The sequence below is a fragment of the Chiloscyllium punctatum genome, chromosome 44 (genome assembly GCF_047496795.1).
Source record: "Chiloscyllium punctatum isolate Juve2018m chromosome 44, sChiPun1.3, whole genome shotgun sequence".
NCBI lineage: Eukaryota > Metazoa > Chordata > Chondrichthyes > Orectolobiformes > Hemiscylliidae > Chiloscyllium > Chiloscyllium punctatum.
In genome coordinates, this window is record NC_092782.1 from 7,870,307 (window position 1) to 7,942,395 (window position 72,089).

At 41.3% G+C, this 72,089-nt stretch overlaps 1 protein-coding gene and 1 long non-coding RNA gene across 6 annotated transcripts; both read left to right on the forward strand.

The window, feature by feature from the left end:
- Window positions 1-3,260: 3,260 nt before the first annotated feature.
- Window positions 3,261-8,940, forward strand: LOC140466627 (uncharacterized). The gene is made up of 3 exons (XR_011955236.1): window positions 3,261-3,401; window positions 8,761-8,816; window positions 8,915-8,940. It is a non-coding gene; the product is annotated as an uncharacterized lncRNA (long non-coding RNA).
- A 92-nt stretch (window positions 8,941-9,032) lies between these two features.
- LOC140466697 (troponin T, cardiac muscle isoforms-like) lies at window positions 9,033-54,390 on the forward strand. Of its 5 annotated transcripts, none has more exons than XM_072562169.1 (13): window positions 9,033-9,049; window positions 19,852-19,890; window positions 21,196-21,240; window positions 22,383-22,400; window positions 23,870-23,891; window positions 32,658-32,715; window positions 34,752-34,868; window positions 36,789-36,866; window positions 42,022-42,135; window positions 42,860-42,972; window positions 43,407-43,497; window positions 50,460-50,503; window positions 53,986-54,390. In XM_072562169.1, exons 6-13 carry the CDS (start codon window positions 32,686-32,688, stop codon window positions 54,035-54,037), a joined length of 639 nt encoding a protein of 212 aa, XP_072418270.1. In that variant the 5' UTR covers window positions 9,033-9,049; window positions 19,852-19,890; window positions 21,196-21,240; window positions 22,383-22,400; window positions 23,870-23,891; window positions 32,658-32,685; the 3' UTR covers window positions 54,038-54,390. The 5 variants fall into 5 exon arrangements, with proteins under 5 accessions (XP_072418270.1, XP_072418272.1, XP_072418271.1 ...); XM_072562171.1 differs by having other exon boundaries at window positions 22,386-22,400; XM_072562170.1 differs by having other exon boundaries at window positions 19,855-19,890.
- Window positions 54,391-72,089: the final 17,699 nt, after the last annotated feature.

Consider the following 72,089-nt stretch of genomic DNA (forward strand, 5'->3'; position numbering starts at 1 on the left):
GTATATGTAATGACCAGCAGCTCATTTGCTAAGACGTTGGTCCGGTTGAATGAGCAGGACTGGTTCTAATATCTGATGTCACAATCAAAGCGGTACTGTGAACATTCCGCTTAGCCTCATCGCTAACCAGCTTCCATCAGTGACGCAGAAAAACCTCATCCCAAAGTATATTGTTAGCTCAAGGTTATAATTAATGGTTAAAATATAGAAGCACTGAAAAATTAAAGTGTAAGTGCATCAAATCTGAATTCCAACTGGGGATCTATGTTCCCAGGTTGAGAAATGTAGCATTTCCAGTCTAGCTTCCCAAAGGATTGGTGAATTTAGCCTGGAACCTTTACAGAATTGTTAACAATTTTCTGCTTCTTGGGCCTCATGATTCTTATTGCCAAAATTGGTTGCCACTATACACTGATTATCGTAGAGCACTCCAACATTAAAAATCAAACTTGTGCATTCCAATACAATGCTAAGAAAATAATTAATCAATTGGATTGGTTGATCTTACGGCCCTTCCTAAGATTTGATGTTTATGTAACCAAAATTAGGTTTGGTGTCTGCAGGAAAATGTAAATGTTACATAGAATCTGAGATTTGAGGAAATGCAGTGTAAAGGATTAATGTCAAATATTTAAATGTACAATGGGCATTTAAGATCACTCGACAACAGCATCTACCGAAAGATGGTTCTATGTGGAGCTTTGTGATAAGCCTTGTCCATTATATATTTATAAAACAATGGAATAAATAATAAAATAATATTTGACAACTAATGGGACTAAATGTAGGTAGGTCTCCCTACACTGATGGCTTCCATCTGAAAAGAGATAGCTACAGAAGAAGTGGATGCAGTGGTTGTAATTTTACAAAATCCTTGGATTCTTGAGAAGTCAGAAGTCACACGACACCAGGTTATAGTCCAACAAGATTATTTGAAATCACAAGCATTCGGAGTGCTGCTTCTTCACCAGGCATAGTGAGAAGTGCCAGTGTTTTGGAAAACTGTCATTGTGATACTTCTATTCAAAAAGGCAGGGAGGCAAAATGCAAGTAATTGCAGGCTGATTAGACTAACAACTATTGTTGGAAAGGTATTGAAATAAATTAATAAGGAAGTAATATCAGAACATTTGGAAATTCATAATCTCATCAATCTAAGTCAGCATGGCTTCATGAAAGGGAAGTCATGTTTGGCTAATTTATTAGAGTTTTTCGAGGACGTCTCAACCAGAGTGGATAGAGAGGAACAAGTAGATGTGTTGCATTTGGACTTCCAGAAGGTGGTTGACAAGGTGCCTCACAAAAAGTTGCCATAAGGATAGCAGCCCATAGTGTTGTGGGTAGTAAACTGGCATGAGCGGAGAATTGGTTAATGGGCGGGAAACAGTGAGTGGGGATAAGGGGTTCTTTTTCAGGTTGGTGACCTGTGACCAGTGGGGTTACACAGGGATCAGTGCTGGCACCGCAACTGTTTATGATATATATTCATGACTTGGTGGAAGGAAGCCAGTACTGTATACTGCAGACAAACTTGCAGAAGACACAAAAATAGGTGGAAAGGCAGGTTGTAGGAGGGATACAAACAACTTACAAGGAGATATTGATAGGTTAAGTAAGTGCACAAAAGTTGGCACAAGAAGTATAATGCGGGAAAATGTGAACTTGTTCATTTAGAAGGGAGGACAAAATAACGGTATTATTTAAATGAGAAAAACTGCAGAAAGCTGCAACACATAGGGACTTGGGTGCACTTGTGCATGAAATAAAGGTGTAGCAGGTCATAAGGAAGGCTAATGGAATATTAGTCCTGATTTTGAGAGGGTTGGAGTATAAGAGTAGGGAAGTCTTGCTGCAAATATACAAGGTGCTGGTGAAACCACATCTGGAGTACTGTGAGTAGTTTTGGTCCTGTAGGAAATACATTATTTTATTGGAGACAGTTCAGAGAAGGTTCACTAGGGATGATGCCAGGCATGGAGGGATTGTCTTATAAACAAAGGTTAAATATGTGAGGACATTCCTCACTGGAGTTTAGAAGAATGAGAGGTGATCGCATTGAAACACACAGGATCCCTAAGAAACTTGACAGAGTAAACACTGAGAGGATGTTTCCCCTCATGGGAGAATCTAAGACCAGAGGGCATAGTCTCAGAATAAAGTGACTGAGATGAGCATGAATTTCTTCTCTCCGAAGATTGCAAACTCCTTACCATAGAGAGCTGCAGAGGCAGAGTCCTTGTGTACATTCAAGGCTGAGATAGATACATTCTTGATTAGTCTGGGAAATAAAGGATTAAGTGGAAAACGCAGGGAAGTGGATATCAGAAATGTCTGATCAACCATGATCCTATTGAATGGTGGTGCAGGCTCAAAAGACCAAACAGGCCACTCCTGTTCCTGTTTCTTAACAGATAAAGTTTTCTAACAGTCTAACCTCCAACAGTTCTGAACAATCTTAACCAATGGCACAACCTAAACTAAGATCCACAACAATAAAGACTAATTGGTAAACCAATTTCCAGGCTACATTTTTTTTTAGTGTTGTTTGGGTAGATATAAAGGCATTAAAAATAGCTTGCATGGTATAAATGGGATCTTACAGTGCAGCTTATTACAATTATGTCAGGTACCGAAGAAATAATGTTATGAGGGCAGACTGGCACAATTTTCACTGGACAGAAAAACGGGAGCGGAGCGTCAACTGAATGTTCCACAATGAATGAGGAAAGACTTTTGGTTGTGCAGGGTAGATGGTAAGGGATCATCAATTCAAATCAAATATGGAAGGCTAATGAAGAATCCACTGAGGAGTGATTGAGCCAGGAATCAATACATTTTTTAAAAAATGAATGTAGAGCTATTGAGAGTGCAAGACACTAGAATTAGTTTTGATTCTTCTAACTAAGACAAATGTAATGAATGCTGTAAACTTGTATGATTCGATATATACATATGCTTCAGAGCAGCTGGTGCTAACAGCCGGAGGAATTTCAGTCGTATCTGGAATGTAACACTGAAAATGAGATTTGCATCGCAGCAGCTAACTTTACCAACTCGATGACTCCCTGCAGATCCCTCCCACTTCATAAAACTAACAGCTGCTCAGCCTGGTCCCGACCCAATGTATTCAGACCGAAAATGACTTGATACAAATACATTTCCAAAACCTTCCAGCTTCTCCTCTCTCCCCCCATAAATCAACAAATGCGAAACAAAATCGGCCTCACGCACATTTGCTCCAAATAAAATATCGTCCCTCAGCCAATGGGATATCAAGGCGCGGTCACGGGTCGCACGGGTGCGCGCTAAATGTGGCCGCGCACAAGGGTGCGCGCAAATTTGCAGGTTAAGGTGAGGTTGGTGGAGTGAGGTATTGGAGTAGTGCTACTCCTCAAACCTAGGTAAGACAGATATTCTGCATTGCACTTTTTTTCAGGTTGGTTGCTTTTTGTAATTATTGATATTGTAAAAATAAAACAAAGTCGTTTAGAAAACCCTTTCCTATATCTTTAGGATTTAGCGCATCATTACGTCTTCAGTTTTATTAGATATCGTTGTGCAATTAATCATTGGGGTCCTGTTAAAACTCTAGTCTCAATCGTACAGATTCATATTTAAGTTATGGTTAAGATATGTAGGTGCTATGTGAGGAATGCATTTAATTATTTGTGGGGAGTGCTTTGAAATTGGATAACTCAATTGTTTTCTTTGAAAAGTAATTGGGATTGAATAATGCAACCTATGATCGCAATGTTTTTTTTGCATATTGTTTATTGACAGAACTCAGCATGAAATGGTGCAGAAAGTGCACCTGATATGATTAATGATTTGGGATGGCAGTTTGTAAGTGGCTTAAAGGGCTCAAAGCTAATAATCTCCCAGGCATAGATGGTATTTGTCAACAGAGAGAGCGAGATTGTGAAAAGATTTGTGAGGTGCTAAAATAATTGGTAGGGATGAACGAATCACAAGGTCTATGATGTTGGGGTGGGGGTGAGCTGAAGTGTTGGGATGCTGGGTATAATGTGCCACTGGGTTGTAAGCAGATTATTATGTCCAAATTCAAATGAGGGATAGCAAATGTTTTTTAGGGGAAGAAAGATCCATTAGTCTCACACTAATTGTGTGTAGACTAAAAAAATCAAGTATGGACTGTGAATGTCAGGGATATTTACATCAAAAATTAATAATGACCTTGCAAGAGTCTTATCAGAAGGGGGAAGATTCCAACTATCAAACCTCTTAGTCCATGACATGGTGGTTCAATAGTTAGCACTGTTACCTCACAGCACCAAGGATCCAAGTTCAATCCCAGCCTTGGGTGACTGTGCAAACTCCACACAGACATTCTCCCTGTGTCAGTGTGGGTTTCCTCTGGTACTCTGATTTCCTCCCACAGTCCAAACCTGTGCAGGTTAGGTGGATTGGCCATGCTAAATTGCCCATATAGTTCAGGGATGTGCAGACTGGGTGGATTAGTGATGAGAAATGCACTGTGACAGGGATGGAGTGAAATGTAGTTAAGAGGGCCAGTGCGTACTTCATAGCCTGAAAGGCTTGCATCCGCACTGTAGGGATTCTGTGATTCACTGTCTGGGAAGGGGCAGCCAAACTGGGCTAATGTGGTTTACCTAGATTTGCAAAAAAGCACCAATAAAAGATGTTCAGTTTTTGACTTTAAAAATGCTGGTGGTGTAAGTTTCCCAAAAGTCTCTTCAGATTTTCAGATGAGTGGCTGTGGGGATGAGACTGCAGCAGAAGCATCCAACTGAGGCAATGACCAAGGGAGACTTGTGTCATGGGACTCGAGTAGTCCAGAGCTCATAGGTAGAGCATATGGTGCCCACTGTTGGGTGGGTTCAGGGAGTCAGAAGCAGAGGAGCTGATGTGAGGGAGATGGAGTTGCAATGAGGGTTACAACTAGAATACGGTGAGGTTCTCCAAGTTATTACAGATCCAAGCTGACATGTCAAATTGTTAATCTCTCAAGAGAGGAGGGATGAATTGGCTGTCCCTAATCACCTGTCCCCTTGATTGGTCCCAACAAGATTAGTTGAGACAAGATCCCTCCCTTGTGTATGTCCTTCTCTCAGACCAAATGTAAACAAAGCCTATTTAACGAAGCTTTCTTGAGTTCAATTTTTTTAAAAAGTGAGTTATAGTTACCGACCATGAGAAGAATTAATAACTCATACACGCACATCATTAAAAGAGTAAGTCCAAAAATAAATGTTTAAAAACATCTCTCTAGGTGATTCATGAAGAATTGAACAGTGAATACTTGGCTTTGCAGTTTGTCGAAATCCTTTTGTTCTCTTTCCCTTTAACAGTGGTTACCTGGGAGCACTCAGAGTGAGAGAATCCTTCTGTCGACCTGTTTCCGTTTTGAATGCCATGTTAGCAAGCTGGTTTCGAGCATTCATTTGATTAAATGAATTTTACCTGCAAATGCTGGGGTGACTAATGGCTGGTTCTTTGACTATGATCTTCATAACACAATAGTACTCACCCGCAGGCTCTTATTGCATAAAATTCAGTTCGTTAGCATGTCCATTGGTGCAGTCATTTCTTTTTTGAATTTTTAAAAATATTCCTGGAAAGGCAAAATACAAGAAACAAATCAATGAGACATGGCTTTTTGCTGAGAGCGGAAAGATAGTCAGTCTCCTCATTATCATGTTCTGTTAAGATTCTCTCTGTTGTTACCCGAACTCTGCAGATATGACAATCCCTAGTTCTCCCACAGGAATTTGCCAGACGGTACAGTCTGAACAGTCACTTTTTTATTTCAAAGATAAAAACACATTTTGGATTTGAAAGGTAAGAATAGTGCTTCAGGATTTGGGGACATTGACTGGTCTCCCTCATATTTATGACAATGAGGACAGGAGGGATGACTTCATTGTGCGTAAGTCGGATCATTGGAAGGTGAGGTGGTTACAGGTAGATGTGTGGTCCTGGAGGAAGCATTCTTATCCTTTTTGAGTCACAAACATTGCTGTAAAAGTAACCACTTAGTCAGCCCTTACCTTTATTTATTTGCTGCATGCTCCTATAGGGATGGCACGGTGTCTCAGTGCTCAGCACTACAGCCTCACAGAGCCAGGGACCTGGGTTCAGTTCCACCCTTGGCTGGCTGTCTGTTTGAGGTTTGCATATTCTCCCTACATCTGTGTGGGTTTTATCTGGGTGTCCAACATCAAAAAGATATGCAGTTTGGGTAGCTTGGCCATGGGAAATGCAGGTTTATGGGGGTGGTTCTGGGTGGAATGCTCTTTGGAGGGTCAGAGTGGACTCAATGGGCTGAATGACCTGCTTCCACAATGTCAGGTTTCTATTCTATTCAAATTCCCCCTTGCACTGAGTAGATCCCCATTTAAAAGGAAGCACTGTTGTCCCCTTTGGAAACTGGGGGCAAAAAGGTTTACAATGGCTCAAACCTGGATATCTATGTAGCCAACTTTCACAACTTGTTTATTATTGGGTATACACTTAAGGGGATCTGTGTGGTTTGTATCTTGGAATTCCAGGGACTTTGCTTACGGGCAGCTGAGGTAATCAGCAGTGCATCAGGAAACCCCCCAGTAGCCTCCTCATCTTTTCAGAAATAAGAGTACACTTTGCACACAGTGCTGCTCATTTGTCTGGGTGGGAAACACACGCAGAAATCAGCAGTTTGAGGACCCTGCATTCTAAGGATGCCTCGGTTTGTCTGAGCCTCAAACATTGCCCGTCTTAATGAGGGATCTAATGCTTGATTTAGGTTCGCTTGTGGAAATCCGACTTTCTTGAATGGAACCAATGTGAGGTTTTTCATGCAACAGTTTCTGAGTCCATAAGCAGGAGCAGAATTGTTTTCAATAATAATTTGTAACCTCTTGGACAAATATGGGACATGCATGGCTATTATCAAACCAAAGAGTTATCCTTGTCTCAGTGAAAAGTGCAGAATGGCATGCAAGGGGCAGCACCAGGCCCACCTAAAAATTAGTTGTTAACCTGATGAAGCCTCAACACGACTCCTTGTGTGCCAAACAGTAGAAGCCATATACAATGGCCAGAGGTAAGCAATCCCACAACTAACAGATTAGATCTAAACTCTGCAATTGTGCCATATCCATAGTGAATAATGGTGGACAAGTAAACAGCCAACAAGGGGAGGCAGATCCATCAATATCCCCATCCTCTCCATTGAGGGGAATCTAGTGCATTGGTATAAAATATAAGGCTGAAGTATTTCTAACCATCTAAAAACATTAAGTAGATGTTCCATCGGTTTCCAGTGTCATAGATACTGTCTTCAGCCTATTTGATTCACTCAACATGATATCAAGAAATGGCTGAAGAGATTGGATGCTGCGGAGTCTATAGCCCTGACAGCATTCTGGCAATGGTATGGAAATCTTGTGTTTCCTGGAGTATCTACATCCTAGCCAAGCTGTTCTAGTAGAGACTTGACAATGAGGAAGATTTGCTTGGGTCTGTTATTTCCACAAACAACATAGCAACTCCAATTCGGACAATTAGCAGCCTGTCATTAGGGGAGAAAGTTCTCAAATGAGTACAGTCATACTTGGCTGACAGGACGATGTTTGAGATTGTGCAAGTCAGTCATCTCAGTCCAGGATATTGTTACAGATGTTCCTCAGGGCACTGTAATCCATGACCTCCTCTCTATGATAATATTAGAAATCAGAATGTTCACTGATAACAGCAGCATTTAGTACCATTGAAGTCTTCAGATAGTGAAAATGTCCATATCCACTTGCAACAGATTGGGACACCATTCAGGCTTGGCTTGATAAGTGTCAAGTAACATATCTGCTATGCCAGTGCCATTCTCATGACCTAGCCAACAAGGGAGAATCAAACCATTTCTCCTTGACATTCGATGGCAATACCATCACTGAATCCCAACATTGACATCCTAGGGATAATGCAATTCACCAAATACTGAACTGGACCAGCCATATAAATACTGTGACAACAGGTATGTGTCAAACACTGGAAGCTATGAAGTGGTTAACTTGCTTCCTCCCTCTACAAAATCTATCCATCATTTACAGACACAAATCAGGAATGTGATAGAATACTGTCACTTGGCTGGATTGGTGCAGCTCCAACAACACTCAACCACTTCCAGGAAGTGGCAACCCACTCTGTTGGCACCCCATGCACCAACCTAAACATTCACTCCCTCTGCCACTGATGCATGATAGTAACAATGTATGCAAACTACAAGATGCACTGCAACAACTAATCAAGGTTACTTTTGATAGCTCCTTCCAAAATCAGAACCCTTGCCATCTAGAAGGACAAGGGCAGCAGACATTTGGAAACAGCGCCACTTGCAAGTTCCCCTGATGGCACCATATTGATGTTCATTTACTACTGGGTTAAACAGCTGGAGTTCCCTTCCTAACAGCACTTTGGGGGTGTACTTGTAGCAGATAGACTGCAGTGGTTCAAGAAAGTGGCTCATCACCACCTTCTCGAGGGTGATTAGGAAAGGGCAATAGATACTGACCCAGCTCGCAATGCCCACATCCCATGATCCACTTTATACAATAAATCGTCTTCAGCATTCATTCATATTGCTATGAAATGAAGTGCTTCTACTGGGCTTACAACACTCCTGTTAGCTCGGTAGTAAAACACTGAGCTTCTGCAGCAGTGGATTTATTTTTAAATAGGGTTTAGTGATTGTCTGTAAAAAAAAACATAATATTTAAACTTGACACATTTATATTCTTTTTCCAGGTACATTACAATTGTGCAGAGATGGCAGACACTGAAGCTATCTTGGAAGAGCTGCAGTAAGTATATATAATTATGTCTATTATATAACTGTTGAATATAAATGGTTTATTTTGTTGGGATAATATATCCTATGTGCCTTTTCTTTTGCCAACAGGGAGGAGGTGGAAGGTAAGACACTACTGATATTGTTAAATGTTATTTTTTAAAGAAAACAGAATTGGCTTGACATTTACAAAATTGTCAATTTCTTTCTTTTTATCTTCCACAGAGCAAACACCAGTCATAGAAGGTAGAAGATGTCTATTTTCTAGCACACATTGTTATATCGTCTTCCACTTCTTTTATTGTTTTTTTTGGAACGCGAGAGAATTGCTCATTGAAGTGGAGCAGAAATGATACAACATTTTGTATGCATGGGAAAGAATCTAAACCTATTAAGCTGTCAGTCACTGGAAGGAAGTTTTTGAGAATGTGAATGATTTGTGCTATCTATCCTCTGGAGTTTAGAAGAACCAGGTTGACTTAATTGAAGCACATAAGACCCTGGGAGGCCTGAGGTGGATGTGGGAAGATGTTTCCTCTTGTGGAAATATCAAATACTAGGGGTCATGTTTTAATAATAAGGGGTCATCCATTTAAAATCAGGTTGAGGAAAGAAAATATTTCATGTTACACTTGTATAGGACTTTGGATTGGCCACATTTGGAATACTTCATATAGTTCTGGTTGCCACATTACCAGAAGGCTGTAGATGCTTTGGAGAGCAAGCAGAGGAGATTCACCAGGATATTGCTTGGTATGGTGGGCGCTAGCTATAAAGAGGTTGAGTAGATTAGGATTATTTTCAGTAAAAAGACAGAGGTTGAGAGGGCACCTGATTGAGGTCTACAAAATCATGGGAGATGTAGACCGGGATAGCTAGAAGCTTTTTCCTGGAGTGGGGGACTCTGGTACGAGGGAGCCATGATTTCAAGGTGAGAGGGGAACAGTTTTAAGGGAGATATGCGTGTAAAGTCCTTTATGCAGAGGGTGATTGGTGCCTAGAACATGCTAGCGGAGGTAGCAGAGGCCAGCTTGATAGTATCATTTAAAATATATCTAGACAGGTACATGTATGGGCAGGGAGCAGAGGGATACAGTTCCTTGGAAAATAGGTGACAGGCGCAGGCTTGGATGGCTGAAGGGCCTGTTCGTGTGCTGTAATTTTCTTTTGTTCTTTGTTATGTAGGGAGTTTGTAAGCCATTGGAATTCCCTTCCTGAAAAGTAGTGGATGCAGATTTTAAGTATTTTTAAGGCAGAGGCAGATTCTTGACTACCAAGAGGATGAAAAATTATTCTGGGATGCAAAGGAATGTAGAATTGAGATTAAAATCAGATCAACCATAATCCTGTTGAATGATAGAGCCGGCTTGAAGGGTCAATTGGTCTACTCTTGTTCCTTATTCATATACACTAAAATAAAAGAATGGAAAAATGAGTTGTTAATACTGTAACATGTGTCCCCAGGGAGACCAGCACTTAGAGTAAAATACAAGTATAACTCCATGTGTCTGCCTTCAGAAAATTAGGGATAGTGTCTCCAACCTGAGATTCCTGGTTGACAGAGCCAGTCATTCACCTTCCTCTTGTGTGTCGCTTTCTAAAGTGCGGTAACTAATCTTAAGCACAGTGGAGCATATTTTCCAGTTGGCAACATTGATCTTGTTGGCACCAAATGTATGCGAATGTTTCGAATTCCGGTGGACCTTTCCCTTTACTTGATGTCCATTTCACTTAATAAATTACATGATTTATCGGGTATCATTTTATTCCAAGCCAGTCTCAATGTCTAAAGTATTTCACAGAAGTCTTAACCTAATCTAAGTGGTACAGGATGTTTTGAAACGCATAAAAGTGGATAAATCCCTAGGACATGATCAGATGTACCCTAGAACTCTGTGGGAAGCTAGGGAAGTGATTTCTGGACTTCTTACTGAGATATTTGTATCATCAATAGTCACAGGTGAGGTGCTGGAAGACTGGAGGTTGGCTAACGCGGTGCCATTGTTTAAGAAAGATGGTAAGGACAAGCCAGGGAACTATAGACCAGTGAGACGAAAGTAAGGACTGCAGATGCTGGAGATTGGAATCAAGATTAGAGTGGTGCTGGAAAAGCACAGCAGGTCAGACAGCTTCCGAGGAGCAGGAAACTCAATGTTTCGGACAAAAGTCCTTCATCAGGAATCAGCCCTCCTGACCTGCTGTGCTTTTCTAGTATCACACTAATCTTGACTATAGACCAGTGAGCCTGATGTTGGTGGTGGGCAAGTTGTTGGAGGGAATCCTGAGGGACAGGATGTACATGTATTTGAAAAGGCAAGGACTGATTAGGGATGGTCAACATGGCTTTATGCATAGGAAATCATGTCTCACAAACTTGACTGAGTTTTTTGAAGAAGTAACAAAAGGATTGATGAGGGCAGAACAGTAGAATTGATCTATATGGACTTCAGTAAGGCATTCGACAAGGTTCCCCATGGGGGAATGGTGAGCAAGGTTAGATCTCACGGAATACAGGGAAAACTCACCATTTGGATACAGAACTGGCTCAAAGGTAGAAGGCAGAGGGTGGTGGTGGAGGGTTGTTTTTCAGACTGGAGGCCTGTGACTAGTGGAGTGCCACAAGGATCGGTGATGGGTACACTTCATTTATATAAATGATTTTGATGTGAGCGTAAGAGGTGTAGTTAGTAAGTTTGATATGACACCAAAATTGGAGGTGTAGCAGACAGCAAAGAAGTTTACCTCCGATTACAACAGGATCTTGATCAGATGGGCCAATGCGCTGAGAAGTGACAGATGGAGTTTAATTTAGATAAATGTGAGGTACTGCATTTTTGGAAAGCAAATCTTTGCAGGACTTATACACTTAACAGTAAGGTTCTAGGGAGTGTTGCTTAACAAAGAGACTTTGGAATAGCTTGAAAGTGGAGTCACAGGTAGATAGGATAGTGAAGAAGGCATTTGGTATGCTTTTCTTTATTGGTCAGAGTATTGAGTACAGGAGTTGGGAGGTCACTGTTGTGGCTGTACAGGAGATTGGTTAGGCCATTGTTGGAATATTGCATGCAATTCTGGTCTCCTTCCTATCGGAAAGATGTTGTGAAACTTGAAAGGGTTCCAAAAGGATTTACAAGGATGTTTCCAGGGTTGGAGGATTTGAGCTACAAGGAGAGGCTGAACAGGCTGGGGCTGTTTTCCCTGGAGCGTCGGAGGCTGAGAGGTGACCTTATAGAGGTTTATAAAATCATGAGGGGCATGGATAGGATAAATAGGCAAAGTCTTTTCCCTGGGGTCGGGGAGTCCAGGACTAGAGGGCATAGGTTAGGGTGAGAAGAGAAAGATATAAAAGAGACCTAAGGGGCAACTTTTTCACGCAGAGGGTGGTACATGTGTGGAATGAGCTGCCAGAGGAAGTGGTGGAGGCTGGTACAACTCCAACATTTGAAAGGCATCTGGATGGGTATATGAATAGGAAGGGTTTGAAGGGATATAGGCTGGGTGCTGGCAAGTGGGGCTAGATTGGGTTGGGATATCTGGTTGGACCGAAGGGTCTGTTTCTGTGCTGTACATCTGACTCTGCCAACCTTGCTACAGTTAGTCTCTATTGCCAATCAAAAGCAACCTTGATATCCACATCTGATCTTGTAGACAACTTGGTCATAATTAATTAGACTGAGAAAAGCTCTTTACTTCATAGATACATTTTCCTTTCGTATTTGGTCCCGTCATTCAAGTTAAGCAATTTGTATGTATCTAAAGAGAAATTGAATTTTTGTTTTGCGAGGTGATTTGTACAACCCCATATTACAAAGGAAGTGTGTTTCTTGCCAATTTGAAAAAGATTTCAATCATCTACGAAGCTACCAGAAAGAAGCATTGAAATTGGCAAGCTTCATTGTTTCGGGTTACTTTTGTTATATTGCTGTGTGTCTGTGTCTGATTTCAACAAGCAAATCATGCTGAGGAACAGCCTGCAGAGATGGTATTTAAAGGGATTCTTCCCTCTGTTTTGGTTGAATATCTGGTTAGTCATTGTAATGACTTATGGAGTTTTTTGTTTGGATGAATGTTGGCTAGAAGTCAAGTATCGAGTTTTTTAAAAAAAATAATATGAGTCATCACCTTTTGAGAAAGTTTTCTCTACTTTTACTTTCAACATAGTTAATTTTATGATAGATCTTCTGTTGGAGCTGGAGGCTGAAGAGGGATCAATAAGGATAATTTCATAAACTGGTGGTTTTACATGAAGAGGGATAAAGAGCAGGTAGGTGCAGAAGGCCATACACCATATGGATTTTCAAGCATGTGTTGTCGACCTGGACCTGTCATGAGGTAGACATAACTAGCTTCAATCTCACTGTGGTTGGTGTCATTGGTTATTGAGGGTCCACACAGGACCTGAAGAGCACTTGTGAAGGCTGTAAATGCTGATAGTGCTGATATTCTGCTCCACATTTCTGCTCTGCTGAAACAAGTGGCATTAGCAGCATTGCTGCATCCAACGTGATTTACCCTGTGCTGCTGCATCTGGGATGTCATGAATGCCCCTCTATGCTAAGAGGAATTAATCAATCTATTGAGGTAGCAAAGTAAGAATGCTGGGAACTTTGCAAGGATAGGTAGCTTTACACACTGACTGCTAAGTATGTTAACAGCAAGGAGATTTGACTCTCTGATTATCCAGCTAGTGTGTAACAACATGCAATGCATAATGCCTGTTGGTTGCTGCCTTCCTTGGAGCATTCAATTGCCTGCATTTCAACCTGGCTGTACAGATACCTCTGAGCTTGGTGCTGGGCAAGCCAGATGGTAAGTAGGAGACTTGCTGATTATACTGAGTTTTATGCTTCTGCCAGCTCATTGCTCAATGCTTTTATCGCCAGTCTTTTTGCGGACACTTTATCCTCCAAGTGATGAGCATGGAGCTTGGAAACTTTCTTGTTCAGTGTTTGGAAGACTTATTTCTCTCCTTTTTACAGTCATTCAGCAGGGAAACAGAGTCTTCGGTCCAACCAGTCCATGCTGAACATAATCTCAAACTAAACTAGTTCCACCTGCCTGCTCCTGGCCCATATCCTTCCAAACCTTTCCAAATGTCGTCATCGTTGTAATTGTACCCGCATCCGCCACTTCCTCAGGAAGTTCATTCCACAGGCAAACCACCCTCTGTGTAAAAAGGTTTGCCTCCTTATGTCTTTTTTTTAAATCTCTCTCCGCTCATCTTAAATATGTGCCCCCTATTCTTGAAACTCCCCTCCTTAGGGAACAGACAGCTAGCATCAAATCCTTTTATACCCCTCATTATTTTATAAACTGCTATCAGGTCACTTCTCTTTTGTGCCAGAAACTGTGTCAGAAATTCTGGATGTAGGACTCTTTTTTTTTTCTACCTATCCACCACTGTTGGACTGCTTTCTTGGGATATGAGCATCATTAACATTTGTGGTCCTTCCCTCGATGTCCTTGAAGGTGACTGTGAGCTGGCTCCCTTTGTCTCCCGTGTAGATTAGCTCCATCCTCAGATCTGTTCTGGAGAGAGTTCCAGCATTTTGACCCAGATTTGGTGAGGGGGTATCAATTTAATTAGGAGGGCCTGTAAATAGGAGGACAGCTGGCCGATGGTGCACTGCCATTGATCTGCTGCCCATGTTCTTCTGGCTGGTAGAGGGTGGAAGTTTGGAAGATGCTTTCACAAAGGCCTTAATGATGCACATTCTTGTCAGTGTCTGAATGTCACAGATGTCCTGGATCGTTTCAAGTAACTTGTTTCCAGCATTCTCCTGATCAGTGCCTTATAGATGCTGCACAGATTTTCAGGAATCAGGAGGAGAGTTGCTCAACTCCAATCTCTCATCTGTTGTTGTAGCCTTAGTATAATCTGACAGGTCCAGTTCAGTTTCTGATCAATGGTAATCCACAGGATGTTGATGATGGGGGATTCCACAGCAGTCATGCTGTTTAAAGTCAGAGAGAGATGATTAATTAGAAAAGATTATTATCAGATACTTGTGTGGCATTAGGATTACTGTGGAAAATTGCAGTCAAGATGCATCTCCAATTTTTGGGAGTTGGAGTCTGCATTTAAATGGCTTTGGGAATAAACCCCTGTCACGTCTTTGTTTGTCACTATCTTCCCAAGCTCAAGACAGGAAGGAGGGAGTGCCAATGAATAGCACAATTGCTGGAAACTCACCAAGTCATAGAGTCATAGAGATGTACATCATGGAAACAGACCCTTCAGTCCAACCCATCCATGCCAACCAGATATCGCAACCCAATCTAGTCCCACCTGCCAGCACCCGACCCATATCCCTCCAAACCTTCCTATTTATATACCCATCCAAATGCCTCTTAAATGTTGCAATTGTACCAGCCTCCACCACTTTGTGTGGAAACGTTGCCCCATAGGTCTCTTTGATATCTTTCCCCTCTCACCCTAAACCTATGCCCTCTAGTTCTGGACTCCCTGACCCCAGGGAAATGACTTTGTCTATTTATCCTATCCATGTGCCTCATAATTTTGTAAACCTCTAAGGTCACCCCTCAGCCTCTGATGCTCCAGGGAAAACAGCCCCAGCCTGTTCAGCCTCTCCCCTTAGCTCAAATCCTCCAACCCTGTCAACATCCTTGTAAATCTTTTCTGAACCCTTTCAAATTTCACAACATCTTTCCGATAGGAAGGAGACCAGAATTGCACGCAATATTCCAACAGTGTCCTGTACAGCTGCAACATGACCTCCCAACTTCTGTACTATATACTCTGACCAATAAAGGAAAGCATACCAAACGCTTTCTTCGTTATCCTATCTACCTGCGACTCCACTTTCAAGGAGCTATGAATCTGCCCTCCAAGGTCTCTTTGTTCAGCAACACTCCCTAGGACCTTACCATTAAGTGTATAAGTCCTGCTAAGATTTGCTTTCCCAAAATGCAGCACTTTGCATTTATCCGAATTAAACTCCATCTGTCACTTCTCAGCCCATTGGCCCATCTGGTCAAGATCCTGCTGTAATCCTGTTACCACCCTCTTCGCTGCCCACTACACCTCTAGTTTTGGTGTCATCTGCAAACTCACTAACTTTACCTCTTATGCTCACATCCAAATCATTTATGTAAATGAGAAAAGTAGAGGACTCCGCATCGATCCTTGTGGCACTCCACTGGTCACAGGCCTCCAATCTGAAAACACCCCTCCACCACCACCCTCTGTCTTCTACCTTTTGAGCCAGTTCTGTATCCAAATGGCTGTATTCCGTGAGGTCTAACCTTGCTAATCAGTCTCCCATGGGGAACCTTGTTGAACGCCTTACTGAAGTCCATATAGATCACATCTACCGCTCTGCCCTCATCAATCCTCTTTGTTACTTCTTCAAAAAACTCAATCAAGTTTGTGGGACATGATTTCCCACACACAAAGCTATCCCTATCCCTAATCAGTCCTTGCCTTACCAAATACATGTACATCCTGTCCCTCAGGATTCCCTCCAACAACTTGCCCACCACTGAGGTCAGGCTCACCGGTCTGTATTCTCTGGCTTGTCCTTACCACCCTTCTTAAACAGTGGCACCACGTTTGCCAACTTCCAGTCTTCCGGTGCCTCACCTGTGACTATCGATGATACAAATATCTCAGCAAGAGGCCCACCAATCACTTGTTTAGCTTCGCACAGAGTTCTAGGGTACACCTGATCAGGTCCTGGGGATTTATCCACCTTTACCCATTTCAAGACATCCAGAACTTCCTCTGTAATATGGACATTTTGCAAGATGTAGGCAAAATCAAGGACTGCAGATGCTTGTCTCTTTGGCTATGTAGAACAATTCCGTAGTTACATCGGCACCACTCCCCACCTCTTCCTCTGCTACATTGATGACTGCATTGGCGCCACCTCGTCCTCTCGCGAGGAGGTTGAGCAGTTCATCAACTTTACCAACACATTCCACCCCGACCTTAAATTCACTTGGACAATCTCTGACACCTCCCTTCCCTTCCTGGACCTCTCCGTCTCCATTAATGACGACCGACTTGACACTCACATTTTTTACAAATCCACCGACTCCCACAGCTACCTGGTTACACCTCTTCCCACCCTATCTCTTGCAAAAATGCCATCCTATATTCCCAATTTCTCCACCATATCTGCTCCCAGGAGGACCAGTTCCACCACAGAATACAGCAGATGGCTTCCTTCTTTAGAGACTGCAGTTTCCCTTCCCACGTGGTTAAAGATGCCCTCCAACACTCCACATCCTGCCCCTCCGCCCTGAAACCACACCCCTCCAACCGTAACAAGGACAGAATCCCCTGGTGCTCACCTTCCATCCTACCAACCTTCGCATAAACCACATCATCTGATGACATTCCCGCTACCTCCAAACAGACCCCACCACCAGGGAATATTTCCCTCCCCAACCCATTTCTGCATTCCACAAAGACCGTTCCTTCCGTGATTACCTGGTCAGGTCCACGCTCCCCAACAACCCACCCTCCCATCCTGGCACCTTACCCTGCCACCGCAGGAATTGGAAAACCTGCGCCCACATCGCCCCTCTCACCTCCATTCAAGGCCCCAAAGGAGCCTTCCGCATCCATCAAAGTTTTACCTGCACGTCCACCAATATCATTTATCGGATCCGTTGCTCCCGATGCGGTCTCCTCTACATTGGGGAGACTGGATGCCTCCTAGCAGAGCGCTTTAGGGAACATCTCTGGGACACCCGCACCAATCAACCACACCACCCTGTGGCCCAACATTTCAACTCCCCCTCCCACTCTGCTGAGGACATGGAGGTCCTGGGCCTCCTCCACCACTGTTCCCTCACCACCCGACGTCTGAAGGAAGAACGCCTCATCTTCCACCTCAGAACACTTCAACTCCAGGACATCAATGTGATGTTCACCAGTTTCCTCATTTCCCCTTCCCCCACCTTACCCCAGTTCCAACCTTCCAGCTCAGCACTGCCTCCTTGACCTGTCCTACCTGCCTATCTTCCTTTTCACCGATCCACTCCACCCTCCTCTGTGACCTATCACCTCCATCCCCACCCCCACTCACCTATTGTACTCTATGCTACTTTCTCCCCCCCGCCCCCCACTCACCCCACCCCATTCTATTTATCTCCCCACTCTGCAGGCACCCTGCCTCTATTCCTGATGAAGGGCTTTTGCCCGAAACGTTGATTTTCCTGCTCCTCGTATGCTGCCTGACCTGCTGTGCTTTTCCAGCACCACTCTAATCTAGATTTTGCAAGATGTCACCATCTATTTTCCTACAGTCTATATCTTCCATATCCTTTTCCACAGTAAATACTGATGCAAAATATTAATTTAGTATCTTCCCCCATTTTCTGTGGCTCCACACAAAGGCCGCCTTGCTGATCTTTGAGGGGCCCTATTCTCTCCCTAGTTACCCTTTTGTCCTTTATGTATTTGTAAAAACTCTTTGGATTCTCCTTAATTCTATTTGCCAAAGCTATCTCATGTCCACTTTTTGCCTTCCTGATTTCCCTCTTAAGTATACTCCTACTTGCTTTATACTCTTCTAAGGATTCACTCGATCTCTTCTGTCTATACCTGACATGTGCTTCCTTCTTTTTCTTAACCAAACCCTCAATTTCTTAGTCATCCAGCATTCTCTATACCTACCAGCCTTCCCTTTCCCTAAAAGGAAGATACTTTCTCTGGATTCTCGTTATCTCCTTTCTGAAGGCTTCCTATTTTCCAACCGTCCCTTTACCTGCGAACATCTGCCCCCATTCAGCTTTCAAAAGTTCTTGCCTAATACCGTCAAAATTGGCCTTTCTCCAATTTAGAACTTCAACTTTTAGATCTGGTCTATCCTTTTCCGTCATTATTTTAAAGCTAATAGAATTATGGTCGCTGGCCCCAAAGTGCTCCCCCACTGACACCTCAGACACCTGCCCTGCCTTATTTCCCAAGAATAGGTCAAGTTTTGCACCTTCTGTAGTGGGTACATCCACATTGAATCAGAACATTTTCTTGTATACACTTAACAAATTCCTCACCATCTAAATCTTTAACACTATGGCAGTCCCAGACCATGTTTTGACAGTTAAAATCCCCGACCATAATCACCCTATTATTCTTAGACAGCTGAGATCTCCTTACAAGTTTGTTTCTCAATTTCCCTCTGACTATTAGGGGGTCTATAATACAATCCCAATAAGGCGATCATCCCTTTCTTATTTCTCAGTTCCATCCAAATAATTTCCCTGGCTGTATTTCTGGGAATATCCTCCCTCAGCACAGCTTATTAATCCAATTGTGCATGGGAATGAATGTGGCTCCATTCTCCTGTGAATGGTGTGTGAACTATTTCTGTAGTGACTCTAAGTGAATTTCCCGAAATGCACACCTTTTATAGTAGGATAGTCGCGGGGTATATGATCTGAGCTGTCCTACATCTAATAGATAAACTTGCTGATTTATCGTTGTTGTGGTTCTGTTCGCCGAGCTGGGAATTTGTCTTGCAAATGTTTCGTCCCCTATCTAGGTGACATCCTCAGTGCTTGGGAGCCTCCTGTGAAGCGCTTCTGTGCTGTTTCCTCCGGCATTTATAGTGGCCTGTCTCTGCCGCTTCCGGTTGTCAGTTCGAGCTGTCCACTGTAGTGGCCGGTATATTGGGTCCAGGTCGATGTGTTTGTTGATAGAGTCTGTGGATGAGTGCCATTATGGCACACTATCAACAAACACATCGACCTGGACCCAATATACCGGCCACTACAGCAGACAGCTCGAACTGCCAACCGGAAGCGGCAGGGACAGGCCACTATAAATGCCGGAGGAACCAGCACAGAAGCGCTTCACAGGAGGCTCCCAAGCACTGAGGATGTCACCTAGACAGGGGACGAAACGTTTGCAAGACAAATTCCCAGCTCGGCGAACAGAACCACAAAAACGAGCACCCGAGCTACAAATCTTCTCCCAAAATTTGCTGATTTATCGGTGATGTCTTTATAACCATTTCTAAACAAAACCAAGAGTATCTTTCTAAGTTGCTGTTTTAACTAAAGTTTCTTTCTTTTAGAAGAAGAAACACAAAATGAAGAGGCCAAATTGGAACAAGGTAAAATTGCCAACATTCTGAACAAAGTTGTCATTTATCTCTGCTTTCCACTGTCTTGTTCATAATGGTAGTCGAAGTGGCAGGTATTATTTAACTTTGTAGGTTAGTTTTTTTTAGAACAGCAAAAGACATTACAAGTGACGAAGGAGACATTGCAGCAGAGAGCACCTGATTTCTGTGTGGATGTTGCACATCCACCGCCGGCAAAACTGGAAATATTATGTGCACATGGCTCAAGAATTCTTAGGAATGAAGTCTCTTAAAGAGATCCAGAACACCCTCCAACTGCCAACCTTGTTTAAGGCCAACGTTAGATGGGTATTTCCTGGGGACAACTGCATACAGTTTGAAGTCCTAGATGTGTTCTGCCCTAATTATCCACTCTGAACTCCCATAAAGCTCTAGTTCATGCACCTGAAACTGGTCCTCGCGAACACAGCCTTTGACTCAGTTGGTTGTGACTTGAGTGGTTGGTCAGAGATTTCAAATTCAATCACTGTGTCAGAATATACACCCATTATCTATCATACCATTATACGGGGAGAATATTACAGTTTTGTTTTAGAAGTGCTGTAACTCTGCGGCATTAGATCAGAGTTTTCCCTGCCTGTGCATTGGCGTGTTTAAAGACCTCATGACAGTATTCAATGGAGATTACTTAGTTGGTGTCCTGGCCATCATTTATTCCATAATTATCTTTCTATTAAACCAAGACAATCTGTTTGGGAATTAATCTTCATATATTCAGAATGTAGCAATTTGTGGCAGTTTGTAGTAATTTGCATTGCAAAAATATGATTTACATTATAAAATGTTTGTGGCAGCTGGTTTCTGTTCTTTTTGACCCCCAATAATTTTTGCAAGTTGAAAAGAAATTGCCTCTGATTTCAGCTAAACAAAACTAATATTTTAAGTGTTTGCAGACTTTCACATGATTTTGAACTAACCATTGCAATGGATGGAAAAATCAATGGTGATTAATACTTTTGGGTATTTTAAAGGATTTTTGTGCGTGACATCAACTGATTTGTGGAAATTGACAAAATATGATTCTGCAAACTGCTAGTGTAAATTTCAAAAATGAGGTGCTGAGTATTAATGCATTTTGCTTGAGCTATTCAAAGATTTATTATACCACACATTGTAATCAATTTCGAGCATTTCCAAAGTGCTAATTGAGCACTTTTCAATTCCAATGCATCAGCAGTATGTTCATCAAAAGAAAGTGAGCAACAGTACATAACGTGTGCCATGATTTTTCAGAGCCGGACACTGATTTGTTCTATGTCTTTCCATGTCTGGTAGAATCCGATTTATCTGCACTTCAGACTGAACAACCAATTCTTGAAGGTACATCCTTTGTCCATGTGCTGATAACATGTTTGACTAAAGTACAGTCTACAGAGTGAGGTTGTCTTAACTTTGCAAAATCCTCATATTTTAATCATTACTGACTTGTACAATGGTTTATTTTCTCTCTCTCTGATGCACAAATATGGCAGATTTTCCCAGAAAATAGGTTGGAGAAAGTGAGGACTGCAGATGCTGGAGAGTTAGAGTTGAAAAGTGTGTTGCTGGAAAAGCACAGCCGGTCAGGCAGCATCCGAGGAGCAATAGTCGATGTTTCAGGCATAAGCCCTTTAAAAACGTCGCCTCTCCTGCTCCTCAGATGCTGCCTGACCTGCTGTGCTTTTCCAGCACCACTCTCTTGACTCAGGAAATATGTTGGCTTAAATTACACTTAGGTTTGCATTGTTGTCACTGAGTAGTAAAATCAACAAATCATGGTATCTATACATATAACCATTTGCAGATTTAAAAATCAAACCCAACCTATCTAATACTATCACTTAAGCTGTGTGTTGTTTGAAACTTTTTGATGCTTACAATCTGCCAAGCCTTAAAATTTAGATAAGTATTAACAATTGGCATTTTTACTGTACTTAACTCAAAATCTGTTACAAGTGGCTTAGATGCATTGGTAGAAACTTTAAAATATTGTAATGTGGAAGCAAATCAACCATCTGTTCTAGACCAATTTGATTTGTCTTTTTGAAAGACTTAAAATTAAATCGGTTCAACTATAAGATAGCAGGTTCAATACTTAATGTTTAAGTTAAACAGATTAAGTTAAACACCGTGGGCGGCACGGTGGCACAGCAGTTAGCACTGATGCCTCACAGCACTAGATACCCAGGTTGAATTCCTGCCTCAGGCGACTGACTGTGTGGAGTTTGTACATTCTCCCTGTGTCTGTGTGGGTTTCCTCCGGGTGCTCCGGTTTCCTCCCACAGTCCAAAAATGTGCAGGTTAGGTGAGTTGGCCACGCTAAATTGCCCGTAGTGTTAGGTGTAGGGGAATGGGTCTGGGCGGGTCGGTGTGGACTTGTTGGGCCGAAGGGCCTGTTTCCACACTGTAAGTAATCTAATCAAGGATTAAAAAAATTTTTTTAAACTTTTTGTTAATTTCCAAAGTTTTTATTTTCTCTTTAGCAGAAGATGCAGAAGAAGGTATGTTCAATTTTAATGGCTTTTTTTTGTATTTGTATGGAATGAATTCTATTTGACAGGATTACAATCTGTTAATTTTGGAGATTTTTATTAAACTTTGACACAGACAAGTATACAGTTGAAAGACTTTTTCAGTGGACAAATCAAACAATCAATAAATAATTTTTGTTTTGATACAAAAGTGTAAATGAGCAAGCTAGAAACTTAGGTATAGCCATTTAAACTGCAACTGCTGAACTAGACTGGACCTGTACTTCAGAAACAAAGAGGCACATTGGGTGCACATCCAATCAAGACTGCTGGGTGCACAGGTCCAGTATAAAACAGACCTAACCGATGACTAATGGTAACCTTCATAAGCCCACAGCCAATCATAAATTTGCAACATATTGATCCCGATTGTCCAAAAATGCTAGAATTTAGACATTAAAATCCACCTTGTAATGGATCAGCAGCCTGTTGATAATCAGTAAGCTCTGGAGCTTCTCAGGCACATACATGGATCCAGTAAGTAAAGCAGTTGCCATCTAAACCAGCCAATTGCCGAGTTTCCTGATATATGAAAAATATTGTTGACTTAAGGATGAAAATTTGAACGATAATGCTCCCAGGCTCATTTTATTACATGTAATACTGCAGCCCACCTCCTTGCATCAGGTTGGTCACCTATTCGGCTTCCAATTTCAGCTGGAGCCAGCAGTGGGTGTTGGTCTGAGTTTGTCTCCTACCTGGCCTGTTTTGTTATAGCTCTGTAATTGAGGGAATAATATAAGCAGCATTCTTTGGATAATTTGCAGAAGGGATTAATAAGTTGTCTTGGTCAATCTGTCAAAGTAAAGCCTAAATCCAATATTGAATAGGGCCTAAGCAGCGCCAATAAATTTGTTGAGTTTATCGTTATCAACAATCTAAGACTGTTACCAAAACAGAAGCTGCGGGAAAAGCTTAGCAGGTCTGGTAGCATCTGTGAAGAGAAATCAAATTTAACATTTCAGGTCTGGTGACCCTTCCTCAGAACCCAGACCCGAAACATTAACTCTGATTTCTCTGCACAGATGTTGCCAGACCTACTGAGCTTTTCCAGCAGCTTCTATTTGTTGTTTCTGATTTACAGCATTTGCAGTTCTTTTAGTTTTTATCTAAGACTGGTACCTTTTTTTTATTTTTGTTTATTTTATTTCCAGAATTTTAAAAATAAAATGCCTTTTTAAATTCTCAGGCTGGATTGGAACTTTTCCTGTTTATAAGACTGGACTTTTGAATTACTAGTCTGGAAATAAACCACTCCATGACCATAATGTGTATCACTCTTAAAATTTAGTGAGATTAAATGAAAATTAAGGTTTGCCGAATTTGGGATAAATGTATACATTCATAATTGTGAATAATTTGATGTTAGTTTTTGAATGTAATAGTCCAGCGATGTGTATTCACTAACAACGCCCTAGTTATGTTTTTCTCTATTACAGAAGAGACAAAACCAAAGCCAAAGTAAGTCATCAGTCTGAATGGAATTGGAATGTCTTGTGAAATCTGTCAAATAGGAAATGAGATTCTGGCAGCAAATTGCAAATGCCCAGCCATCTATTATATTGATCTCTTGATTCAAGATTTTCCTTTCATAAGTTCACCTGAATGCTATCAGATTGGCATGGCAGCTACCAATTCTTCTCCATGTGATATCTAATGAACTATGAGTGCGCACTGTGTGCCTGAGCTGGTGTCTGAATAGAAATTAGACGGTAAGATTTATCATTCTGTTCTCATTTATGCCAGATTTTAGCAGCCAAGGTGTGTAGCTCAAATGGGGAAATGTTCTATCTCTGTTGGACCAATTTTTATTGTGGGGTAGAATTAGGAAGTGCCTCAGCTGTGGGGCAGGCCCCATTGATTCCCACTTTGGACTTAATTATAAAGTACAATCTGAGGGAGCAGCAACAGTAATTAAGGCTTGAGGGAAGAGAGGCAAGAAAGTAGTTAAGTGAGTAGAAACTGGAATTTCTGGCCAACTGGTTATGTATGCTGCAAGAGACTATCCTTCATGGGTCTTCAATATGGAAGTATGGGTTCTGGTGCTGCCTAATGTAAGGAATGGCCACATAGCCTCACTCCATATTGGTAAAGTCTCTCAATGCCCAGAAATGCAGCTTGCTGCCTTTTTTGTAGGTCTTGATCCTACATCAATATTTTGCCTCAGCTCCTGTTTGGAATTTAATCTTTACCCCTGCTACATGCACTGAACCCCTCACATTCTGGGCACTCTAAAGTATACTTGGAGTGGCATGGTGGCTCAGTGGTTAGCACTGCTGCCTCACAGCGCCAGGGACCTGGGTTCGATTCCCGCCTCAGGTGAGTGTCTGCATGGAGTTTGCACATTCTCCCCGTATCTACGTGGGTTTCCTCTCACAGTCCAAAGATGTGTTGGTTAAGTGAATTAGCCGTGTTAAATTGCCCAGAGTGTTAGGTGCATTAGTCAGAGGGAAATGGGTCTGGGTGGGTTACTCTTCAGAGAGTCGGTGTGGACCTGTTGGGCCGAATGGCCTGTTTCCACACTGTAGAATTAGATTGTAATCTAATCTAATTACAGCACCCTGATTATTTCCACTCAGGAATATACCAGACGCTATTTGTGTATTCATACATAAGGCAGCATCAGCTTGTGCTCCCCTTGCTGTCCAGCTTCAGAAAGCAAAGGTTATATCTAGCTAGAAACAGTGTCTTCCCCCATGCTATCTTTGTTGTGCCATAATGTCCCAGTAGTGTTTTAGAAGCTCCAATACTGTGCCCACAGTCTGGTGCTCCTGGCCTTGGAAGTTGAAGGCTGGAGGAATCCTTTGTATCCTGAAGGAAGAAGGGAGCCTTCCAGTATCACAGACCATGACAGACATGGTGAGCATAGCAGAGACATACCCTCATGCCTGTGAACAGTCCTACGATATGCTGCACTCTGCCAAAGTGAGTTGCTTGGCATGAACACTTTTTTTGTTTCACTGATTGCCCTAATGTTTCAGACAGCAGTGTTACTCCTACCATGATCGAATAGGTGGTCTTGTGTGCGCAAGCATTCACAAATTGGCATATGAATGTAACCCACTACAACTTTGATGAAAGTCACTGGATGCAGGAGAGAATGACCTTTTAAATGCCTTCAGGTATTGTACGCTTGTTGGAAAAGAAGGCTCATGACGTTAAGGTGATGGTCAAAACCAAAGGTAGGCAATACACCCATGAGTGATTCATGTCATGGTGCCCTCCGAGACCAGTGAATTGGCTAAAGTAGGTGCTAGAAGTGGTGTTGGAGGTATCTTAGCACTTTTTTTAAATTATTGGGATTGATGGCAATGCATGAGGGAAATGGACGAACTATATTAGGAAGTTGGTGTAATGTGGAGCAGGAAGGATTAGTTGCAGAGGGGGGTTCTGCTGATGTGGTTGGAGATAATGACCTTAAGCTGCATATGCTGTCAAAAGATCCAAGGCTTGTCTTGTTTATCTGTTATCATTCTCTCATAAATCCCTTGACTATGCAACCACCTCCAGCATCAGGAGAAAGAGGAGATGCCAGAGGAAGCACCATGATGTTTGACTAGCTCAAACTCCGCCAACACTGATACTAGCATTTCAGAGGGATATGGCACTCAATTAGATTCAGTGGCATGTAGTAATGGGCACAACACTAGAGGGCAGGAGGAGACTATCTGTGCACAGCTCCGTTTGGAGGAAGGAGCGCAGAGACAGTTAGAGCCTTCAGAGTCACATAATGGAAAACAATACTTAAAGTAGCAGATGTATGGACCTCTAACGGAGAGTTCCCTGAGGCAATGTGCACTCTAGGAGAGGAGTCTGAACACTGATGAGCTTGACCTTGTCTTGAGGACTCCAAATCATGAACTCCAACAATGATAGAATGTTTGCCATCATCGAGTGACCCATGCTGCATCACTTCCAGTCCGTGCAAGAGCAACATAGAATCATAGAGATGAACAGCATAGAAACAGACCCTTCGGTCCAACTTGTCCATGCCGACCAGATATCCCAACCCAATCTAGTCCCACCTGGCCCATATCCCTTCAAACCCTTCCTATTCAAATACCCATCCAAATGCCTCTTAAATGTTGCAGTTGTACCAGCCTCCACCACTTCCTCTGGCAGCTCATTTCGTACACGTACAACCCTCTGCGTGAAAAAGTTGCCCTTTAGGTCTCTTTTATATCTTCCCCCCTCTCACCTAAACCTATGCCGTCTAGTTCTGGACTCCCCAACCCCAGGGAAAAGACTTTGTCTGTTCATCCTATCCATGCCCCTCATAATTTTGTAAACCTCTACAAGATCACCCCTCAGCCTCCGACGCTCCAGGGAAAACAGCCCCAGCCCAATCCTCCAACACTGGCAACATCCTTGTAAATCTTTTCTGAATCCTTTCAAGTTTCACAACATCTTTCTGATAGGAAGGAGACCAGAATTGTATGCAATATTCCAACAGTGGCCTAACCAATGTCCTGTACAACCACAACATGACCTCCCAACTCCTGTACTCAATACTCTGACCAATAAACGAAAGCATACCAAGCACCACCTTCACTATCCTATCTACCTGTGACTCCACTTTCAAGGAGCTATGAACCTGCACTCCAAGGTCTCTTTGTTCAGCAACACTCCCTAGGACCTTACCATTCAGTGTATAGGTCCTGCTAAGATTTGCTTTCCCAAAATGCAGCACCTCTCATTTATCTGAATTAAACTCCATCTGCCACTTCTCAGCCCATTAGCCCATCTGGTCCAGATCCTGTTGTAATCTGTGGTAACCCTCTTCACTGTCCACTTCACCTCCAATTTTAGTGTCATCTGCAACCTTACTAACTGTACCTCTTATGCTCGCATCCAAATCATTTGTGTAAATGATAAAAAGTAGAGGGCCCAGCACCTGAAGACTCAGTCGGTAGCCTCCGAGTATCACTGTGGAATACATGACAAGCTGTTTACTCTTGACAGGACTTTGGTGTTAGTGGCACAGAGTGGAGAACTGCTGCAGCCCATCAGCCAGCCCTATTAACATGCTTGAAAACCAACTCAGGATGAAGATGATACCAAAGACCATTTCTGCACCTTTTTGTCTTCAAAGGCTTACCCAGCCTATTTGTTCAGAGTTGTCCTCTCTAGTATGTGTCCTTGGAACCACAGCTGCCCCCTCATTACCTCAGGCAGGTTGCCTGAGCTGAATGCATGGAATGGAAAATTGCTATGCTTCCTTGATTCCTCTTCTTGGACAGACCTGAGGAGACTGCCTTCACCTCAGGCGACACCGAGTACCATGTTACTCATAAGTAAAGGACACTGTGTAGCCTCAATTATGGACTGCAGTGGTTCAAGAAGGTAGCCCCCTTCCTTCTCAGCAGTATCTAGACCTGGGCATGAATCAGTGGTGTCTAGAGCTGGACCAGCCGGTGACTCCCACAAGTGAAGAAATAAATAAAAGATGCTAATGGTTTCACAGTGGTATTGTACTTCACAATAAAAATGCAGTAAAGTCCCAAATATCCAGTAGCCATGCACCTGGAACTCTCATGGAGCCAGTAATCTGAAAAGCATTTCCCTAGTGCACGTTGTAGTACTCCTACAATGTAGTAGGCTGAGATGCAAAAGGAGATGAAGACCTGGCCAAAGTACAGTGATTGACTTATTGGAACAGGAGAAGATTTCCTTGCTCTGGGAACCAGTCATTTTGGTTGCCTCACTCTCGATCTTTCCCCTCTCTATCCCACCTTTTGATCAAAACCTCACTGATCGATTAGCACTTATGAGCAGTCTAGACCACTTGTTTTTAAAACGCATGGTCCCCTTGTGGCAGTGACTAATTGAGTGGTCCAGTCACCCCTACTATTTCTCATGTGACTGGCACTCCCTGCCCACACCCAACTCCCCATGCATGTTGGATACCAGTAATATTGCTCTAGCTACTTTTCCACATCGTCTAACTACAGTGCGGAGATTGTCTGTCTGAAATGAATGGGTGACCTGTCATTATTGAGTGATAGCTACAATTCTCAGGGAAATGGAATGCAACAGGTTCTTCCCAGTGATTGATGGAGACTGCAGCCTGGAGTCTCAGTAACAACAGGATAGAGTGAAAGATGTGTCCCAAGCACACACATTAGGGCAAGTTCAAGCCCTCATTCAGACTGCCAGTGTATGTGTGTACCCCTCATGGGACATGAACATCAAGGGTTATTTTGACTGTTTGGTTGCCATCTGTGGGTGTATTCACGGAAGCCATGCTGATCAGACCTCTCTGGGACCGACCTATCCTTAGTGGCTAGAGAAAGCTAGTGATACAATTTCAAGACTTTGTGGAACTCCATGATTCCATCACAGATCAGGAAGATATCCCATATACTGATACCTCCACTCCTTACAAATAATGTCACTGTCCTTGCAGACAATAAATATCATTGACCAATGAGGAACCTCAGTGAGTTGCTGTGTTGTATGTTGCACACTGCCTGTCACTGCGTAGCAGTCAGATGAAATTCAAAAGGAAGTAGCTGGTATGATGATCACACTTACGTCCAACTTGTGTCATCCACAGAGTGGAATTGCTAACTTACTGTTTCAGCAGTGGTATCCAAACCGTCTCTGCTCTCTCAGCTTGGGCGCATCCTTGAGGGAGCGGTTAGGTTTTTGCTTGGCACGAGGATTAGTTATTTACTGGTAAGTGCCAGGTCTAACATGCTCTCTGACAAAGGGGACCTGTAAAAGTATCTCATTGACAATCCCTGAACACTGAACCCAGAGTGGTTAACTTTGTAAAGCCAGCAGATGTCAAGGGCAGTGGTTGACATAGATACATTGAGTGAGTGGACAAAGGTCTGGCAGGTGGACTACAATGTTAATAAATGTGAAGTCATCCATTTTGGTACAGGTAACTATAAAAAGGATTATTACTTGAATGGTAAAAAGTTGCAGCGTGCTGCTATGCAGAGGGACCTGTGTGTCCTTGTGCATGAATCACAGAAGGTTGGTCTCCAGGTACAACAAGTAATTAGGAAGGCAAATGGAATTTTGTCCTTCATGCTAAAGGGATTAAGTTTAAAAGCAGAGAGGTTTTGTTGCAGCTGTACAGGGTGCTGGTGAGGCCACACCTAGAGAACTGCGTGCAGTTTTGGTCTCCTTACTTGAGAAAGGATGTACTGGCACTGGAGGGGTTGCAGAGGAGGTTCACTAAGTTGGTTCTGGAGTTGAGAGGGTCCTCTTATGAGGAGAGGCTGAGCAGACTGGGATTATATTCATTGGAATTCAGAAGAATGAGGGGAGATCCTATAGAAACATATAAAATTATGAAGGGAATAGATAAGATAGAAGTAGAGAAGATGTTTCCACTGACTGATGAAACTAGGACAAGAGGGCATAGCCTCACGATTAGAGGGAGCAGATTTAGGACTGAATTGAGAAGGAACATCTTCACTCAGAGTTGTAAATCTTTGGTATTCCTTGCCCATTGAAGTAGTTGGCGCTACTTCAGTAAATGTTTTTAAAGATAAGATAGATTTTATTTTTGAACAATAAACGATTGAAGGGATACAGTAAGAGGGTGGTAAGTGGATCTGAGTCCAGGAAAAGAACAGCTATGAGCTTATTGAATGGCGGAGCAGGCTCCAAGGGCCAGATGGCCTACCACTGCTCCTATCCTACCACTGTTCTTATTGACATTTTCTCTTGTTGGAGATGGTCATCTCCTGGGAGAACACAGCACTAATGTTTCTGGGTGCTTATCTAGCAACAGCTCACTAGGCAATGGATACTGAAAGTACAGTGAGATCCTTCAGGTTCCTGAACAGAACTGCCTCCATATTAGGTGGATCCTGATGACAATGGGGTCATGTACTGATCCAACCAAGAATATCTCTCAGGCTATCTCTCAATATCACACCATTCTCTCCATCGGCATTGCCATCTGATGTGATGGGGAACTGCAGACCCTCCTGAGAGCTCTGCATTCTTATCCCCGGATGTGAATGTCCCTTCATTGTGCCACACTGTGCAATATGGCAGTGTTATCCCCAGCGTCTCTGTAGGCAAGTACTGGAGGGCTCCTCCAAGTGTTTGAACTGCATATTTGAGAAGCCAGTATCATGCCCACTGATGCTCAGTCTGCATTCTACTAGGAGCACTCCATTCCTCATATCACTAACTCATTGTTCAATTGTGGACCAAAGAGCTTAATTCCAAAGGTAAGAATACGAGTGACTGCCCTTGATATCAAAGCATCATTTGACTGCATACGGCGTCAAGGAACCCAAGCAAAAACAGGAGTCAGTGGGAATGTAGGGTGGGAAACTTCCTCTTCTGATTGAAGTCATATCTCATACGAAGGCAAATGGCTGTGGTTGATGCAGGTCAATCAACTCAGTCCTAGAATATGGCCAAGGGAGTTTCTCAGGGCAGAGTCCTTTGTCCAACCATCTTTAACGACTTCATAATCCGGTAGGTAGGGATGTTCCCTAACATTTGCATAGTATTCAGCATTGTTCCTGATTCCTCAGATCCTGAAGCATTCCATATGCACCTGCACCAAAACCTGGAAAGAATCTAGGGTTGGGCTGGTGTGTGATGTGAATGTTTCTTGACATTGAAGTGCCAAGCAATGACCAGACTACTTGATATTTGATACATTACCATCACTGAATTCGCACTGCCAACATGCTGAGGTCACTATTGAGTAGAAACTGAACTGAAGCGACCATATAAATACTGTGGCTACAGAGGCTAGGAGTTCTGCGATGTGTAGCTCTCCTCCTAAAGCTTATCCACAGTCTAGAAGTCACACGGCAAGAGTGTGATGGAATACTGTCGACCTACCTGAATAAGTGCAAATCCAATAGCACTCCAGGAAGTAAAAGCCACCCAGAACAAAGTGGCCTGAATGATGGCTCCCTAACCACAATAAACATTTAAATTAAGCATTTTAAAGAAAAAATGGAAGAGGGACTTAATTTTCCCTTGTTTTCGGAAGCACTAATTGGGCAGCATGGTGATACAAGGGCAGCATGGTGGCTCTGTGGTTAGCACTGCTGCCTCACAGCACCATGGGACCTGGGTTTGATTCCGCCCTCAGGCAAATGTCTATGTGGAGTTTGCACATTCTCCCCATGTCTGTGCGGGTTTCCTCCCACAGTCCAAAGATGTGCATGTTAGGTGGATTAGTCCTGCTAAATTGCCCATTGTGTTCAGGGATGTGCAGGTTTGGTGCCTTAGCCAAGGGAAATGTTGGGTAACAAGGGAAAAAGGTAGGAGAATGGGTCTGGATGGAATGTTCTTCAGTGGGTTGTTAGGACTTATTGGGCTGAATGGCATGTCTCCACACTGTAGGGATTCTGTGAGATGAGACCAGAAACCAGTTTTCTTTTAATTGAGAGCCATCCTGAAGGTTAGTGAGTGTGTGGGTTTCTTTTAGCAAGAAGCAAGAGAGAAAAGACCCTGTATGTATAGCAGTACAGTTTAGCAGTCTCCAGAACAGTCAGGGGAAGAAAATGTTTTGAGTACTTTTAGAAGGAAAGGTAAGTTGGAAACTTTTAAAAATAAATATTTTTAGTTGTCCAAGGTGAAAGCTTACAACAAGGTTTGAGGAACGCCTGGTAAGGAATAAACCGCGTTAGCTGTTTGTTTTAGGGTCTCATGAAAATGTGTTAATTAAAGATGATAACATCTGGACATGCGCTGGAATGAAGCCGGGTAAACCATGCCATCTGAACAACGACCTTTAATGTAGGAACAGGGTGATCCTTCAGGCTGAGGGTTGTGAGTAAGGTTGATGTTGAGGGTAAACGTGTGTTTAATCTTTTTTTCTTTCTCATTTGACAAGGAGTTTTTACAGTATAACAGCTTTTTTTTTCTTTTGTGTGTAATATGGTCTATCTTTTTAAAACTGCATTTGCAACTGTATGAATATGTTCAGTGAATGACCACTGCTGTAAACAAATTGCAAAAAAGAAATTTTAGTGTTCTATCAAGCCAAATTTCATTCCGGGCTCTGACCTCTCTAATATTACCATCAGCTGGGATTATAACCTACTTCTTCATGTTTTGCAGCATTAAAAATCATAATAGAAATGTAAGTTGTTGTCATTGTGCATTATGGTAGTTTAAGTATGAATTGTAGTGACCGAGTAACTGATTACATCCTTCGTGCTTCCCTTGTATGTAATGCAGAAATTCAGTAATAATATTTAATCCCATTCTCTCCCTTTCCTTCTCTCTCAGGTTATTTGTACCAAGTCATGCTCCCAAAATGCCTGATGGTGAAAAAGTTGACTTTGATGTGAGTATATTTCTTCAATTGGGTTCACTTTTGTGGAGGGTGGTGCCTATGTGGTCTTGCCCACCAAGAGCAAGACAAATCAGGTAAATTAGATGTGAGGTTTGTCTGGTTGAAGTATAGTGCTCTTGATTTTCTAGTGACTTTTAGTTTGAATGACCTGAAAAATAGGCGTCCATCCCCCCCCCGCTGTATTCAGTTCTTTTGTCCTGTTTAGTAAGGTTGGAACTTGGACGTTCTTCCAATAGTCTTTTATATTTTTGAAACATTGCAAAAACTGAAGGTAGAATCTTATTAGAAATCGGCCAACTCTTCTCTTTTATCACGTTTTATGGAGCTGCTCTCTCTGTGAGCTCCGGCTAGTTTCATTGCACTATCTTCTAAATCTTGCCTGATTTACCCATGAATCGCACCCTCTGTTGCCTATTCTTGTCTAATGCTGTGTTGCTGTTCCATTATCACCACTGTGAATATACTGTCAACATGCTTGAGCTTCTACCCCTTGTTCACAACATTGTTTTGTCTCCCAAGATGCTAGTGGTATCTACATGGGCTCTGAGGCCAAGACACTGACTCTGCAAGACACCTTCCTCCTCCACCTGAAATGAAATTTATAAAGACACATTGGATGGCAATGTGGGCAGTTTCACAGCCTGTGGTGTTGACAGGGAGGGATTCCAAGAAGGGAATCTGTGCATATGAGGTTCACCAATCGTAAGAGGTTGAGCCTGAGACAATCTATTACAGGAGCGAGTGCTATTTCCTTCCATTGTGCTTTTGACATCTAGAAGCTCCTCACTGGATATTCTCCACTTCCTCACCATTGCAACATCATTCATGGACTGGGAAAAATCCACTGAGGTTTTTTATCTTCCAGTCCTTTTTTGAAATGTAAACAAATTTTATCCTTTCGCCTTACTTAGTTATTAAACTGATTCATTTATTTATTTCCACAATTTAAACTCTATAATGCAATATTCAACTTTTTAAAACTACAGTTAAGCACAAACTTGTAGATCGCTGGCTGACTTACTTTCTGGGCAATGAAGATACAGTAGTATTCCCTTAGCCACTCCCTACCTCCCCTTTCCCTGAGTCAGTTAGCAAACACTGGGCAAAAAGGTGGTAAGATTCTGCCCATTAACTGTGGTTTTCTCTCCACAGATGCTGCCAGGCCAGCTGAGTATTTCCAGAACTTTCTATTTCTATTTCAAATTTCCAGCATCTGCAGTATTTTGCTTTATCATTAACACTGTTCACTTCCCCACGCATAAAAGAAAACAAAACACAATTAGGAATTGATACTTTGTTCATTGTAAATATACTAACCAAGCCTGGGATTAAATCTTTCATTGCTGAAAAATGTGTTGCTGGAAAAGCGCAGCAGGTCAGGCAGCATCCAAGGAGCAGGAGAATCAACATTTCGGGCATAAGCTGCCTGACCTGCTGCACTTTTCCAGCAACACATTTTTCAGCTCTGATCTCCAGCATTTGCAGTCCTCACTTTCGCCCATTAAATCTTTCATTTCCTGTCGAAACGTATGTTCTCCCTTTCGTTTATAACAATATAATGAAATTTAAAGTGGACGAAAAGATTTACTTTTTTTCTTGAAACAGAGACATTGGTACCAGCAATAAAACATTCTGGTAACTGATTGTACTGTTTCTTTACTCAAATAATAGTTCATAAATAAATTCTTCAGGGTGATTAATTCAGGTATAAAGTCAAAGATATTTTAAAATCAGCCATGATATAGAACCTGTTTCCTTACTTAAGGTTCTCCTATGATTTTTATCTTCTTTGCAAAATTACACACCTCTGGACATATGTGTTTGCTGTGAGCAATGTGCATCGGTTATGACTGTGCCCCAGTAACTAGCACTTTTTTACTGCTGGACAAGACTTCATGCTGAGCATCTACTTTTGTAGAGTTAGCCCTATATTGTACAGCTAGGTCACTTTCTAAAGGAACAGTTCCCTTACATAGCTGATAGTGAAGGCCTTTGAATAACTATCAGTGTTATGTTCTTGCCCACAGGACATTCAACGAAAACGTATGGAAAAGGATCTGTTGGAACTGCAAACTCTCATCGAAGCCCATTTCGAGAGGAGGAAAAAGGAGGAAGAAGATCTTGTTGCTTTAAAAGAGAGAATTGTACGGTTTGGTTTAAATGCTTTATCTATAATGCTATTGTTTAAGAATGCTGATTGTTGCACGGTAAGTGTCTATCATTGCCAAGTGTTGAACTTGCTTGATGCAACCAGTTTCCTAGAAATTTCAGAGCAGCTATACGGTAAAGTCTTGAAGTTGTGATTTGCTCTCTTTGCTTAAAGAAGAGTTAGAATCATATAGTAACCAAAGAATCCCAACAGTGTGGAAGCAAGGCCATTTGGCCCATCAAGTCCACATCAGCTCTCCGAAGAGCATCCCACTCCCCCAATGCCACTAACCCTGCATTTCCCATGGCTAAGCCACCTAGCCTGCACAGCCCTGGACACCATGGACAATTTTAGCCTGGCTATTCCACCTAATCTGCACATCTTTGGACTGTGGGAGAAAAGCAAATTTAATATTAATTTGCAAAGTACCTTTTCAAATGATTGTCACTTAAATGGGTACCGTTATTAAGCCCTCATTTTGTGTGGAAAAATGAAATGTTTAATTTTCAGAGTCTTCTGTGTTAGCTTTAAGTGTCACAAAGTGGAAGAAACAGACTACAGAATTGCTTAGAGTATCCAGTGCAGGATTCCATGCCCAATCCTCCCACTGGTACACCCATATATCAACAGTTTTGTGTTATAAATGTAAACTTTGCATTTAACATTTGGTTGTATCCAGCTCTAAGGCAGTCAGCCAGTCGTCTTGGGGTTTTGGTAAATATCACCAACGTCTTGTCCGCCTCAATTCAGAGAATCAATTATTATCTGAAGACCCAAACCTAGATCAAACAGTTTGGTTCTAATGGCTCAAGAGTTGAATGGAGACTGTGTCTGTATATCCACAGGATGTTGGAGCCAAGTATAACAAATGTTTTATCAAGCAAATTTCAATTATGAACTAATGCCGGTGCCAGATGTAAAAACATAGCGCACGCACGATTTGCCAACTAACCCCACAAAAATGTACTCTTTATTTCAATTCTTGCTGATCAAATCATAGTTCCCTGACACTTATGGTGCTTAAAAATCTGAGTACGCTTTATGTAATTTAATCAATAATTCTGTGTGTGCTTTGTTCCAGCAGCTGCTGTGCAGAGGATGAGCATTTGCACAGGCAGAGACTGTTTCTATGTGTTAGAATAGCAATTACTGTCAGTATGGTAGAGTTCATGAATTTTATGCTCAAAATTTGAAGCCCTAGTCCAGAGTCTGTATCATGTCTGTAGTTTCACTTCATATGCAAATTCCAAGAGGTATCATCTGCCTGTTGGAGGGTCAGCAGGAGTCCCATGTCACCTCCTATTGCTTTCTGTATAACGAGCCTCCCTGATTTGCTACTGGGTTAATACCAGTGACAGTCAGATGAGCACTAACTGCTCACTTGAAGGTGGGAAGATAGTTAGAAAGCCGTCTGCCACCCTTGCACCTGTTTTCAAAGCCCAGCTCCATTAAACCTGCGACAGGGAGGACACCAGCTTCTGCTGCATGTGGCTATTCAAAACAGCAGGCACCCATTCCTAAGATTGCAAAATCCCAGAAGAGCCTGGGGTTCACTTGCAGTTAGTCATGGTGCAGGCTGTGTTGGAAAGTCATGTGATGACATGTCAACTGTCTGAAATGGTAATCCTTTCATGAGGTTGACACCAAACTACCTGGCAGCTTATGAAGATATGTCTCAAATATCTTACTGATGTGTTTTCCATAGAAAGGCTGACTTGCATTAATGTAACATTTGGTTATTTTTCATTTTTCAGAAATAGCTGTTCATGTTCATTTTAATGAATTGTAACTGTCTGTCGTATGTAGTGATCATGGACCAGTATATATCTCTGCTACATTGCAGTTTATGTGAAGCATTCTTGTACCCAATTTTTAAAAATCATTTTATAACTACTTCCAAATGAAATATTCACAGGAGAAGCGCAGGGCAGAAAGATCTGAGCAGCAAAGAATCCGAGCTGAAAAGGAAAAGGAGCGGTTGAACCGAGCTGCTGTAAGTTTTTTGTGCAGACATCATGAAGGCCTTGCATTGAATTGTTATGCATTCCCTCCCCATCCAATGGCAAGGAAAGTATTTTTAAAAAGTAGGAATAATACACAATCAGTGAATATTGGGAAAGATCAGCATTAAATCCAGTTTTGTTGGAGGCCTAGGATGAGTTGCTGGTCACCTTCTGGCTTGGCGACATGAGACTTGATATCATACATCTGCAGAGCCTAGCAAGAGGCAAAAAGCTCAGCCAAACAGTAGGATTTTTCAGCTCTTCCTGCTAATCTATTTCAGCCTGTCCCTGCCTGGGGTTTCTCAATTCATTTCCGTTCCAGACAGGAGAACTCAATGTTAACCAAATAGATATCATGTCTCATGTCGCCAAGCCAGAAGGTGACCAGCAACTCATCCTAGGCCTCCAACAAAACTGGATTTAATGCTGATCTTTCCCAATATTCACTGATTGTGTATTATTCCTACCTTTTTTTTCTTTATTTATCCGCCCTGTTAGTTGGTCATAACAAGGCTCAGTTTAGGATTCCCTTCTCCCAGTCACAAGTGGAAATTGTATTTAAAGGGGGATAATTTAATCAAGGTGTTGTGAATTAAGAAAAACTGTTTTTTTTATTAATTACTAACTGTAAGAAGAAATATTAATGCAGCACATGTATGCACAGATTGGAAATAAGAATGGCATCCAAAAGGATAAAAGTTTTCCAAAAATATATGGACAGTGTCTCATATCTTTCATGTTGCAGTGGAGGTTATTAGTTTCATTAATATTGGAAGGTGAATATTTGGATTGATGAACAATAGCTTTGCAGAGGGTTGAGATTCTGTTGTCCTAATGCCTTTTGACTGTGATTCAGGGTGACTGAGAATCCTGTTTCCTTTGTGATAATCTTCTTCAGGAAAGTTCATCACCTGCAGTGTAGGGGTAACTAGGAGATAGTTTTTTTTGAGCCATGACCTCCATGGCACACTAACACTTGGATACAGGCAGCTGTACCGGGAAGATTCCATTCCACTAGTTCACTCCGGTAGATATGCTCTTTAAGCACCTGTTCTTCTGTTTCTCCATTTGAAGAATACACAAGGTATGTCTGCAGATTAAGATATAATCTGGAGGGGATAGGGGTGGCTTGCTGTTAAGCAGGAGATCAATCGTCTCTCTTCACTTTGGTAATTGCAAGAGACCACAGTAAAGTCTGTTTGAAGTATCTTTGAAAATGTAGGTGTTTAATTCTATTGGCCACTCACTCAGCAAGCATTTAATTTACATTTACCCAGGGCGGAAAGATCTGGGCAGCAAAGAATCTGAGCTGAAAAGGAGAAGGAGCAGTTGACTGAGCTGCTGTACCATTTTTGGCTGTAACCGTCTCCTTTTCTTATATATGACACATTTTGAAATCAAAAGTTAAAAATGTCCAGAGCACTTTGGGGTTCTGACTGTTGTCCTCACACCAAGTGGGTCACTCTTCTGGTCTCACAAGCAATAAATGCTCTGGTTCCTCGGAGGTCACTAGCGTATTCAATACCCCACATCCTCTCTGCTTGATTCTCATGTGCACTGTGTCTGCTCTGTGTTTTATGTATTTGATTTCTGTTAACAATCACTCAGCAAGCATAGGATTCCCTTGTATGTTTGATTTGACTTATTGTCACGTGTACCTAAGTACAGCGAAAAGCTTTGTTTGTGAGCAGTACAGGCAGATCATTGTAAGCAAGGACATACAAATCATAGGGTGAGAAAAAACTTGGATAGAGTGCGGCATATACGTTAAGTCACATAGGATGTATGTGAGGCAAGATCAACATTATTTGAAGTTAGAAAGTCTATTCATCAGTCTAATAACAACAAGAACAAAGCTGTTCCTGAACTTGCTGGTGCATTTGTTCAAGATTCTATACTTTCTGCTTGATGGAAGAGGTTGTAAGAGATCATTACTGGAGTGGGAGGGGTCTGTGACGTTGGCAGCTTTTCCACAGCAGCATGTGTGAGTGGAGTCCATGGATGGGAGCTGAAAAATGTGTTGCTGGAAAAGCGCAGCAGGTCAGGCAGCTTCCAAGGAGCAGGAGAATCGACATTTCGGGCATAAGCCCTTCTTACACCCGAAACGTCGATTCTCTTGCTCCTTGGATGCTGCCTGACCTGCTGTGCTTTTCCAGCAACACCTTTTTCACCTCTGATCTCCAGCATCTGCAGTCCTCACTTTTTCTCCATCGATGGGAGGCTAGCTTCCATGTTGGTCTGGGCTGTGCACACAATCTTCTGTAGTTTCTTACGGTCCTGGGCAGAGTAGTTGCTGTACCAGGCTGTTATGCACCTGGACAGCGTGCTTTCTGTGGTAAGACTGTAAAAGTCGGTGAGGGTCTTCATGGATAGGGTGAATTTCCTGCTCCAACTGAGGAAGGAGGCATCATTGTGCCTTCTTGATTGTTGCACCTAAATGAGAAGTCCAGGGCAGGTTGTTAGTAATTGTCACTCCTTTCATCACAATCCTCTCCATCTCTACTCTGATGTAGATGGGGGTGTGTTCGCCTCTTTTTTTTTCTTTCTGAGGTCAATGATCAGATATTTTAGTTTTGATGACATTTAGAGAGTGTTTGTTCTCATTGCACCAGGTCACCAAGCCCTCTAACTCCTTTCTGTATTCTGACTCATCATTGTTCGATATCCATCCTACCACGGTGTCCTCAGCAAACTGGTAGATGGTGTATGCTCATAACACTGGCTTCTCAGGTTCTTGGAAGCTTATATTGATTAAATATTGGTATAACCAATTAGAGCCAATCAATGAAAAATCTTGTGGCACAATGGTAATGTCCCTATCTCTGAGCCAGGTGACCCAGATTCTAGTCCTGCCTTCTCCAGATATATGTAATAGCATTTCTAAACCAATCTAATTTAGAAAATAACTGAAATTGCAAATGAATAAAACCAAGCAAAGTAGCAGCTATTCAAAATCACATTTTGCATATGTTTAATCAATCAAGCATAATAAAAATAGATAAAACAGCAGACTAACATCAATCACTTAGATCAATTAAATTGTCATATTATGCCCTGAGCTAACACTAATTGACATTTAGATATTTGGAGCTAGTGAGCAATTGGTTGAAACTTTAGTTTTATATTAAGCTCACAATAACATCAAATTTTACTGGATTTCTGAACATGTTCTGCCTTTGGTCTTCAAGGCTTCAGGTTTTTGTGGAATAAATCACTGGCATTTATTATGTTTATGGTTAGAGTTATATTTTAATGTTTTTAAGACCGCTATATAGAGACTGAAAACACTTTTTTAAAAACTTTCTGCAATACATAGTTCCTTTTCTGTACTCATCTTTGTTTTGGAATGTTGACCTTATACATATGGTACACATTGGGAGGCAAATTCCTTCCTGAAGTTTGGACAGAATTGTGATGTGAATATAAACTTTACTGGAATTGTATATAACTGAGGTGCTGAATATTTCCTGAATTTAATTAAATAGCTACTAAGAGAGTTCTTGTGGCACAATGATAGTGCCTCTGCCTGTGAGCCAGGAGGCCCATATTCAAGTCTGGCCTTCTCCAAATATGTATAATGGTATCTCTGAACAGAGTGGGTTTTTTTTTTATTTTATTCACTTTCAATTTCAGCTATTTTCTTAATCAAAGTAGCATCTATGCAAAATGCATTTTGCAACCAACAATACAAAGAGTAAATTGGAACCCTAATAATTCGCATGAATTACATTGAAGCATCCAGATTCTAATGGCGCAGCTGAACATTATCTTTTAAAAAACACTTATTTTTCAGTACAAGATAAATTCAATATCATCTTATTGCTGATCATCAGCAAAGTGATGAAAAGGGGTAATTAACAGTGGTATCAAATAGTACTTGCTCAGAATTACCCTGCCTATTGAGGCGCTGTTTGGATTCTGCCAGGGCTTCTGAGCTCCTGATCACATTACAACCTTAGTCCAAACATGGACAAAAGAGCTGACCTCCAGAGGTGAGAGTGACTGAACTTGACATCAAGGTCTCACTTTAAGTATAGTATTGAGAAGTCCTAGCAAAATTGGGTCACTGGGAATTTGTTGAGGTGTGGGTTGGAATTTTAATCTTTGGTGTTTGGCTTTGTATTTAGTGCAAAGAAAGATGGTTATGGGTGTTAGAGGTCCATTAATTCTGCTCCAGGACATCACAAGGTAATGTTCTAGGCCCAAATGTCTTCAGCTGCTGCAAAGACCTTTCCTCCATCTTAAGGTTAGAATTGGCGATGCCACGATGATTGCTCAATGTTTAGCACCATTTACAACTGAGATACTGAAGCAGTTTGTGTCCTTTTAATGCAGGAAATGGACAGAATCCAGTTTGAGCTGACAAGCAGCAAGTGACATTTGGGCCACACAGTGCCATGCAATTTCCATTTGCAAAATGAGAGAAATTACCCATTACTCCTTGACTTTCAATGGCATTGCCATAGCTGAACCCCCACTATTATTCTCCCATTGACCAGAAACTGAACTGGACCAGCCTTAAACACTGGTTACAAAACCCATTTAGATGCCATGAAATCTCTATTGAGTAACTCAAGAAGCTGAGCACCATCCAGGACAAAGCAGTCCATTTGCTTGACATCCAACCACTCCCTTCACTATTGATACACAATGACAGCTATTAATAGCATCTACAAGATGTACTACAATATATTATCCTTTCATGGCACCTTCCAAACCTGTGCCTCTTTCACAAGGAGGACAAGGGCAGCCTATACATGGGAAAATCTGCAAATGCACCCCCAAGCCCCATACCATCTTGACTTGAAACTTTATTACTATTCCTTCACTATCATTAGAGCAAAATCCTGGAACACCTTTCCTAACAATCATGTGATGTCCCTATAGACCAAATGGTTTAGGAATGTAGCCCACACAGCCTCTTCCAGGTAATTAACAAGGGGAATTGTGGTGTTCAAATCCTATGAGTGTTTTTTTTAAAATTAATGTATTCCGTACTGGGAATCACAGCACACATCAGGAAGTGCAATGTGCACACCCAGCCCGAGTACTCTCAAATTCTGCAAAGCTGTGCACCAAGAACAATAACAAACCAAAATAAAACACTGTTTACTTATTAAGTTTTTGAAAATTATTGTTCCCCAGGAAGAAAAGGCAAGAAAAGAAGAGGAGGAACTTCGGAAAAAAGCAGAAGAGGATATGAAGAAGAAGAAGGTTTTGTCGAATATGGCACTGCATTATGGAGGCTACCTACAGAAGGTATGCGATGTTGTGATTTAACACTGTCTGTCGTTAACATCTATTTGTGTGAACAAGGTCAATTGTTGTTCATGTTGTTACTGTTAGAAATTCCTATGCTTGAATCTAATTATGTTAAAGAAAATTCTATTGCTTTTATAATTTGAGAGATAATTACCATACAAACAAAAAACAAGATGTAGTGCTTCAAACCTGCTTCACCATTCAGTAAGATCATGGCTGATCTGATTTTAACCTTAACTCGATTCCTGCATATCCCAAACTTTAATCCCCTTGGTAATTGAAAATCTATCGACCTCTGCCTTAAGGCAATTTCAAGATCCTGCATCCACTGCCTTTTGAGGAAGGGAATTCCAAAGAGACAGTAATCTGAGAGGGGCGGAGGGAAAGAAAATGTTTTCAATGGTGACACCTAGTTCTTGATTCTCCCACAAGAGGAAACATCCATTTGGTTAAGTCCCCTCGGGATCTTCTATTTTAATTAAGTCACCCCTAACTCATCTAAACTCGTCTGGCCTTTCCTCATAAGGCAATCTGTTCATTCCAGTAAACCTTCTCTGAACTGCTTTCAATGCATAACGTCCTTCCATAAGTATGATGACCAGCACTATACCCAATCCTCCAGATGAGGGCTCACCAATTTTACAAGCATTTTGTGTATACGCTCGGTAGAATGGATATGTTTTGATGGCAAGTCATTACAACCAAATTTCTGCTTCGATAGACTGAAATCCGTCGAAGTGGCAGGAAGCAAACAGAGAGAGAAAAGAAAAAGAAGATTCTGGCAGATCGACGCAAACCTCTTAATACAGAGAACCTTAATGAACAGAAACTCAAGTAAGTGCTTGCCGGTGAAATTGACGTGAACTGGCAAAAAAATAGTTGCTGTAATTTGTAGCTTAGCACAAGTGCTGTCAGAACCAACTAACCTTTTATCAGTTTGTTAACTGCGACAAATGCTAACAGCTCTTGCTAATGTGTCCCTGGTCCCTCTGCCACCTGTGTACGATGTAGCATCCTTGTTCAGCTCTCTGTAGTCCAGGAACCAAAGTAACATTTTCATTGTTTTCCAGCCCCCTTACCATTTCCGCCAAACTGAAAGCTAACACTGCATTTTGTGAAATTGGGTTCCTTGAAAATATTGTGAGAAAAGGTGTAAAGTATTCCTAACTCTGCATGCGTTGAATGAAGATGTTGGTCTAAGTACACCTATATGTCCGTAGAAGAATATACATCAGATACAGATTGTCATAATCTCTATTACCATTTAGAGAGAAAGCGCAGGAACTGGCAGACTGGCTGCAGCAACTTGAGGGAGAGAAATTTGATCTATGTGAAAAACTGAAGAGGCAGAAGTATGAAGTATGTACAATTTTCACATTGTTTGTTCTGACATTATTCTTTGTTAGAATCGTAAAACGTTTCAATACAGAAGGATGTGACTCATCGCATTTTTGTTAATGCTGGCTCTCTCAATAAAGCTGTTTTCCTGCCAATTTGAAAGATTTCTGCTTAACATATCTGCATTGCCTAAACGTGTGTCTTTGAGGGACCAAAGAGGCTCCATTTCTGCTTGTTAACTTTGTAATTAAGGTTTCTCTACTGCACACCGAGGGCTGACTCATTCAGACCGTCCATCTCCTAAGGCGGGATTGTGTCCCACTCCTGGGAATGAAAGGAAAGATGGTCAGGGCACATTAATCAGGTGGGAGGCCAACATTCAGAATCCCGGTGGTGGGATGAAATTTCACAAGTTAGTGCTCCTGAGCTTTAAAGGTAAGTCAAGTTCCAGCTGGCAAGGCAGCATTTATTTATATCTCATAAATGTTCAATAAAAGGCTGGCTTGCCATAATTAAGTTCCCTGTCCCAATTTTACTTTTTTTGATGAAATGAACAGTACAGTCATTCAGGTACCTGACTCTGCATATATGTGGTGTGAACCTGGCATGGTACTCTTCTTCCTGGTCTTTGGAGTAAGTATTTTCTGCTTTGTTCTTGTTCGAGAGTGCCTGTTTATGAATGCCATGCAGCAGACTGTCAGCTAGAGAAGGCTTGGGGGATGAAAGGGGTGAGAGGCTGAAGTATGATGTGGATGTGTATGATAGGAGGATAGCTGAGGGTAGCAGTCTGACTGGGGAAATCATACCCTCCTAGAATCCCTATCGTGTAGGAAGAGGCCATTTGGCCCACTGAGTCTTTTCTGACTCTCTGAAAACTCGCTCATCCAGACCCAACCCCATAACACTGCATTGGGGTGGCTAACCCACCTGACCTACACATCCCTGAATGCTATGGGGCAAATTTGTTTAGCATTGCCAATCTGCCTAACCTACGCATCTTTGGACTGTCGGAGGAAACTGGAGCACCCCACAGAAACCAATGCAGACACTGGGAGACATTGCAAACTTCACACAGTTGTCTGAGGCTGGGATCAAACCTTGGCAGTTGAGGCAGCAGTGCTAACTACAAGCCACTGTGCTGCCCTAAGAGAAGGGTGAAGGGCCAAAAAATTGAGCCTGAGGCATTGAAAAGCACCAGGGCCTTCAATATATGTCAGTGCCTGCCCAATATTTGAGCCACACCTGGCTAGCTAATGAGCCAAGCTGCACGTGATCTCCAGACAAAAGCTAACTAGAAACACATCCCTCTTCAATCCTGCCACCCAACTTAGACTAAAGCAGATGATTCTACACCTAATGCCTGTCCTGTTTTTTAAAAAAAAATTGTCTTGTTGATCATTGTAACTCTGATCAAGCTATATGTTTAGAAATATAATTAACACAAGGCCAACCTACTTTTCTGGAAAGCCATTATTAAAAATCATTTATGAGATGTGTGCATCACTGGCCCAGAGGGCAATTAAGAATCAATCACATTGCTGAGAGTCTGGAGTCACATGTAGGCCAGACCAGGTAACGGTGGCAGTTTCCTTCCCTACAGTGAACCAGATGAGTTTTTCCAACAATCAGCAATGGTTGTATGGTCACCATTACATTTTTAATTCCAAATGTTTATTGAATTCAAATTGCACCATCTTCCATGGCAGGATTCACACATGGGTCCCCAGATATTATCTGGGTCTCTGGATTAATAGTCCAGCGATAATACCCACTAGGCTATCACTTCCTCAACATGAGGAAATAAATGTAGTTCTGGAGTTTATCGGTAGTTTTCTAAAACATTCTGCAAATAGTTTTTGCCAATGAATTTGGGGTTCTGTGCATACGCTGGAAATTCTATCTGCTATGCTGTTTAAACACATTCTGGGGTCGTGTATTTGCATACAAATGTAGGGCATAACTACGACACCTACTTGACTTAACAGAACTGAAAGAAGTTTGCTAGTCTTGTAAGTTGTGAATTTTTACAACTTTCTGTAGTTAGAGTAGCCCTAAAATAGATTTCCCATCCTAGAGCTCCTTGGTAATGCTAGATTCTAGTAACTGATCTTGAACCCCTTATGGCCTGGACACAAATGCCTGCATTATGAACTTCTTAGATTGTCAGGCCATGCAAATCAATCAGCCTTTCAAGACAAAAAAATTTGGCAGTGGCAGATCGAGTTTAATATCGAAGTCTTTGCATCGCAGTTGAGCTGACCAGGTCACAGTAATCTTACACAGGTTTGCAGGTTGTGGGATTCAGCTCTATTGACATTAAAACTGATTCACCTAATCACAGCTTAGGCAGTCTTACTTCACTTCCCAGTTCCTTAGTACTGTATCTGACTGCACCTTAAATCATTCAGCCATTCTGGATGAGTATCATTTGAACAAAGCAATAGAAGCTGTTGAATTGAGCCTTATTTGCACTGACATAGTACACCTTGCATGCTCCATTGACCAATTGACTTCGCCTATTGTAGGGCCTCTCCAATATTATCACTTCTACAACTGCTCAGTTAGAAAAGAAAACTACACTTTGGGGATAGAATTGATAAAGTGGTTCTGCCACCGTGTGTCTTCTAGTGACAATTATTCTCATAATTGCTTTTTGTCTGATGTACTTTCTTAATTTCTTTTATTGAATGAGTAAATTGTGCTGGAGAAATTGCCGGTCCAGAGAGTTGAAACGATAACACTGTTTCTCTCTGTACAGATGTACCAGACCTGCAGAGTTTCTCCAGCATTTTGTTATTTTTTTTCCAGACTTTCAGCATCTGCAATAGTTTGCTTTTCGATAATTAAAAAAAACTTGTTTGTTACTTAAGCATCCAAAATCTCAACCTATTGAAGAAATAGAGTCATACATTATAGAAAGAGGCTATTTGGCACATTGTCTGTGCTAATTATTTGAAAAATCTATCCAATTGTTCATTAGACTTGAGGAGTTGGGAGCAGAAAAGGTTTTTTGGCCTCCCTGCACTGCTCTGTCATTTGATAAGATTTTGGCTGGTCTGATTGTGGCAACAACTGCACTACCTGTCTGCCTTCCATAAGCCATCTGAATATATACTCACTGGGATAAAGAATTCTTTAAATCAGCATCCAAGAAAACCTAATTCTACTTATCTCCGGTCTTAAATGGGAGATTCCAATTTTTTTTAACTGTCCCTGGCTCTCAGCGGCCCCAGGATAGGAACGAGCCACTCTGCCAAACCTCTTGGGATACTATGGTGTTTTGAAACTCCCAAAAAACTGGCAAAATTAACTCGTGACAGCCCTTTAAAGCAGCGTTGAACGGAAATCAAAATTCCAACACAGACTTATTAAATTTAAATTGCACCTTGAAGGAAGATGGAGCATTCCAGCCCCTGTAACACCCGCCAGTCAAGGAAACCCTCATGTACATGCAGACTCTGCCCTGTCACTCCTTTGGAGACGTGAACATTGGTGTAATCATGAAAGTAAAGTTTCTTTCCTATGGTCCCATTGCCTCCGCCTATTAATGGTCACCTCTTTCAAGCCCAGTCGTAAACTCACAAGGACATCCTCCAATCTGCCTTTCCTCTCTGCACCCCACTTTCAAACAGAGGGGCTGCTCCCTTGTACAGCCTGTCTAAATGCGAAACACCCACTGGAACTCACTTATATATTTCAATAAGGTCATCTCTCATTCTAAACTAGATACAGGTCTGACCTTCTCGACCCCCTCTTCTGCTAATTAATTCATCCCACAAATCTCATGTGAACTTTTCTGAAGTAGCCCACAATTTTCATACTCCATTTCCCCTTGCAATAAAATATCAACATTCCATTTGACTTCCTAATTACTTGCTGTAACTGCATACTAAGTTTGATTTACCAAGATTCACCTGTTACTTCATTCTGCAGTTTCCCTGTACCTAAATATTTATCTATTTTCCTGTTAAAGTTGACATGCTCACAGTTTGCCACGTTCTACCCTATCTGCTATTTTTTCCTACTGCCTTAACCTGACTGTATCCCTTTTCATACACCTTGTGTGTACTTAAATTATTAGCTCATCCATCTTTGTGTCATCAGTAAATTTAACAAAGACAGTTCTGTCCATTTTCCAGATCATTGATATTGATTATAAGTAGTTGAGGCGCCAGTGCTAATCCCGACAATATTCAACTGGTAACAGTTGGTCAACCAGAAATGACCTTCTTAGTCCTACTGTCCTTTTCCTGTCAGCTAACCAATCCCCTCCTTGCTATTATGTTTGCCCCATATCCCATGAACTCTTTTGTGCAGCATCCTTTTTCTTGGGATACCTTATTCAATGTCTTTTGGAAATCCAAACACATTACACCCAGAGGTTCCCCTTTTCCAATATTGTTTATTTCCTCAAAGAATTCCAACAGATTAGTCAAAAATGATTTTCCTTTCATGAAACCACATTGCCTCTGCCTCTGCCTCTGCCTGATCACCAAAAACATGCCTTGCTATAAGCTCCTTCATAATCCGTTGTAGTGTTTTCTCAATAACCTATTACACCAACTGGCCCTGTTTCCAGTTCCTTGCTTTGTACGTGCACAATTCCCTTTTGAAAGTTAAGATAGAATCTTCCTCCTCTATCTATTCTGTGTATTTCGGCTCATCATCATGTACCACAAGTGCATACTTCTAGTCTCCCCTCTGTTACATTTGCCAATTATCTTCAACTTAATTGTTCTTGCCATTGAACCGGTCAGTGAAAGATTGAATAAGACAAAATTACTATCAAAATCCAATGATTAAATCCCCGTTAATTTTCTCAACAGAGGAAATTTCCAACTTCTCCAGTGTCTTCCCATGATTGAAGTTTATTTCCCTAGTTTTTTTTATTTTTATCTAGAGCAATATGGGATGAGGAACAAGATGCTAGTCTTGCTAGTGCTGCCCTTTTAGAAAGAGTTACTAAATAGTAAATCGCCTCTGCACCCTTTTATAGGTCAAGACATCAAACCTAAACCTAGAATTGAATATAGGTACCAGCTGAGTCCTGATAATTGATTTTATAAAATCATAACAACACACCTTTTTGTTTTTGAATTCTTGTACCTCTATTTATAAAGCTCTTAGCCTGTATTCTTTTTAGCAGGTTTCTCAAATTGTCCAATCACCTTGCCAGGTTTGTGTAGGAGCTAGGAATTATAAGCAAAAAGAATCTTTTTTAAGCTATGGCACAAAATACAGATCCATAGATAGACCCTGTCACTAAGTTAATAGCCCCTAGTTGAGAAGTTTTGGTTGGATGTTCATTTCTTATACGTAACAGATATCCAATCACAGCCAAAGCTGTTGTCAGCCTGAAACCTGAACATTTAAGATATGAGCTGGAGAATGTTTGTTTTTTTTTTGGCTGTCAACTGAACTGAAAAGAAATTTACAAAGAAACCTAATGATCCCGAAATAGGTTCAATATTTTGTATCTGTAAATGCAAAGCAGCAGGAAATGGAGAGAGAGCCATGGTAGGTTCACTCAGATAACAATGCGAATAAAATGAAGGAAGAGTCATTGCAAATAATTTGACTATAATACAATTATTGATCATAATTAATATACAGTCAAGGGTCAGCAGAGCTAGCTGTTCGTATTAATAGTGACTTGGCCAACATTTGTCCCAAAGTTCATGCGATGTTCTGCTCAAATTGGCTATACTTCCTATGCGACAACAGATACCCAGACACTCAAAATTATTCATTGGGAATTGCTGAGGTCCTAGAAGGTGCTCTATAAATTATGTTGTTCAACTAGTGACTGGGTTACTGAACAACTCATTTGTTCATTACCAACATACGTGCAAGAAAGAGAAAATTGTTGAGATGGACATTAATGGTCAAATGACTGAAAAAAATTCAATGTGCCTTTCACCTTTAAAAAGAATGAAGCTTCATTTTAAGATTTTGTTACATCAGAAGCAGAATGTCACTATAATAATGTCTACACTGCTATTTCTGTAAGATCAAATTGGGCAGGAACAGAATGCTTTGCCATTTAATGAGATTATGGCTGATTTGAAAATCCTCTTTCCTATAAACCTTAATTCTCTATTTTAGCCTGGAATATACTTACTGACCAAGTCCTAGCGCCCTTTAGGTAATGAATTCCAAAGATCCAGAATCTCTAAGGGGGGGAGAAACAATCTTCCTTGTATCCCTAATAATTTGAGATTTTGTCCTCTGGTCTCAGATTCTACTATAAGGGAAAAAAAACTTCTCCACATCAACCCTGCTTCCCTGAAGAATTTTATGTTTCAATAACTTTTCCTGTCATCTCTGGACTGTGTCCAACGTCAGTACATCTCTCCCTAAAAAAACTCCCCAAGCTGTTCACTGTATTGTTTTGGCAAGACCTTTTCATACTCCAATATCTATAAAGCAAAAGGCAACATTCCGTTAACCTTCTCTATTACCCACTGAACTTCGATGCTAGCTTTTTGTGATTCATGCACTAGGATCCACTAATCTCTGTGCTGCAAATTTCTGTAAACTTCAACCATTTAAATAACATTCAGCTCTTCTATTCTTCCTGCCAAAGTGCATAACCTCACATTTTTCCCATTTTATTATATTTTGTTGTTTTTGTTTTTGTCCACTCAACCTCTCCCCTGTACCCTTCTGCAGGCTCCTTGTGTCAACCTCAATACTTGCCTTCTCCTCTATTCTGTGTCCTCCGCCCAATTTCGTTTCTGGTCAGCTGAAAACCCCAGACTAATAGAGATATTCAGTGACAATAATGTCATTGAAAGTCAATAGGAAATGGCTAATTCTTTCTTGTTGTAGATTGTCATTGCCTGGCACTTGTTTGGTATAGATGTCCCTCGCTATTAATCAGCGTAACCCTGAATGTTGTCCACATCTTGCTCTCTCTGAATGCTGATTACTTCAGTATCCCAAAAAGAATAATCTTGCTGCTTTTTTTTTTGTTGTTTCAGATCAACCTGCTGCAGATTCGAGTTCATGAACAGATGGGAAAATTGTAAGTTTATAACAGCAATTTCCCTTTGTCTTGAGTGTCAGTTCAGTGACATTTGGTCATAGTTGTTCAGAGTTAGTCTCTGTCTTTTTAAGGAAAAGAGGCAATAAACACCAGCAAACTGAAAGCTCCTCAGTCATGCAGAGAAGGACATTAAAAAAAAGATTTTTAAGGAGATCTCAATCTGTCCATCAACTCGACATGGAATTAATTAGTTTGCATGCTGTGACTTGATTTCCATATGTGCCATTAACAAATAATACAGAGCCTTTCAAATCAGGCTTCCAAACCATCAGGATATCCAAGTTGCTGTGACACGGTTACTTTCATGGAATTAGGGTCAGACTATGGATTGGAGAGACTCTCCATTTCTTTCCATTATTTGGCTAACCAGAAATCATTTTGACTACTGACAAATGTTGAAAGGATTTCCCAATTGAAACGCCACCTAGTGGATGGAGTACAGCGTAGAAAATTGTGAGGTCATACACTTTGGTGAGAAAAAGCATGGACTTCTTTTCTAAATGGGGAGAAAATTCAGAAGTTTGAAGTGCAAAGAAACTTGAGAGTTCTCATCCAGGATTCTCTCAAGGTAAACTTGCAGGTTCAGTCAGCAGTTAGGAAGGCAAATGCAGTGTTGGCATTTATTTTGAGAGGACTTTAATATAAAAGCAGGGATATACTTTGTATGGCTCTGGTCAGACCATATATGGAGTATTGTGAGCAATTTTGGGCCTCATATCTCAGAAGAATGTACTGGCCCTGGAGCAGGTTCAGAGGAGGTTTGCGGGAATGGTCCCAAGAATAAAAAGCTCAACATATGAGGAACATTTGAGGACTCTGGGTTTATACTCGATGGAGTTGAGAAGGATGAGGGGGAATCTAATTGAAACAGACAGAATACTGAATGACCTGGACAGAGTGGGATGTTGGGAAAGTGTTTCCTATGATAGGAGAGATTGGGACCTGAAGGCCTAGCCTTCAAGTTAAGGGAAAACCCTTTAGAACGGACATAAGGAGAAACGTCTTCAGCCAGAGAATGGTGAATTTATGGAATTCACTGCCACAAAAGGCTATGGAGGCCAGTTCACTGAATATATTTAATACAGAGATAGATGGATTCATTCTTGAGTATCAAGGGTTATGGGGAGAAAGCAAGAGAATGGGATCGAGAAACTTATCAGACTTGATTGAGTGGCAAAGCAGATGCGATGAGCTGAATGGCCTAATTTCTGCTCCTATGTCTTATGGTCTTAATTTGCCATCAGGTCCTGAAGCAGAACTTTAACCCTGAGATTCTGGCTCAGAGGCAGGGACGTTACCCATTGTACCACAAGATCTAGTATGTAGCAGACTTAGTTAATGAATTATTAAAACACCATGTTGAGACCTACAATTGTCACTTAGAAACATCATTGTTCTGTGTTAAACAATTGATATTCTTTCTTTGTCCTCCTCCAATATGGATAGCTCCTCATTGTGTTGAGTAGTCAAGTGTTGTTATTAATTGTGTTGGATGCTGTTAAGGTAAATAGTTTTCAACTTTTTTTTTAAAACAGGTGTGGGAATAATTGAAATGGAACTTTCAGATGTCAGCATTTGTTGTAGCTCTCATTCTTGTCTGAATCAAAAGGAATAGATTTAAGGCAGAAACTTGTATATAATCTAGGTAGACACTTCATATTAAACTGTCAAAGGTACAAGACCACAACTTCCAATTGGTGTTGGAACTATTCTCATTTGATATTTAAGCACAAGAGTGCTTGCCTGTGCATTTTATGGTTAATCTTCTGATGATGCGGTGCATGGGAGGCAAAGCCTAGTGTTTGAGGGGAGTAGGGTGACAGGTGGGTGGAGGCTGTGGAGTGGCGTGGAAGTTGGGAGGTAATCCTGGTTGGTAAGGGGACTCCAGGATTTGATCTAGTTTGGGAAGATTCTATTTGATGGCACAGGTAAAGGTCGAGTCAGGTTGAGGACAGAAAAAGCTGGCTCAGGGTGGGCAGTTAACCAGTTAGTAGGGGAGTGGGTTTTAATCCCTCTAACTTCTTTGATTCCATTTATGGCTATCCAGGTCACTGATTGAAACTCTCCAAAGTTGTCCAATTCCCAACTGAGCTAAGAATTTTCTTTTGGAGGATTCCAGATGCTGGGTATTTATCTGTTGGAAGTTTAAACTTCCTGGGTAGTCAGGTACACCGGGTCCTTCACAAAGTCCCATTCTGCATCTCCAGATTATAAGGCTGCAGTGGTCTACTGGAAAGGCTGTGCCACAGTCGTTTAAACAAGACCTTAAAGCAAAGTCCTGTTTGCCCACTTAGAATGATAAAAGACATTTCAACGCGAGCAATCCATCAGCCAATATCGAGGACATCGAGAACAGATGATGTACTCATTTGTTTCATTGTGGTTTGTCCATTGTCAGCCAAGTTTCCCATTTCCCAAAAGAAGTTGACTTTAGGATGGACAATGTCATAGAAGGTTATCCATAAATGCAAGATCATTTGTATCAAAGTAAAATGAATGAAACGTCTTTGTTGATCCTTACCAATAAAAATTCGTGGGGTTGAATTTTGCCCCTTTGTCTATTGATGGTCAACAGAATGACCAGGTCCTCAATTGCCAACAGCTACTGTACAGCTCTCTGGTCAAGAACTGCCAGATCCAAGCTTCCAGGTTTCTGTTTTCCACTGTCTAATAATCAGAATTCTTGCAACAAAAAGTTAATAGAGATAAAGTATCCTGTACAAAAGCTTGCTTCATTATTTTTAGAACATTTGTGTCACAAATTCTATCTTCATAATGAGAATGAGTAATTTTTACGAGGAGTTGATGTGTAGACTGTACAATTTAACCATCTGTATTTGATTGAAAGCTAGTGACAAATGCTGGTTGTAACTATTTATCAGACATTATGTTCGCAATGGATGGGACAGATATTGCTAATGGGGCCAATGCAACAATATCTACAAAATCACAAGTTCTTGTTCGTTCTTTTTTCTCAATAATTGCAATAGTCATTGTTATTAAGAAAGCTGGTTTGAGCATGAAATTTTTCATGTTCCTTTTAATCTTCGATCTCCCTTTCAGCTTAGGAAATTGAGATTTATTTTTGTTTGAAGTGATGTGTTTCACTTTGCTTACTACTTTAAAATTGCTGCTGTTCCCCATCTCAAGCTGTTTCAGGTTGAATGATGTATTCTGCCAATGATGTATTCAGTGTTTTTGTTGCTGTTAATGCAGTCATCAGGCCTTCAGACTATTCCTACCCATTTACTGCAGCTTTGTTATACCATTGTTCATCAGACCATTCTAAGAAAGCCATTAATCTTATATTACACAATATTTAGTCAAATCTGTGCAATGACTCGTACTGTTTCATGTTGTATGGGAACCAAAGATTAAGAACTAGGTAATGCATGATTTTAACATGTGTTTTTAATTACATGACATTGGTGAATGATTATTTTTTATTTTCAAACACGCAGCAGTACAAAAGCAGCTCGTGGCAAGGGTAAGGTGGGTGGTCGTTGGAAGTAATAATGGAATGGGCACATCGACAAAGGAAGCACCATCTTCTGATTGTATTCACCTTCCTACTAACCAGAGACTGGATTTCAAGAAGCAAGATGGTTGTTATTGAAATTATTCAAAAAGGCATGATCAAAACAACCAGTTTCTGTTTTAATGTGAAGATTTAAATTGATCATTTGCATTAATTATCTAAATATTTCATTATTCAGATATCAAATGGAGATGCATTCTGAAAATATGAATGAATTTGCTAGCACCATGTCAACAGAATGTAATTCTGAGTAATTCTGAAAATATTATTTTCAAAAATTTCCTCTTCATCCACTGTTTGAAATGTGCACATTAAAATATTAATACAACTGTGTAGTCTAATGTATTATACTGAATCTCGGAATCAATTCCATGTGAAGTTATTGTTTCTAAGCACATTCTTAAAGTACTCTTGAAAGATTCTGCACATGTTCTGGTATACACGTACTGGATTGTAAAGTAAGTTCCATGTGAGCTGGGCTCACTTTTTTGGAATTGCATGGAAGATTTGATGAGCAGCTTCCAAATTCCTGCCACTCCATGGAGTTGGGACGATCTTTACTTAATCATCATAATCTTAATTTGCCAGCTCTCTCCTCCTGCTAAGTTTGGTGCACCATGAATGATCCATTAACTAAAATCTGGTTAACTTATCTGGCATTGTTTCAATAGAGCCAGGAGTGCTGTGTGATTACATCAGAATATTATGAGCCACTGCGGTCCCAGTTCCCTTCTTGAGCTGACCAGATGAGCCTTCTCTCCATGTAACATTCATTTGAAGAGCTGCAGCAGCCCCTCTTTCTCGGTGTGCAGCTCACCATTGGCAGAATAGCACTGCACTGGTGCTCAAAGTACCTCTCCGATTAGCAGGAACAGATGGAGAGCAAGCACATTCTACCAATGGACAGATGTCTCCCTTCAGTTTCTGTGCTACTTTGTTTACTTTCCACAGCTTTTTTAATAGTGAAAGGTGAGTAAATATGCGTTTCAGAATGCAATAATTGAAGAGAATTGTATGGATGATATTTGAAAGTGGCTGTGGTGGATTGAAGATGTGTAATAGGAGTCCATGATCTAACTTCACATGAAATGGCAACTTGCACAAACTCTAATGCAACTGTTTGCATAATGGGGTGAATGCTGCAAATTGAAGCTTTGCATATGGTGTGCATGTCGTCATTTCAGGCGTGCAGGTCAGTTCACTGTACCTAACTGCTCATAATTGCATCTTGAGAACTTGGACAAGTAGCTTGACACACTAGGGATGTTTGGATACTCTGCTGGTGGAGGAGAAGAGGGGGTGGAAAGATATCACCAGGTGGGGTTGTGGTAGAGGTATGAAAGACCAACCGCATGATACGTTTGCAAGGGACTAGCAGCTACCACCCTAGATCTGATAGTCTCCATCTCCCTATAAACTGCAGGAAAGCACAATGTTTAGAGTGCACTCCGAAATGGTACTCGTGTGTGTGTCAAGCTGCCTAACTATGATGGAAATTATCATCCCATGTCCTGTAGGCTGGATGGTTGTCTCCCCTCCCAAATCTCCCCTCTTTTAAAACCTAGAGCAGATGGGTGAGTTGACATCAGGCTTTAGATTTTTAGCGTCCAGAAGCCAGCTGGTTTGGTGGGTTTGAAATTCTTCCCACTGCTTTTTGGGTGTGCATTCCCAATGCAAAGAAATTGTTTTATGTGGCATCCTCTTGCAATGTCAAAATGTTTTGTCAGTAAAAATAGGGTTTTGAACTGTAGTCACTGCTACTATGGAGGCAAACATGGAGGTGATTAGACAGCATGGGTGCATAATTTCGCTGTTTTGATCAATTTGAGATGGGATCCTTTTATTGAAATCTAAAATGTGCAGTTGGAAGAAATTTAGGAGAGTCAAAGTTGAAAGTATAAAGTGAGTCTGAAATGATTAATACTTAATAGTTAGTGCTAACTACACTAATGATGTACTAGGGATTTGGTCAGAATAAAGAAGGAGCATGCGCCGCCCACAAACGGTGGCACAGTGGTTAGCACTGTTGCTTCATAGCACCAGACCCAAGTTCAATTCCTGCCTCAGGCGACGGACTGTGTGGAGTTTACACATTCTCCCCGTGTCTGCGAGGGTTTCCTCTGGGTGCTTTCGGTGTCCTTGGAGAAGGAGCACGCGGTGTCCACCAACACCCTGGAGTCGTTCAGGGAGAGGTGGGCGCCGCAGGGAGTGGAGTGCATCATTTCTCCCTCCAACTCTATATTGATTTAGTCCCTACCCTCCCCTTTACTGTTTTGATCACACAGCATTGCCCTTTGATGTGAAGGGCAGTGCTTGTCACAGGCCACTCCGGTGTTTTCCTATTTTCCTGGCGGTGGAAATTGAATAAAGATTCGTGCACTTTGTGTCTTTCACTGTGTCTCAAACCTGCACACACACCATGGGTGCTGGGGAAAAAATAAGCACTACCGCAGTTAGGCGGTAGTGTGGGGGTTTTAAAAAAAAAAGGAGCATGCTGGGGCAGCTGTGTGCTCCTTAATGCAGAGACTGTTATGTCATACAGCTGTACAGCATGGAAGCAGACATTTTAGTACAACTCATCCATGCTGACCAGATATCCTAAATAAATCTAATCCCATTTGGCTGATTTCCCCCTCAACCCTTTCTATTCTATCATTTTAATCCAATCTGCAAATAATAGTAAATAATGCAGTAAATCTCATTATTTATTTGCAAGATTTATAGTTAGACTGGCAAGGTGTCCAAATCCACATTAGGCCAGTCTTGAAGAAACCCCCACAAAACTGGGATAAAGAGAAATCCAGAATCCAAGTAAACAATGGAACCAATTGTTTACGGCTAACAATGAAATGTTAGGATTCTTAACTAATGTGGGATATGAGCGAATGAAGTAAGGGTGATTGTCAAACAGAATAAACAAATGGTAGGAAAGAGATTAGATTAAGAGAATGTAAGAGTTTAAACAAAAAAAGCTTTTAAAATATTTCAACAACAATTGCATGGCTTTAGGTGAAATGGCATTGCAAGAATGTAAATCTTAGTAAATCCAGGTGAAGGTCGGTGAACTACGTTTGCGGCCAATACTCCAGTGATTTGGCCAATGTTGTCCATGACATACACTGCAGGCAAAGGTGCCCTGAGGCATGGTGCTTTGGCTGTGATATGGACAAATGGACACAGTGCAACAATCGCCAGACAGGAATGTTCCTTCCCAGCTGGGAACGCTTCAGCGGTCAAAGACATTGAGCCTCGGATCTCTAAGGTGGACTTTGGGATACAGAACAATGCAGAGTTGTTGAGCAGAGGCTGATAGCCAAATTCATCATCCATGAGGACAGCCTCAACTGGCGCAGTACAGGCCCTTTGGCCCTCTATGTTGCACTGACCTGTGAAACCAATCTGAAGCCCATCCACCCTATACGATTCCATTTTCATCCATATGTTTATCCAATGACCATTTAAATACCCTTAAAGTTGGTGAGTCTACTACTGTTGCAGGCACTGCATCTGTCCTATATCTATCACCCCTCAAGTTAAAGCTATGTCCCCTCATACTAGCCATTGCCATCTGAGGAAAAAGGCTCATTGTTCACTCTATCAAATCCTCTGATTATCTTCTCTGTCTCAATTAAGTCACCTCTCAATCTTCTAATGAAAACAGCCTCCAATCCCTCAGCCTTTCCTTCTCTCCATCCAGGCAGCATCCTAGTAACTCCCCTTGGCACCCTTTCCAAAGCTTCCACATCTTTCCTATAATGCGGTGACCCAAACTACGTATGTAATACTCCAAGTGCGGCCACACCAGAGTTTTGTACAGCTGCAACATAACCTCGTAGCTCCAAAACTCAATCCCTCTACCAATAAAAGCTAACACAACGTATACCTTCTTAACAACCCTGTCAACCTGGGTGGCAACTTTCAAGATCTATGTACATGGACACAGAGATCTCTCTACTCATCTACATGACCAAGAATCTTACCATTAGCCCAGTACTCTTTATTCCTGTTGCTCCTTCCAAAGTGAATCACCTCACACTTTTCCACATTAAACTCCATTTGCCACCTCTCAGCATAGCTCTGCAGCTAATCTATGTCGCTCTGTAACCTGCAACATCCATCAGCACTGTCCACAACTCCACTGGCTTTAGTGCCATCTACAAATTTACTAACCCATCCTTCTACACCCTCATCTAGGTCATTCATGAAAATGAAAAACAGCAATGGCCCCAAAACAGATCCTTGCGGTACATTACTGGCAACTGAACTCTAGGATGAACATTTCCCATCAACGACCACTCTCTTCTTTCAGCTCACCAATTTCTGATCCAAACCATTAAATCACCCCCAATCCCATGCCTCCGTATTTTGTGCAATGAAATCCATATGCACCATATCAACAGCTTTACCCTCATCCACTTGTTTGGTCACCATCTCAACGAACTCAGTAAGGTTTGTGAGGCACGATCTATCCTTCACAAAACCATGTGATTATCCCTAATCAACTTATTTCTCTCTAGATGATTATAAATCCTATCTCTTATAACCTTTTCCAACATTTTCCTGACAACCCAAAGTAAGGCTCACTGGTCTATAATTACCAGGGTTTGCTCTACTCCCCCTCTTGAACAAGGGGACAATATTTGCTATCCTCCAGTCTTCTGGCACTATTCCTGTTGACAATGACAACATAAAGATGAAAGCCAAAGACTGCAGTCTCCTCCCTGCCTTCCCAGGGAATCCTAGGATAAGTCCCATCTGGCCCAGGGAACATCTATTTTCACACTTCCCAGAATTGCTAATACTTCCCCCTTGTGAACCTCAATCCTGTCTAGTCTAGTAGCCTATATTTCAGTATTCTTCTTGACAACATTGTCTTTTTCCAGTGTGAATCTACCTTCCTGCTTACCGGTGAACTCTTGTGACCTTGAAACCTCATTTCTGACCTCACTCCTCTCAACCTCCTGGACACTGGAACTACAATTTAGGTTCCCATCTACCTGCTGAATTAGTTAAAACCCTCCTGAAGAGCATTACCAAACTTCCCCCCAAGTATTCATCCACTGACGGAAAATATTCATTTAGCACTTCTATCTCCTCGGACTCCACACATATCTTCCCATTATTATCCTTGATTGACCTTAATTGTTCTTTAGTCATTCTTTTATTCCTGATATACCTATGGAAAGCTTTAGGGGTTTCCTTGACCCTACCTGCCAATGACTGCTCATGTCCCCTCTTGGCTCTTCTTAGCTCTTTCTTTAGGTTTTTCCTGGCTAACTTGTAACTCTTAAGCACCTTAAGTAAGCCTTCATGTCCTATCCTCACATATGCCTTCTTCTTGACAAGAGATTCAACTTCTTTAGTAAACCACGGCTCCCTCACTCAACCACTTCCTCACTGTCTGACCAGTACATACTTATCAAGGACCTGCAATAGCTGTTCACAGAGTCACAGAGATGTACAGAATGGAAACAGACCCTTCGGTCCAACCCGTCCATGTCAACCAGATATCCCAATCCAATCTAGTCCCACCTGCCAGCACCCGGCCCATATCCCTCCAAATCCTTCCTATTCATATACCCATCCAAATGCCTCTTAAATGTTGCAATTGTACCAGCCTCCACCACTTCCTCTGGCAGCTCATTCCATACACATACGACCCTCTGCGTGAAAAAGTTGCCCCGTAGGTCTCTTTTATATCTTTCCCCTCTCACCCTAAACCTATGCCCTCTAGTTCTGGACTCCCCCACACCAAGGAAAAGACTTTGCCTATTTATCCTGTCCATGCCCCTCATAATTTTGTAAACCTCTGTAAGGTCACCCCTCAGCCTCCGATGCTCCAGGGAAAACAGCCCCAGCCTGTTCAGCCTCTCCCTGTAGCTCAAATCCTCCAAACCTGGCAACATCCTTGTAAATCTTTTCTGAACCCTTTCAAGTTTCACAACATTTTTCCGATAGGAAGGAGACCAGAACTGCACGCAGTAGCCTAACCAATGTCCTGTACAGCCACAACATGACCTCCTAACTCCAGTACTCAATACTCTGACCAATACAGGAAAGCATATCAAATGCCTTCTTCACTATTCTCTCCCTGCGATGCCACTTCCAAGGAGCTATGAACCTGCACTCCAAGGTCTCTTTGTTCAGCAACACTACCTAGGACCTTACCATTAAATGTATAAGTCCTGCTAAGATTTGCTTTCCCAAAATGCACCACCTCACATAAACTCCATCTGCCACTTCTCAGCCCATTGGCCCATCTGGTCCAGACCCTGCTGTAATCTGAGGTAACCGTCTTCGCTATCCACTACACCTCCAATTTTGGTGTCATCTGCAAACTAACTAACTGAAACTCCTGTGCTCACATCCAAATCATTCCTTTATTAAGATCCATATTTCAATTGTGCCCATTCCCTGCTGTTCCCTTCCCCATCCTATGCATTCTAAATTTTGCCTAATTGCATTATAATTGCCTTTACCCCAACAATAACTCTTGCTCTGCCTTATATACCTATCAATTTCCATTGCTAAAATAAACATAACTGAATTGTAGTCACTACCACCAAAGCGCTCACCTACCTCCAAATCTAACACCTGGCAGGTTCATTACCCGGTACCAAATCCAATGTGGCATCACCCCTTGTTGGCTTGTCTGCATACTGTGTCAGGAAACCATCCTGCACACATTGGACAAAACTGACCAAACTAAAGTACTTAAACTATCGTATTTCCAGTCAATATTTGGAAAGTTAAAGTCCCCCATAACAACTATCCTGTCACTCTCACTCCTATCCAGAATTATCTTTGCAATCCTTTCCTCTACATCTCTAGAACAATTTGGAGATCTATAGAAAACTCCCAATAGGGTGACCTCTCCTTTCCTGTTTCTAACCTCAGCCCATACTTCCTCAGTTGAGGAGTCCTCAAATGCCCTTTCTACTACTATAATACTGTCCTTGATTAACAATGCCAACCCCCCCCCCCCCTCTTTTACCGTCTTCTTTGTTCTTACTGAAACTTCTCAACCCTGGAACCTGCAGCAACCATTCCTGTTCCTGCTCTATCCACGTCTCTGAATGGCCACAACATCGAAGTCCCAGGTACCAACTCATGTTGCAAGTTCACCCACCTCATTCCGGATGCTCCTGGCATTGAAGAAGAAAAACTTCGCTTTTGCCCAAAACATGGGCTGTCCTGCTCCTCGGATGCTGCCTGACCTGCTGTGCTTTTCCATCTCCACACTCTCAATACTTCAAACCACCTTGCTGCTTGCCGGTGAACTCTTGCAACCTTGAAATCTTATTTCTGACCTCACTACTCTCCATCTCCTGGACACTGGAACTATGATTTAGGTTCCCATCCCGCTGCTGAGTTAGTTTAAACCCTCCTGAAGAGAATTAGCTAATTCCCCCCACTCCCTCCCCAGGATATTGGTACCCCTCTGGTTCAGGTGTAGACCATCCTGTTTATAGAGGTCCCACCTACCCCAGAATGAGCCCCAATTATCCAGGTATCTGAAACCCTCCCTCTTGCACCATCCGTGTAGCCACGTGTTCAACTCCTCTCCCTCTCTCTCTCTCTCTCTCTCTCTCTCTCTCTCTCTCTATTCCTCGCCTCATTAGCATGTGGCATGGCTAAAAACCAGAGACAACAACTCTGTTTATTCTAGCTCTCAGCTTCCATCCTAGCTCCCTGAGTGTCTGCCTTAAATACCTATCCATTTTCCCACCTATGTTGTTGATGCCTAGATAGATCATGACTTGGGACTGACCCCTTCCCCTTCAAGGATCCTGAAAACACGACCCAAGACATCACGGACTTTGGCACCTGGGAGTCAATACACCAAACATGAAACTTTCTGTTCCCACAGAACCTCCTATCTGTCCCCCTAACTATGGAGTCCCTCGTGACTAATGTTCTACTCCTCTCCCCACTACTCTTCTGAGAACAGGGACCGACTCTGTGCTAGAGACCTGTACCTCATGGCTTACCCCCACCCACCCCCCAACAGTATCCAAAACGGTATACTTGTTTTTGAGGGGAATGGCCAAAGGAGTTCCCTGCACTGCCTGCTGGTTCCCTTTCCATCCCCTGAATGTAACCGATCTGCCCTTTTCTTTTACCTGAAGTGTGACTACCTCCCTGTAACTCATCTCAATAATCCCCTCCACATTGCGAATATCCGAAGTTCATCCAACTCCAGCTCCAATTCCCTACTGTGATCTTTGAGGAGCTGGAGTTGGATGCACTTCCTGCACATGAAGTCAGTAGGAACACTAGTGATGACCCTTGCCTCCCATATTTTACAGGAGGAACATTCAACTGCCCTAACCTTCATTCCCACTATTCTAAATTCCCAAACAGACTGTAGGAAAATAAGAATATTTAAAAACTAGTTACCTTACCAATCCGGTGCACAGAACCTTTTTTTGGTTCAAGAAGGAAGTTGGATGGGAGACATTACCTAAGTGGTGTTTAGGGTAATGCAACCACCCAAATATATTACTTCACTTACTCAGCATCTCATGTCTACTCCTGCTCAGTGTGTGCTCCACCAATCCATGAGGTAAGTTTTTAAATCAGTGGTTCACCTTCCCTTCAGCCCCCTGGTCAACACTCTTCCTGCTGCTGAAACAAAAATATACCGTCACTCTTTTGCACTTTCTATCTCTCTCTTCCCCACACACCAGTCTGACTCCAGGTTTGGATATATTCAGACTCTAACCTTAATGCATTGTCTGAACTCAGATGTTACCTTTATTATCCACAGATAAAACCTTAAATTAACTCTGGTGGGGCTGTGACTTGAAAGAAATTCTGGGATTTACATATTAATCGATTGAAATCTCCATCCCATTTATAAGTGATGAAAGACTTAACAGCAATCTAGGTTTGTTCAATACATCACATCAGTTATATGACACTCTGATCTTTTACTTATAAACTCTGTGTCCTATGACTCTGCCCCACTAACTACTTGACTAAGGAGCAGCGCTTTGAAATCTTGTGCTTTCAAATAAACCTGTTGAACTATAACCTGGTGTTGTGTGATTTTTAACTTTGTCCACCTAGCCCAACACAGGGCACCTCTACATTTTAGTTATTTTAATCAACATCACACATCCAGGGCAGGTGGGACTTGTTAATTATTGAACTCTATTTATAGTTTGATTTCACTGAATAAATTCCACTTAATTATACCTAAATGAGTCATTCCCATCACCATTTCAATATTGTCATTTCTTTCCTGCTAGTATTCTTTATTCTAAGTGTGGGCTCAATTTATTTATCATTATAACTGAATCAGCAACTTGAGCAAAACCTTACTGACCAATTTTCTTTAAAAGCTTGTTTTCGCAATAGCTTTAAAAGAGACAAACAAACGCCATTACGGTGTGGTTTCAAGCATTACCTAATTTTGATCACTTGGTCTCTCTTACAAAAAGCTACATCAATTTTTTCAAATGTAACTTGTGAGATTATACTCAACCTCTTTCAGAGTTATTCCAAATTCAACATTGACAACCACATACTCAAGGGTTTCTTTCACGCATAGCCCCTGCATTATTATTGGGCAAGCAGATTTCATTCACGCAGTTGCTTCCCAAACAATCTATCCCATTTTTCCTGATAAAAATTAAAATGACCTAGCCTGTTTCAATTGATCCTTGTATTAAATTAAAATTTAAAGATTTAAATTCATTAAATTCAGTTGAAAATTCAACTGAGCTGCCCATTGCCCGAAACGTCGATTCTCCTGCTCCTTGGATGCTGCCTGACCTGCTGCGCTTTTCCAGCAACACATTTTCAGCATTGCATGTTTGAACTAGCAACTCTTATCAAGTAATTTTCAATCAATCCCAATTTCAGAAACAATTTCATCCAGACTTGACAGCTTTAAACCGTTTTCTTACATTGAAGATTCCTGTGATTCTGGTCAGTTCAGCATTCTATTGTTTTCAAAGACTTTGTCTCTCCAAAGCTTCCAGCTCCCTTGCTGTGCTCTTGAAACCTGTTCAAAAATTTGTAAAAAATACAAAATTCATTGTGTGGTTTTAGAAGAAGCCAGTGGGTTAATAATGTCCAGAATTTAGTCCTGTCCAAAATCACACATCTCATCATGCACAAGGTGTATGAAATGATTTAAAATTGTTAGTAGAAAGAGTTAACTCTGCTGGTTCTCAGAAGAGGAGAAAGTGAGGACTGCAGATATTGGGGATCAGAGTTGAAAAGTGTGGCGCTGGAAAAGCACAGCAGGTCAGATAGCATCCGAGAGGAACAGGAGATGTTTCAGGCATAAGCCCTTCATCAGGAATGTAGGTGGGGGGATTGGAGAGGAAGGGGCTGAGAGATAAATAGGAGGGGGCTGGGGCTGGGGGAAGGTAGCTGGGAATGCGATAGATAGATGCAGGTGAGGGGGTGACAGTGATAGGTCCGAGTAGAGGGTGGAGCAGATAGGTGGGAAGGAAAATGGACAGGTGGGACAGTTCAAGAGGACGGTGCTGAGTTGGAGGGTCGGATCAGGGATGAGGTGGGAGGAGGGGAGTTGAGGAAACTGGTGTAATCAACATTGATGCCGTGTTGTTGAAGGGTCCCAAGGCAGAAGATGAGATGTTCTTCCTCCAGGCGTCTGGTGGCTTGGATTTGGCGGTGGAGGAAGCCCATCACCTGTCTATTTTCCTTCCCACCAATAAAGCATTTCTCATTCAAAGTTCTGATGCCTTCCTAAAAAACCTATTATATTTTCAGAGCAAACTATATCATGTTTGACAGCATGTTTTCTATAACAGTTCATTTTAAAAAATGAATTTAACATTTCAATAAATTTAGATTTTGAAAGTTTAGAGTCAATGATACTTTCAGTCTACTCCCTGTTTTAGGACAGATTTCAGTCAAAGGTAAGGGATGCTATTATTGTAACTGTCAGGGGAATTCTCTGTGAATAGCAAAACCACTGCTATAAATTCTGTGTCCTACGATCTTTACCTCCACACCACCTGATGAAGGAGCAGCGCTCCGAAAGCTAGAGCTTCCAAATAAACCTGTTGGACTTTTACCTGGTGTTGTGTGATTTTTAACTTTACTGTTGGTAAATATTTTTAACTTGCAGCTCTTTTACCAATTCCCACAGCTTTTTTATTGTCCTTATCCAACTGTAAAGCACACAATGGGGATGGTAGGCAATCTTATTCCAAACTCTTTCTAACTCAGTTGTTCCTTTCATAACCGCTTTTGCAAGTCTATCGCAGACATATTCATAATTACCATCGCACCTTCCAGTACAGCTCTCACTGTCGATGATCCTAACTTTTCCATTAAACTATCAGTGGCTTTTTTGAATATGCCAGTGACATGACTACTTTAATTAAAGACTGCTGCTTCTCACAGCTTCTCAGACTGAAAGCAAATTAAACCATTATTGTGATTCGTTAACTAGTAAGACAAAGAAAGTACACAACTGTGACAATTGGGGATGGTTCATTGATACCAGGGGACAAACAGGCCACTGGCAGAGAATGTTTTCATCTCATTAAAATGGTGAGGACACTGTAATGTTCTTCAGCCAAGATATGAGGAAACTCTTCCCTCGGTCCTCCTCTCCTCTCTCCTTCTTGAATACTTTGTTCAGACCCTGCTGGCTGTGCCAAGAGAATTGTTAGACCGCGCATGCCTATCGAATTCTTTAAGTTCTGACCAAAATGAATACGAGAAGGTGCATGCGCTTTGATAGAAAGTAAATTTAATCTAATTTAAATTTACTATTAGCTAAGTATACTATTAGCTTAAACTACTTTAGACACATTCCATAAGCGAGAATCACTACTTCCTGTCCATCAGGACTCCTGGGTGATGGCTGTCACTTGGAGCTGTACCTCAGTTGCCACAGCATTGGTCTGCAAAGCCCAAGTAATGCAGCAAGCTGGGAAATGTCCCCAAGATTAATACTATTCTGAATCTGATCATTACATGCTGTATTGCCATCTCTGAGTACTTTTCCCGAGCATTCCTTTGTGCAAAACCAGGTCCAGATGTCTCTATGTCTTTGCACAACAGTCTGTTCCTACATCCGGCCAAAGTTTTCCTTCTAGCCTGCTTTTGCATTACGCCTGTTTTTCACATATTTTCCCTTAATTGCTTATTGCCCAATTAACCCTGAACAATTAACTCATAAGACTCTGGTTTGGAGATATCATGCTTAAGCCTAACACCTCAGGTACTGAGGCAAAGGTGAGGACTACTATGCTATCTGATCTGCTGTGCTTTTCCAGCACCATTCTAATCTGGACCTCAGGTACTGAGATGAATGATCAGCCTTGGTCGTATAGAATGGTGGAGCAGACTAGAATGGCCTACTCCTACTTCCATTTTCTATGTTTCTACGATCTCCACAGGGTCCTGATGGCAACACTAACCTAAATCCAGATTTTTGTTCCTCAATTCCAAACATCAGAAATTTCAGGACATGGTGAGATCCTTATAAAGCACAAGCTTTATAATTATAGTCAACATTAAATATGTTGCTTTCTTATTGCACTTCTCTATTTTACTTTACAAATGAAAACATTGAGCAAATTTGAGATGAGTCAATAGGCTAACAAAAAATAGAACAAATTCATAAATTTTTTCCAAGTGTCTTCTGTACAAATTGTCTCGTGACCAAATATAAACTGTGAGTTTGACATAGTGGCCTGCCATTCATTTGTCATTTAGTTAAGTGAATATCCAAAGTCGTACAACAACAATATTTTTAGCACTGGACTTCTTTCGAAATATCAAGATAAAATGTTGGCGTCCTATAGGAGTTTGTTACTGGAGCTATTTTGTCTGCCTCAGGGACTTTGTTATGAAACTGCTGTTTCTGTCTTCCCTTTGTTTGCGTTGATATCTGTCTTAATTTGCTTTTAGTTAAATTGCAAGTAACTCCAACAAAAATACAGAAAACACCAGAGACATGTGCAGTTCTGACAACTAGCTGACATGTGTGATCCTGGTTATTTTCAGTTTTCCAGCATTGGCAATATTTTTCCCCTCTATTTAAAATTAGCTGTATCCAGCCATTTCCCACCAAGTGTATTGTGATGCAAATGAAATTGCCACATGTTGCCAAAACCATTACATTTTATCCTGATAGAAACAGAGGCACACCATGCCACATGCACTTTTTGAGACCGAATTTTTATTTATCATAAAGCATTTGGTTTTGTTGGAGAAGTCTACACCCAAAGCAATTGACAGCTCCTATTTTTTCAATTGTGGTTGCTTAACAAAAGGCTTTAGATTAATTGGTGAGAGTGAATCTGCAGTTTATGGGGTAAATTGTCTGCTTTCAACTCATGAGTCCAAATGAGGTGCATTCAAATTCCGTCTCAGAAAGCAATTGATTTACAATTTCATCTGAAAAACAGCAGCTTCAACATTCCCTGAGCCAGGTTGGATCGGAGTGAAATTTGAATCTATAACTTTCTAGCTCATAAGAGTGCTAGATACTGAGCCAGAGATTAAAATGCAACAGAAAGCCAGCTTTTCCCTAAACCTTCTGTGTCCCCATGTATTTCAAGTTACCCCAATAAATGTTGAGTGTGCACATACAAGCAGACTTTAATTATGAAACAACAGCACAGGCAGCTTGCAAGCTGAAGAGCCTGGGTCTCGTCCATTTCATCCCTTTCCCTTTTTTTAAATTCTTACTTTTTTTTCAGTTTTGTAGTTTTTGTTTACTTACCTTCTGGATAGAGCTCAGTTGTGGGGGTGGCATTGACGATGGAGCATGGCAGCAGCTGGGACCCATTGCGAGCCCAGGTGATAATCAGCGGTGAAGTGACCAACAACAGCAAAACCTGCTGGTGAGTCAGGTGGGACTTAGCCCAGTGTGGGTGAAAGTGTACCCTCATGGGGAAAGCCCAACGTGGAGCGACTACAGGTTCATGGCTTAAGGAAGGACTGTAACGTTAACTTTTAACTTTATTTCTTTAGTTTTCTACTTTATACTATAAAGAATTGCAATGATGGACTTTTTAACTTATTGCTTTATTTTTGTATCTCGGTAACTTTGTACCCAAGATGGTGCCGGGAATGGCGACATTGTAAACATTTCACCGTTCTCCTGTATCCCTGTACTTGAGTACACGTGACAATAAAATGTAAATCTAAAATCTAATTGAGGCAATTAAAAATTGCCGTTTTCCAAATCTGATTCTACACTGTTCCATTTATGTGTTGAACACTAATAAAGAGCTGATACTAAATCTCATATTATAAACACCGTGACAAGATCCCCTTTCTTTATTCAAGAGTCGATATGTCCATCTGAAGAGTTACAATGTGGAAGTTTGACAAAATGAAAATCAGAGGTACTAAGAAGGTTTGGAGTAAGAATTGTTAAGGGTAAATTTGGAGATTCTCCAGGAGGAGTAGTAATTGTCACATTAAAAGCTTGCCAAAACGGATTATGGTCTTTGAATTGGGTGTAAAATGATATGTGGAGACTTGATGTAGCATATCAGAAATTAAGGATAACACATAGGAATCAGATTCTCACATTCATAATGTTCCTGATAGTTCAGTATAAATTGATGATCCTTGAGGTTTCACGGTATACCTACATAACAAGAATTCTGACAGTTTGAAGGACATAATTGGTTGTAAAGCAGTTTGGACTACCCTGAGGGCATGAAAAGTGCTTTATAAATGCTTTTCTTTTCTTTAGATTGATCCAGTTTTCATTATGACAACTGTATGCAGGAAGCTCCACAAACTCCACAAGTTATTTCCCATGTTTGTCTTTAGGTAATTAACAGATCAAAATGACCAAAATAGAATGACTCTTATAATCTTCCAAAACATTTCAAAGTCATTGCAAGTTTGTTATTGTAAGTAGGTAAGTTTGCCCCTGCATTGGTCAGCAGGTTGATGACAATAGAGCATAAAAGCAAAATGAAGGGGGAAATTAGAGATCATTATTTTCACAGAGAGGTTCTTATGAGTAAAACCGTACAAAATTACAACAGAGGAAGGAGAATTTATTTTGCTTTTAAAAGGTAAATTGGTAGCATTTAAACAAAAAGAATATACCATAGATAAAGGGCTGACAGAGGCATAATGTTAATGTCACTGGCCTGATATTGCAGAAGCCAATTCAAATCCATTGGGGCAGCTGCTGAATTTCAATTAATTGTTTAAAAAGTCTGAAATTAAGAGCTAGTGTCAGATAACTAGTCATGTGGATCACTAATACCCTTCAGGGAAGGAAATCTGCTGTCTTTGTCTGGCCTGGATGTGATTTAATAACCACAGCTTCTAACTACCTTCTGAAATCGTCTGGTAACCGACTCAGAGATAGATCCCAACATCCCAAAATAAGAAAACTAAAAAGCAGTGAAAACACATGGAAAGTGGACTGAGTGGCTGTAATTCTTCCAATTGTAAGTGCAAATTGTCTCCTTCCTCATATAAAAATAAGTTTATAACACAAAAGACCTGTCGGAAAGACAAAACTGTGTACTATTTGGTTAACTTAGACTCCTGAGCAAGATTTTGCAAACAACACAAAGGTTAAATAACTTTGACTGAGTGACTTTGAAGTTGCTTTATGAGGATATATTAATTTGAATGTAGAACACTCACAGTAAATCCATCCCGATAATGGAAACTGTCTTATTCCAGCATTCTCTCAGGCAAAACATAGCAGGGGGAGCAATCTGCCAGTGTTTCTTGACAAGAAGCAAGACCAAGGGGAGGTAAATTATTTACCAAAGCATTTTCCTTTCATATTTTGAAAACCTGCCTGTCAGGAGAAATGAAATCAAAACAGTCCCTGCCATTTAAATATTTTCACTGGATTTAGTGGAAAGGTGAGATGAAGGCTTCCTGTCCCCAGCTTCCTACACGTTTTACTGATCTGTTAGAATTAAAAACACTATTCACTAATGCTTCAAAAGTTAAGTATTGTTTAGCTTTTCAGATGGCTTGCAGCTGGGACTCAGATTAACTCTGATATTCTGTAACCCCTGTATAAGTGAGGCCACCTTCTCGGATTGTAGAATTTGTATGTCAATTTGATTGATGCTTGTTAGAATATGGGTATTTGCTTTATTGTATGTTCTGTTTCCCTAAATATTTAATCCAGAAGCTATTTTTCAACACTAGGAGGTGCATGCTTTTTCCTTAGATTTTATAGTAATGATCATATTCAGTGCATTCAGGGTTACTTTACAATTCTGCTGATTCTTCACCATGTGCTGTTTCTCCTGCAGGGAAAATGGGGTCAGTAACCTATAAAAAAAAAGTCACGATTTATTTTCAAGCATCCATTAATAGTAATATTAAAGAGCACTATCAAATTTGACAATTCAGAGTTGGTGGACTGGTTAGGAGGGTGGCTCTCCCTGAATGTGCTGCCAGAGGAAGTGGCGGAGGCATCTGAATGGGCATATGAATAGGAAGGATTCTGGATTGGTTTGGAGGGCAAGATGCTGTCCAACGGGTCTGAATTCATTTCGGATATCTGGTCAGCATGAATGAGTTGTACCAAAGGATTTGTTTCCATGGTGTATAATTCTATGACTCGATGATTCTAAGTCAATTGGCATTTTTAATAGCTGGAACAAGAGCAGAAAATGCTGGAAGTGCACAACAGTTCAGGCAGTACCTGTATAGAGAGAAGCAGAGTTAACATTTTAGGTACATAACTTTTCAACAGAATTAGTTGAAAACTGTAGTTGTCTTACAGCAACAAAATCTGACCCTGAACCTTGACCCCTGTATGCTGTTAGACTTGTCTTTACTTGATTGAACTCAACATGGAGAATAATCTCATATTCTTGTCATCAAGTGCCTCCCTTGAAGGATTTATATTTTGCAGCATCAGCCAGATTGACAACACAAAATTGTTGAAATAAAATGTTACAAACCTTTCCCAAAGGAGGCAAAGGGAAAGGGACCTGGTTGACACCTTAAACAAACTGCCTAACATAGGAAGCAGGAGCTAACTGAATAGGCCAATATTAATACACAGAGATGTCTTTTAAACATTTTGAACAATGAAGTCATTACAATATGTTTGAAATGGTGTCTGTTGAGCCTCTAAAAGTTGTGTACCAGGACAGCTGGCTGATAATTGGAAAGACGTAAAGCAAATAGGAAATGAGCAAATCAAAAGAGAGATTTGCATTTATATAGCAATTTTCACTACTCCACAATGCTATGCAGCCAATGACATACTTTTGAATTTGTAATGTAGGGAAAACAGCAGCTAATTTGCACAAAGCAAGCTTCTACAAACAGCTACATGATATTGATGTGATGACCTGTCTTTGTATTAATAATAAATAAGAAGAGTAAACCGTGCCAGGTCCAGGGATAGCTCTGATGCTGTAGTTCAAAATAGAGCATGGGACTTTTAACTCCACTTGAAAGAGGAGACAAAGTCTTGGTTTAACATTTCAATCAAAAGACAGCACTTCAGACACTGTAGCATTCCTTCTGCATGAGAGTATCAGTGTTGATTTGTAGTTCAATTCTCTGGTGTGTGACACAAGTCTATACTTTTTTAACACAGAGGCAAGTGTGCTACTCCCTCAGCCTTGGCTGACATCTGAATGAAGTTAAAAAATCACACAACACCAGGTTATGGACCAAAGGTTTCTTTGGAAGTACAAGCTTTTGGAGCGCTGCCCCTTTGTCAGGTAGCTAGTGGGGCAGGATCATAGGATACAGAATTTGTAATAAAAGATCAAAGTGTCATACAACTGATGCAATGTATTAGACAAACCTAGATTGCTGTTAAGTCTTTAATCACTTAGAATGGAGATGCAGATTTTGAGTGATGAAGATATAAATCCTCGAACTTCTTTCAAGTCGCAGTCCCGAGATAACTTAAGGTTTTATTTTAAAAAAAGACATCTGATTCAGACAATGCATTAAAGTGTGAGGTTAGAGCCTGTCATCCCAACCTTGGGTCAGACCGGTTCTATTTCAAAAGTAAGAATTTATAAAATGTCACATGGACTGACTGCCTACAGATTGTGT

Excerpts from the sequence above, each read along its gene's own strand:
- LOC140466697 (XM_072562169.1), top strand. The coding sequence starts at position 32,686 with ATGCCTGATGGTGAAAAAGTTGACTTTGAT. Across the intron at positions 34,869-36,788 it reads TTGCTTTAAAAGAGAGAATT|GAGAAGCGCAGGGCAGAAAG; the intron begins GTACGGTTTGGT and ends AAATATTCACAG. Across the intron at positions 43,498-50,459 it reads TGAAGAGGCAGAAGTATGAA|ATCAACCTGCTGCAGATTCG; the intron begins GTATGTACAATT and ends TTGTTGTTTCAG.